Source organism: Zingiber officinale, chromosome 4B (genome assembly GCF_018446385.1).
Source record: "Zingiber officinale cultivar Zhangliang chromosome 4B, Zo_v1.1, whole genome shotgun sequence".
In the NCBI taxonomy this organism is placed as follows: domain Eukaryota; kingdom Viridiplantae; phylum Streptophyta; class Magnoliopsida; order Zingiberales; family Zingiberaceae; genus Zingiber; species Zingiber officinale.
The window spans coordinates 91002306-91072480 of record NC_055993.1 but is presented as its reverse complement, the minus strand read 5'-3'; the positions used below and the strand labels follow the sequence as shown (position 1 = coordinate 91072480).

Here is a 70175-nt window from a genome sequence, read left to right as displayed (position 1 = left end):
GGGCACTTCAACTCCTTCTAAGTCCCCGGGTCCGAAGGTGATTTCCGGTCCACTTGCCCGCTCCTGGCGGCAACCGACCGCGTGGATCTGGAGCTGCCGGACGCCCGCCTTTCTGGTTCGGTTGGAGTCTCCTCCGGTCAGCCCACCAGCAATAACGTTGATCTCGCCTCGGGAAGTGTTGCTCCTATTTTCCTCTTCCCGAGCGGACGGCCGGGACCGCTCTCTGGATGCTCGGCGATTCTCCTGTCTTGGAGATCGGTGCCGATCGGGCGTCTGCTGATGTCGCCTCTCGGTGTGAATCCGGTCGGCTTCATGGGTCCTTTGTCTTCGGTCGACGGAAGGAGACCGTCGTTCAGCCTTCCTGGGCACGGGATTAGCCACGAAGGGAAGACTTCGACAATCCCTCGTGTTGTGCGTATCCGTCTGGTGGAAGGAGCAGAACATAGGGGTCCATTTCTTCTTTGGCTTGATCCGAGCGGCAGCTACTTCTTGAACTTGGGTCCTCACACGACGGGAGCGGATTGCTTCGGCCCTTGGTCCTCTAGGCGGCTGATGAGCGGCCTGCTGTCTCCGTTCGGCCTGAATAGGCGTCCTCTCGGTTGGAGTTTCCTTTTTCCGGGCGGCTTGCGCTTCTTCTACGTTGATGTATTCATTGGCTCGGTGTAGCATGTGATCATAATCTCGGGGCGGCTTTCGGATGAGCGACCGGAAGAAGTCCCCATCCACTAGGCCTTGTGTGAAGGCATTCATCATGGTCTCTGATGTGGCCGTTGGAATATCCATTGCCACCTTGTTGAACCGCTGGATGTAAGTTCGAAGTGATTCTCTCGGCTCCTGCTTGATGGCGAACAAGCTGACACTTGTCTTCTGATAACGCCTACTGCCGGCGAAGTGGTGGAGGAAGGCCGTTCGGAAGTCTTTGAAACTTGTGATGGATCCGTCCGGCAGCCTCCGAAACCACCGTTGAGCCGATCCCAAGAGAGTGGTAAGGAAGACTCGGCACTTTACTCCATCTGTGTATTGATGGAGTGTAGCCGTGTTATCAAACTTACCTAGATGATCATCCGGGTCTGTTGTTCCATTATACTCGCCGATCGTCGGAGGCACGTAGTGCTTGGGCAAAGGGTCTCGTAGAATAGCCTCCGAGAATTGGCGATTGATCCGCTCGGGGGATGCATCCGCTCGGGGGCTTTTCCCCTTTCTGTCATCTCGCCTAGGCATCTCGTCTGAAGAAGATCCCCTATCTCTTCGAGCTGGTACGACTTCAGGGGTGCAAAACAAGGCTCGATGGAATGCGACGACGGTGGCTGGAGGTGCTTCCGCTCGGCCACCTGACGCAGATGTTGCTTGTTGCTCAGGCCGCTCGGCTGCTGCTTTCTATTTTTGCTCCACAAGTTTGGCGGCCCTCATCTCGACCAGAGCGTCGAGTTCTTCTGTTGAAAGCGCCACCGTGTGTTGTCGTCCAGCCTCGTCCATCGTTCTTGTTCGGATGCAGGTGCGTTCCCACAGACGGCGCCAATTTGATCCTGTCCGAATCAGGAGTCAACAGACACTGGGCACGTGGCGCTCCCTGCTGGATCCTCGAGTGCTCCGACGAACCTACAGCAAAACCGAGCCGGGAGGGGTGTCCTGGCGACGGCCCTCCGACGCTCAAGTCAGACGAGGAATAACAAAAAGGTGGCCTCCGGATGAAGACTTGCGTACCTCTGGTGAAGAAATGGAGACCTTATATAGACCTCTCGAAGGAGCCTGGGCACGCCAATCAAAGCAATCACCTGCTTTCGACCATGCCCATGTATGAGTCTGTCAGAAGGACCATGTCCATGTATGGGTCTGTCAGAAAGACGTCAATAAGACCATACCGCCACTATATCAACCTCTCCATGATGTGACGGCGAGATCCTCCATCGTACACTCTTATGTACAGCGTAATCATCAGACATGCCCTTGCTGACACCCCATATCCCGAGCCGAACGAATAGGCCGCTCGGCTAACCTTCATATCCTCGCCCTTATCCTGGCCGAACGGGCCACCCGCTCGGACCTTCGGTCCCAGCCGGGCAGACGCCCCGATCGGCCATTCGGTTCTCCTGCCTTGGCGTCGGAAACCCCAGCCCATGACTGGGTTATCTTTGGTTCCGCTCGGACCTACTCAGCTGCTTGGCGCGGCCATTAACCGCTTAGTCAGCCCTCCATCTGTCCTCAAGCTGAGACCCTTCAGGAAGTGGATCCCCCATTCTTACCGCCGGATCACTTAATTAAATGAGTTGTCAGTAACTCACTTAATTAGTGGACATTCGATATCTTAAACACAGGGAGACTAACACGCTCATAATAAGAATGAGCCCAAAAATGTAATTTGGGATTGGTGCGGTAGTTCAATGATAGTTCTCTAGTGGAATGTGTAGGATCGAAAAGAATTTAGATATCTCCACAATGACATGATATTGTCCACTTTGGGCCTAAGCCCTCATGGTTTTGCTCTTGGGCTCTCCCAAAAGGCCTCATGCCAATGGAGATATCTTTCTCTTATAAACTCATGATCTTTTCCATGTGTTTTCAATATGGGACTATGTTTGCAACCTTGCAACCCCAACAATCCCCCCTCAAACAAAGGACCATGGGCTTCCCACGTCCGATCCTCGACCCACCAGGTCTTCCTGCCCCTCGGTCTACTCGACCTACTAGGACTTCCTGCCCCTCGGTCTACCCGACCTACTAGGACTTCCTGCCCCTCGGTCTACCCGACCTACTAGGACTTCCTTGCCTAGCCGCAACTAGGACTTCCTGCCCCTCGGTCCACCCGACCTACTAGGACTTCCTGCCTGGTGTCTGGTCCTCTTGATCCAAACATAGGAGCCCCCACTTTCTTTGTTCGAGGTTAATATTGTACTCACATGGTTCAATCAGACCATAGCTCTTGTGCACAGTCGGCGGTTAAACCTTCTGGCAGTCCGGGCTCTGATACCAATTGTAGGATCGAAAAGAATTTAGATATCTCCACAATTACATGATATTGTCCACTTTGGGCCTAAGCCCTCATGGTTTTGCTCTTGGGCTCTACCCAAAAGGCCTCATGCCAATGGAGATATCTTTCTCTTATAAACTCATGATCTTTTCCATGTGTTTTCAATATGGGACTATGTTTGCAACCTTGCAACCCCAACAGAATGAATTATCATTGATAATATTAAGTTGTGTGTTCGGGGCGAACACGGGATGCTTAATTTTATCAGGAGACCAAAATCAATTCCTCCTCTCGGTCCCTATCGTAGCCTCTTATTTGTAGAGTTCTATACCCACCTATACCCACCTTCTATTCCCACCCAATAGGGGCCGGCCAAGCTAGCTTGGGAACAATTGGGTGGCCGGCCCTAGCTTGAACCCAAGCTAGTGGGGGCCGGCCAAATTAAATTAAAAGGAATTTTAATTTTAATTTTTATTATGTGGAAGAAATAATTTATTAAAGAGAATTTAAATTAAAATATCTCTTATAAAAGATCTACAAAGATTAAAGAAAGAGATTAGATCTCTTTCCTTATTTGTAGATTGGTGAGATATTTTATTTTCTCTTTAAAATTATTCACATGTTAATAAAATTAAAATTATAGAAATTTCCTTTTATTAACCATGAAGAGATTTTAAAGAGAAATTTTATTTTTTAAAATTTCCGGAAACAAATTAGGAAGTTTTAATTTGTTGATTGAAACTCTCCTAATTTGCTCTCTTGATGTGGCCAGCTATTAGAGATTAATTGGGGAAATATTATTTTATTTTTCTCAATTAAATCATGTCAAGGGAATTAAGGAAATTTTATTGTAATTAAATTTCCTAATTTGCCTAGGCCAAGGAATATAAAAGAAGGGGTGAGGGTGCCTTCAGAAGACACAACCTCTATTGTTTTCTCTCCCTCTTTTGTTCCTTGGTGTGGCTGGCCATCTTCTCTTTCTCTTCCTCTTGTGGTGGCCGAATCTCCTTCTTCCATTGGAGCTCTTGTGATGGCCGGATACTACTCGGAGAAGAAGAAGAAGGAGAGAAAGCTAGCATCTCTTGGAGCTTGGTTAGTATTTTGGTTTTTCTCCTTGGTGAATTTTTCCTTTGTGGCCGAACCTTGCTTGGAGGAGAAGAAGGTGGTTGGTGGTTTCTCATCTCGGTAGATCGTTGCCCACACAACGTCCGAGGTTAGAAGAGGAATACGGTAGAAGATCAAGAGGTTTTTCTACAAGGTATAACTAGTAGTTTTTCTTTCCGCATCATGCTAGTTATTTATGGAAATAATACCAAATACAAGAGGCTTACGTTCTAGAATTTCGAATATGTTTTTTCGATGTTGTGTTCTTTTGTTTTTTCTTTTCCTTGTGATTTGATTGTTCTCTTTGGTTAACCTAAAGTTATTTTAGGAAATTAAATATTAGCTTTCTATAAAAGGTTTTGTCTAGTCGGTGGTGGTTGCTCCCATATCCAAGAAGGTCATGTGCCTCGCCACGTTAGTACTGGGAACCAATTATGGAAATTAATATTTAATGGAATTAATAACTTAAGGAGACTTGGGTCGAACGTGTTAAGTTCCGCAGGAGATCCAAGTCAAAACCTAAAAGAACAAATAGATTAAGTTTTGGATCAAACGTGTTAAGTTCCGCAGGCGATCCAAAATTTAATTTAAAAGAACACATGGTAGCTAGGAAAAGGTTCAGACCTTTGTACAAAATTTTTGTACAGTGGAACCTATAGGTTTTCCGAGTAGCAACCAACAGTTGTTGCTCAACTACAGAGACAAGTAGCAGAGCAGCAACAAGTGATCGTCAACCTGATGGTGAATCGGCAATCAGTCCCTCCCACTCCTCCAACTATCAATGTGGAGACTCCAGTGGTGATTGAGGTTCCACCAGCCGCCCTGGAAGTTGCCACAGCACCTAGAAGACAAGAAGCATACCTGATATAGTGGCTGAAGCTGAAGCTGAAGCCAGAGAGTTTCTCAGGCACGACTGAGCCCTGGGATGCTCAGGCTTGGTTCAAGACACTGGAGAGCACCATGGAGCTTCTTGACTGGACAGAAGTCGAGAAGGTTAAGTGTGCCTCTTTCTGCCTATCTGGAGATGCTCGTATGTGGTGGGAGAGAGTTAAAACCAAGAGAGCAGTCAATTAGATGAGTTGGGCTGACTTTGAGGCAAAGTTTTATGAAGAATTCTTCCGCCAGCGGATCACCAATAAGTATTATAAGGAGTTTATAGAATTCAGACAAGGTGACCTGTCAGTGGAAGAAGCAGTAAAGAGATTCAATAGGCTAGCTCGTCTCTGCCCAGAGCTAGTAAGCACGGAGAAGGAACGAGTCAGACTGATGCTCAGGATGCTGAGGCCAGTGATAGCACTTAATGTGAGTAGTGGAACTCACCAGTCCTAGACTGGCGAAGAGCTGGTTAGCAGAGCATTAGTCACGGAGCACTATCTGGACAGCATCAAGGCACAACGAGCACAACACAAGTCAGTCAAGATCGAAGACAAGACAGCAGGGAGTCAAAAACCTCAGGCAAATAAGCAGCACTGGAAGGGCAAAAATAACAAGAGAAAGCAGTGGAACTCAGGAGGTAACCAGAAAGGAGGACCAGCAAACAAGCAGACCAAGTTCCCTCCCTGTCCTAAATGTGGGAGAACACACTCAGGAGCCTGTCTTTTGGGTAAGACGGTGTTGGTTAGTCCTAGGAAAACGTACCGGTTCCACTGTACAGGCTAAGTGCCAAAGACTCTCGCACCGTTCAGGCGAATTATAAGTGAGCATGCTCACTCTCCTCTAGACTCTTGAGTCGTTCAGCTAAGTTATAAACAAGCAGAGCCCTCACAACTAAGTGTCAAATAGCTAAGCTCTCACACCTCCTGACTCTGTAAAGCCCTCTCGTGCCTAAGTGTCCCGGACTCTCGCACCGTTTAGGTGAGTTATTAGTGAGCAAAGCCTTCATCACAACTAAGTGTCAAAGAGCTAAGCTCTCACACCTCCAGACTCTGTAAAGTCCTCTCGTGCCTAAGTGTCCCGGACTCTCGCACCGTTTAGGCGAGTTATTAGTGAGCAAAGCCTTCATGCTTAAGTGTCAAAGATTCTCGCGTCATTTGGCCAAATTATAAGTAAGTTGAGCTCTCACACTCCCAGGTTCTTATGTCGTTTGGCCAAGTTTTGAGCAGACTTTGCTCTCATGCTCCATATTGCTCGAGTAGAACGAAAGAGCTACGTCTCAAATACTAAAAGAAAGCTTTAAATTAGCACGTTTACATATCAAAAACTCTATAAAATAGAATGAGAGTGCATTGAACTAAACTTAGTCAAGTTTTACAAGAAGTACTTAACGGGTATAAGGAGTTATTACAAAATTAATAGGAAAGCTATGCTATATCATTAACTACATCATCTGGGAGTGAATTCATGATTTTCTACCTTTTGATGAACTTGTCCGAGACCTCTGTTGAAAGATAACCACCCTCCTTTAGCTACTGAAGGGTCCCATCAATACCGTAGTCGAACAGGCAAAAGGTTCAGTCGGTAAGTATATGGTTAAAAGCCTTCGAGCAAAGGTACTCGACTCTAAAAGCCTCTAGTCGATCAGGCTCATCTTCTTGGAACTTGATGAGTTGGGCCTTGGAGTTGGGCCTTGGATGCCTCCAACTCGGCCTTCAGTGCTTGCAGCTCAACATCTTTTTCAACGATTGTTCATTGGTGTTACTCAATCTAGAGCTCACTAGCCATTTGTTCAGTCATTCGGCTAACTTGCTCTGTAGCCAGAGTTGCCTCCGCTTCCTCAAGTTTTTTGTCTATAAGTTGGGCCTCTTTATTTTTAATGTATAGGTCTTCAATGGTCCGGAGCTTCCTAGCATTAGTAGAGTTAATCTTCGACTCAAAATTATAATCATGTTTGGTTAGCCAGTCGAGCTGAAGGGTCTAGTCATGATTCTTATTTTTATCCACTATAAGCACCCGCTCGAACCCTAAGAACTGTTCAGAAGTTGTATCCAAGTCTTTCTTCAGCTAGGCCACTTCACTGATTAGTGGATCAATTAAGGCCTACGAGACGCTTGTCTCCCCGATTGGGATCTGTAGCTGTTTATTTTCATGTTCGAGGAAAGCGAGTCTTTGGCACTTGGCCAAGCTTTCCACCCAGAATTGTCAGAAAAAAAAGTCAGTTATGGTCGATCGAAAAAATGAATAAGAAAACTCCAGATAAGATCACCCCAATTGATTTTTGGTTGAAGCTGTCAGCAAGCTCACCGGGTAGAATTGTGGCCACCCTGGCCCTAGCATCCACCCAAGTTTGGGCTAAGGGACCTTGTATCTTGATCTGGCATTCTGGGAAGCACAACTTGGCATCATCAGATTAGCACCAGTCATCAGTTGTTGCCAGACGCTCGAATCGGAGGGCTCTGAAATCACCTTTCCCTTGGACTTAGAGAGAGGGGTGGAATAGATGGCAGATGTAGGGGCCACCAGGTTAGCCGGTGGGGGCATCATGTAAGAGATTGGTTGAGCTATGATTGTCTCGACCAGCATCTTGGAGAGAGAAGGAGTACAATAGGATGATGTAGGAGTTGGTAGACCGACCATCCTCTTAGGGACGAAAGATGAAGAACTCTCACCCCACTTGGACGGGGACCAAGGAGCTGACGCGACCGCAGAAGTCTGTGGAATAGAGGCCTCCGATCAGGAGGACGCCTTCAACTAGAGTCTTTTTCGGTGTTGGCGCTTGATCAGCGGTTCGCCAGAAGTGGTCAACTCTAACAGAACGGCTATAGACGCCATAGAAGGGCGCTCGGGCAACAACTCACAGTGTTAACTATAGCATCACTGGCTACCACCCGGCTTGCTCCCGCTTCATTGGTCAGTTCTTCAAATTGCTCGACCGGCAATATACCATGTCTTTCTAGCTCAGCCACCCCCTTAGCATTGATTTCTACCTTGATTAACTTGCCCTTGCCCCTGAGCAATGACTTGAACATGACTTGGGTTATAAAAAAAAGGAAAAGAAATCAGTTAGATTTAAAAATGACAGAAGGAAAAATGACTTACCAAAGGAGCTGGGCAGCCGAGCTCGAATCAGACCCAGCCTAAATATATACAGAATGTCCTCCACCAGTAACTTGTGTATATGGTATTTCTGACCAGCCAGATGCACGACTACTTGAAGGTATGTCAGATCCCATCGGTATTTTCTCAGTGTGGGGGATTTCATCAACTCCATTTGCCAGTTGATCGGGAAAGAGGGTCGGTCGGGAAGTCAGACATAGAAATAGTGATCCTTCCAACCCTTATTAGAAGTGGTCATCTTTCAAAATAGACATCGCCCACTCGAGTTTTAAAGAGAAAGGTGTCCGACTCGAATAATTTTGAGTAATAAAAATAGTAGAAAATGTGGGGTAAAAGAAGAATTCTGTAAACACGGAACTATTAGTACTCCAAGGTAGTTTTGATATAATCAACCAAGTCAGGTTAGGTCCTGTTGGTATTTAACCCCTATGTCAAAGTGTACAGGAACTTAGGAGCACAGGAAGTCGAGCGAAAGACACAGCTAGCGAGAAGCACAGCACGGGAGAGAGTCGACAAGTTTGGTGCGTCCGAGGTACGAGGTGCCACGGAAGAGTACGCGGGCGGACGAGAAGGAGACGCCCGGCGTTTCTGAGGGATGAGAAGCCGTAGCAGAAGACTGCTAGAAGGCCAGAAGTTGGGTTCGGGTGAGCCCTATTCCGGATGACCAAGATCACCCAAGCGAGCGGAGCCTGAGCGAAAGACTCGGACCAATGTGAGCGGAATGGTCTGGGGTGCCCCCACCAAGTCTGGGGCGCCTAGACCTATCTAGGGTGCCCGAACTTTGTCCAAGCGCCTGAACTCCGGGCTCCCGGAACCCTTTCGGGCGTCTGGACTGGAAAAATTAGCCAAATGTAACGTGGCGCGTTGCATCGCATTGAGATGGGATAAAATTTTATCCCCCTAGAGGTGCCCAGAACCCTTCCAGGCGCCCTGACCAGGGCTATAAATATATTTCTGGTCCCAGAAGGCTAGAACAACACTTGTGATTGATTCTTATTCAGTTCTATTTTGTAATCTAGTGTTTTAATTGATGTAGAGAGGTTTCTCCACCTGAAGGAGAGTTTAGTGAGCATTCAACTTCCTTGAATTAACAACCTCCCTGGCTGTAACCAAGTAAATCGTTTGTGCCTCTTCCTTTCTTTATTTAAGTCCCTTATTTCTTTTATGCAAGTGTTGATTATTATTAAGCTTTAAAGTTTAAGTAAGGTTCATTTTTCTGTGCAGGGTCATTCACCCCCTCTAGCTGGCCGCCAAGGGCCAACAAGTAGTACAGAGCGAGGTCGCATCAGGAGGACTAACCGTCGAATGAAACACACGAGATGGACGGACTGAGTATCAACCGACCGAAGTTTGAGGGGGAATTTACGAGATGGAAGAAAAATATGGAGGTATTTTTCAAAACAAATTTTGAATTATTAATAATTATGAAGTATGATTTTGTAGCCCCGAAAGATAAAGAAGAATATCAGTGGACGAAGAAGGAGCAAGCCGACTTCGTGGCAAACAGCAAAGCAGAGTTCATCTGCTTAGTGTTTTACCATTTCAAGAAGTCAACCGTATCAGAGCCTATGAGTCATCCAAGGAGCTCTGGGAGAAATTCTTGGAACTACACGAAGGGACCTCGGAGGCAAAACTAGCAAGACGGAATTTGCTCCAGAACCATATTAACGGCCTCCGGTTAGAAGAAGGTGAAACTGTCACACACCTCCACTCAAGAATCAAGGAGCTCATCACCAGACTCATGAATCTTGGAGAAAATGTAACCAACCAAGATTCGCTAAGGTACGCACTTAACGCATTTCCTAGGACTCCGGAATGGTCGACCTTAGTAGATGCGTATTTCATCTCTAAAGATTTAGAGGTAAGCACTTTAGAAGAACTTTTTTCAACTTTTAAAATTCATGAGTCAAAATGTGCAGGTCTAAGGAAGGAATCAAGGCAAAACATTGCCTTAAAAGCTAAAATGAATGAACCAGATTCCGAGACATCACTTGACGATGATGAAATAACGTTAATGGTAAGGAGATTTAAAAAATTATTTAAATCCAATAAATTTAATCAAGTGTAGGGTAAGAGAAGAAAAAGAAAGGTAAAATACTACCATTGCAATGAAGAAGAGTACGTAAAAGACAACTGCCCAAAACTAAAAAACAAGGACAAGAATAAGAAGTTAGCCCAAACAAAGCATAATCTAAAGGCGACGTGGGATGAAACGTCATCCGAGTCAAAGATCGAAGCCCTCGCCGGATTTGCGTTAGTGGCAAGTCACCAAGAAGATGAAGATGAAGCAAACTTGTCTGAAATGAGCATCGATGAAGGGAGAGCACATCGGAAGAAAGCAGCACTTTAGGGGGAGCTTCAGATTGCGAGATCAACAAGGTAAGTTAGGTACGATATTTTCCTCCTGACAAGTCATTTCAATTTATAAAGCACTTATCAAAAAATTACTGTAAATTAAAAAAATAAAGAGTTAAAATCAACTTTAACTATATTTTGTCAATTAGAAGATCTCGACAAGATTAAAACTAAAAATTAAAAATTGAGAATGCAAATTTAAAGGATCAAATAGAAAACTAAAAAATTCTACATGTTTAAATTTGTCTGCTTCAACTTTTAGGAACTATAAAGGATTAAATTAGCAATTTAGATATTACAAAGGAAAAATTAGAAAATTATCTAGAAAATATATTCCTCGGAAATTTTTATTAACCCAATAGAAAGGAACCTCTATTGGGTTCTAAAATCATATTTGGATTGGTTTTGTTTAGACTTAGGACTTTCAGAAAAAAAGTTAAATATTTAATTTCTTTAAAAGACTTTGTCAAGAAAGTGGTTGTTGTTCCAATAACTAAGAAGATATAGTACCTCGCCACAGCTGTGAAGCACTTAACTAATACTTTAAATTATTTTTCAAAATTTATGTTAGAAAAATTCTGATAGTTAAAATTTATTTAATAAAAATCATATTTGTTAGAGTTATTTTAGCAAATTTATTTTTCTGTGAAATTTTATCTAAACAATTTTTTTTTGAAATTTATTCTGTTAGAAATTTTTTTTATGAATTAGTTATCAAAGTGCAATTTTTTTAAAAAAAAATTACTTCAACTTTTTGTGAAAATATTTTTTTGCTGTTCAACCTTTGTTAAATTTATCAACAATTAAAGGAGTTGTTTCAATTTTTGTTTATAAAACCAGAGTTTTTGAAGTTTAACTTTTCATATTTTTTGTTTCCCCTTAGAGTTTAAATTTGGATTTTTCAAAGTATCCTATTTAATGTGATCAAAGCGGGAGAAGTGAAGATTAAGTCTAGGGGGAGGGTAATTTAATTTTTTTTAATTATTGAGTTGCAAATGGTAATTTAATTTTGAGTTGCAAATGGTATTTTTTTTTAAATTATTAAGTTACAAATTTATTACCTTATTATTATTTCTTTATATCTATTTACCTTAACTTAAGTTGGGTTGTTCACATCAAAAAGGGGGAGATTGTTAGAACTCCAAAGTAGTTTTGATATGATCAACCAAGTCAGGTTAAGTCATGTTGATATTTATCTCATGTGTCTAAGTGTACAGAAACTTAGGAGTATAAGAAGTCGAGCGAAAGACGCAACTAGCGATCAAGATGGCACGAGAGAGAGCCGACGAGCTCGGTGCGTTCGAGGTACGAGGTGCTGCGGAAGAGTATGTGGGCAAACGAGAAGGAGGCGTGTAACGTTTCCGAGGGATGAGAAACCGGAGCGGAAGACTGCTCGAAGGCCGGAAGTTAGGTCGAGTGAGCCCTATTCCGGATGGCCGAGATCACCTAAGCGAACGGAGCCGGAGTGGAAGACTCAGACCAATGAGAGCGGAAGCGGAGCAGAAGATCGGGATGGAAAATCAACAAAAAGTTGATTTTTGGGTCCGGGGTGCCTCGACCAAGTCCGGGGACGCCCCGACCTGTCCGCGGTGCCCAGACTTGGTCCAAGAGCCCAGACTCCGGGAGCCCAGAACCCTTCCGGGCGCCCGGACTGGAAAAATTAGCCAACCACGACGTGGTACGTTGCGTTGTGATGGGGATAAAGTTTATCTCCCTAGAGGCGCCTGGAACCCTTCCAAGGGCCCGACCAGGGCTATATTTTATAGCCCTAGTCCCAGAAGGCTAAAACAACACTTGTGATTGATTTCTATTCAGTTTTGTTCTGTAATCTAGTGCTTTAATTGCTATAAAGGGGTTTCTCTGACTGAAGGAGAGTTTAGTGAACGTTCAACTTCCTTGGATTAACAACCTCCCTGGTTGTAACCAAGTAAATCGTTTGCGTCTCTTCCTTTCTTTATTTAAGTCTCTTATTTCTTTTATACGAGTGTTGATTGTTATTAAGTTGTAAAGTTCGAGGAAGGTTCATTTTTTTGTGCAGAGTCATTCACCCCCTCTAGCCGGTCGTCAAGGGTCCAATAAGAACAGTATTACAACCCCACACAGTAACCTAAAGGAATTAGGTACTAACTGTGATAATGGGATGTGAAAATACCTACACACTTTTTAAAAAATGATGAATAGGAGATCGCAGACTAACATATAATTGATTTTTGAAGAAAGGAAGGAAGCTGTCCGGAGGTGTGTGGGGACGATCATAGGTAGAAGGGATGGTGATTTTGTGATCATCGAGAATGTGATAGGTCATTTTCATCTGGTCTACCTTATCGTCGTTAAAGTCTGACTTGGTGGAAGTATACCACAACCCTTGGACAACCAGGGGTGGAAAAAGAGAGTGTGCCATGGAAAGAGAATAAAAATAAGAGATAGAATGAAGAAAGGCAAAAGTGATTATTAGAGAAAGATCATCGTGAGGAGCAGAGAGCAAGAAGTAACGAAGATGAAAATGAAAACGAAAACAAAAATAAAAACGAAGGTTGCGATAAGATGAAGGAAGAATTAAGGGTTTAAAAACCCTGTTGACGATTTCCCCGAACTGTCAGATCAAGGGCTTGGGAAAACAAGGCTTAATCTTGGCCGTTGAATTCAAAAATATAGCAGTCACATTAGATCCCAACAGTCGCTTGCCACGTTACACATGTGACGACAAAAAGATTGCAACACGTGGTATTCAACTACAGGTGGCATTAATGAGGAATGAAAGTGTATGATTAAAAGGCGTGGTCGGGGTGCTTTATATTAATGACAGAAGATTTGAGGGATTTCTAAGAAATTATGGTGACATCAGCAACAATTAAAAGACACTGAGATGAGTGGTAGCTCGGGAAGTAATTCAGAGAAAGGCTAATAAGGCTAAGAAACGGCTAAGTATTGTCCACATTGGGTTCGAGCGTATCAGGTTTGAGCGACAACAAGTTTGAGCGACATCAATATTGGAATCTCTTGATCGGGGTGAGATCAACTTCCTAAAGTGCCGTAAGAGCGGCGATTACGATAGTTGAGCGACGGCTCTAAACCCTAGAACTCCCGATCGGGAAGAAAAGTCGCAAAAAGATACTAATTATTCAGTCAATCGGACTTACAGCCTCCTTCGACTAGACTTGAGGGGAGTGTTTGTGATACAGTGATGAAGAGGAGCCCCACCAAAGATGGGTTAAAGCAGGGAAGAGCAGTTGATGTAGAGACTAAAGTCAAAATAGTCAAAGGTCCCGGACAACATATCAGACGAAGTTAGCTGAACAGGCCTTCAAATCAAGTGAAGTTGGTTGAACAAACCTTCAGATTAGGCAAAGTTGGCTGAACGAGCCTCTAATATTGGTCGGACGTGACTGTCTGAATGGTCCTCCCCTGAAAACTTGCAACTAGGGTTAAGAGACAGGCAGTAATTCTCCCGGCTCACTGTCCTTGCTGATCGGACAACATGTTCAGTTGGACAAAAGGTAGTCTTCCGACAATAAGAAAGTTGAGTGAAGGAAAAGCCGATAACTTTGTTAAGTACAACTGAGCTAGGACATCCCTTCCGAGCGACTTCCAGTCGACCTACAGTGGGGCACATCTACATATCTCATCGTACTCTTTTGGAAGTTTGTGTCACCGACAATAGAGCATGTCCAACATACAAATCGTACTTTAGAAGTCTCTACCCTGTCACATAAAAAATTTGCATACCCGTTTAAGAAAAAGTGTCAAGGACACTTTTTGACTTATTTTTTCCTAAGATGCTTTGGAAAATGTGCACGCGCTTTGGGACACATGCATAGATGCTACAATGACACTGTATAAGGGGGTCTCCATCTACAGGTAGAGGTATGCGTTACTTTCTTATCTACACGCTCTTAGCCACTATTGATTTCTACTATTCTTCTCCACTAAGCCAAGGATTGCCCTAAGCATCAGAGGGCCAATACCAGGAACCCCTTTCTGACTCGGCACTAACACTTCCGATTTTACAAAACAATAAGGTGTCTTCTTCTAGTTAACACTAAAGTCGCATCCCCAGCCTGCCATATTCTCATTTTTCAGACAGGATCAACACCCTTAATCTTCAATCACGCTTGTGTCAATAAATCCTACAGCAATATAGATAGAAATTATTAAAGATCTGTCGTGGTGCATATAATTTGTTTTAGTGGTGTAATCAAGCACCATTGTTGGGAATTCAATTCTTGTAATGTTTTTTTTTCCAAATAACAATCCAATTAATGTTCACCGGCGGCAAAATTTAATGAAAAAGGAAAGCTGCAAAAGGCAATTTGATCGACTGATTTCTATGTTCTTTCTCTATCTGTCTTAATAATCGATCGATCAGTTCGTTGCGTCGAGAGAAGGTTACACTCGGTGGTGATCGTTCATGGTGGAAGAAGTACGTACTATTAGTTAAGTTGAAGTACAGTTGCTAGAGTCCCTAACCGTGAGCTTGCTGCTCTTCTCCGACGACCCTCTGCCCCCGCCGCCGGAGTGCCGTAGTCCGAGCGTGAGCGACACATCTCCGCAGCCGCCGCCGCCGCCGCCTCCTGACTTCTCTTCGCCGGCTATTTCTGAAGAGGAAGGTCGAAGGTAGCCGCCGTGATGATCATGACGCCAAGACGTCCCTGCGGAGGCGCCGTCGCCGCTCCCGAGTGGCGGCGAGTGCGTTCGTTGGTCTTTCCCATCCATGCCGTCCTCCGGCAACGGCAGCTCCTCCTCCTCCTCCTCCTCTGCATTGGATTCTTGGAGGTACATCTCCTCCACCATCGGTTTCCACAGTCTCACCCTTGCGTTGATAAACCAATTGGCCACCTACGTTAATCGATAATTAATCTCCCATTAACCTACTAAACTCAATAATTAAGATTACTGAAGAACAGTTAGAGATCAAACCTGGTTCCTGGACAAACCTGTCTGCCTCGCCAGCAACTGCTTATCCGCATCACTCGGATACCTAAGAAACAACACAACGAAACACCAGTGGAAAATTGACATCAAAATCCTATCAATTCTACATATGAATTCAATTCATTCACCAAGAGTAATAGGGAAGTTCCTTTTCGAGCTTTTCTGATGCAAGGACGAGTGAGCACATGGACAACGAGATCTAAAAGCATGATAAAAGTAAACTCGGTTCATAGGTCACAGGGTCTGCATGCTCTGTTCGTCTCTCTTTCTCTCTCTCCCTCATTTACGGTTACGTATATTAAATGAACGAAGGGCGATCCAATGCTAACTGGAATAATATTGTAATAAATGCTCGCTGTCAGATCTTTCATGTACAGTGGAACCCTAATCAGTATGTTGCAGAAATCTCAGTTAGCACAGAATACAAGAAGTAACAGCCTTCTTATAATGAGATTGCAGTAGACATAGAAAAGAAGGCGTACGGGTGGAGGAAGTGCTCGAAGAGCCAGCCGCGGAGGATGCTGACGGAGCGCTCCGGGAGGCCGCGCTGCGGCCGCCATGATTCCGGCTCCGTCACGGCCAGCTGGTTGAAGGAGCGATGCTGCCGGAGTTTATGGTCGAGCAGGCGGAGCCGCGGAGTTGATCCCTTGGTGATGGTGCCGGCGCTCCCGGCGGCGGCGCCGGCGCCATCCTTGTCCCCGAGGGCGTCGGACGTCTGCTTCAGCTGCGCTGCGATCGCGTCCTTGAGGCACCGGAAGTGCCGCGACATGGCCCTCTGCGCCAGCGCCGTGTACGGCTTCGCCGCTCCGAACCCCATCACCGAGTCGAACGAGTTCACCACCAGCTGCATCTGATCGCAGTAGCGGCCGTATCTCCTGTCCACCTGCGATCACAATCAATCAATCAATCGCCATGAATGAGTCGCAGTAGTTTCTTACAGTAATCAATACCCCTCTTCTAACTATATATATATATATATTATCGATCATGCTTTTGTTGCCAGAATCATGATGTAATTAATCGAGGAGAGAAAGAAAGACAAATGTTATACACATCAGCATGCATGCATTTCTTCTTCCTCTGTGGGTTTCTATCTCTGTGGAAGCAAAGAAACCAGTATTACTAAGATAATTAGGAAGCATATCCCCTTCCATTGAACAAAAACGGTCATTGTTTCACGAAACAGAGAAAAGGTTCATGTCAGCATGGTTTTATATATTATTGAAAATACCCTTAATGGAAATCAAACCCACCTAATTGTGATTTGTGAATAGAAATATGTAAAGTACAGCCACCACTATCAAGAAATCTTATTAAAAATGACACGAGAATCATCTCGGCCACTTTCTATATGCTGGCGGCCGGGCCTCCGCCGGCCGATTGAATGAAATTCTATATGCTATGAATTATAAATTAATTATCGCAATTTGAGATGATTAATAATAAATTATACGTGCCTCGTCGAGCATGGAGATGAGCTTGGTCTTCTTCCTCTGGTGCTCAAATCTTTCGGCGCTAGACAAAGCAGAAAGGTCGTGCTTCGATGAGGATGCGGCCGGAGTTGAGGCGCTGCTGCGGCCGCGCTTTGTGAGTGTATTTCCCTTGAATTGTCCGTTACACATGCTGCAGAATTCCTCCAGTAGCTCTTGCGCCGCCTTGGAGTAATTGGAGCTTCTCAGCAACACGTTGACGACGCCGGCACCGCAGCCTCCAAAGGCAGCGGCGTGCAACTGTTGGTCTTGCAGCTGGGGTTGATTGTTATTGAAATATATGGCCCCTTGTCTCATCCGGAGTTCGTCGGCGGCCTTGGCCATCTCCAGGTGTTGCAGAGAGGAGGAGAGAGAGAGCGAGAGTCCTTGGCCGAAGGGAGACGACTCAGTGAAGGGCTGATGATGAAAGTCGGTGACGTGTGGTGGCGAAGATGGGGATCCGATTTGTTGCGGTGGCGGTTGCATCGCCGGCGGGTTCATGAGGAAGAGCTGCATCGCGGCGGCCGCGGAGTTGTCTGCGGTCAAACCGGCATGTACTGAATTATGCTGATGCTGGTCGTGAGGATGTCGGTTCGCGCCGTACCAGTCGGCAGCGCCGCCGCCCGCGGCCACAGATCTCGAAGGGATAATATGACCGTAGCCCCCCGCTGGAATAATCGGGTGTTCCATCTGCGCTGCCAACCCCAGCGGCGGTTGAAAATTGAATATGTCGGACAGTATGTGGCCCGCGGCGGCAGCGGCTCCGACGGAAGCGGACTCGTAGATTCCAGTCTCGTCTTCCATGGGGACCAAGTGTCCTCCTGCGCCGCCATCGAAGCCCTGCTGCTGCTGCTGCACCCGGAGCTTGTCCTGCCTGCTTTGCTGCTCTAGGTGGTCCCGGTTGCCGCTGCCCAACCCGTCGGCGAAGCCTAAGAAGCCTCGGTGGAAGCCCTGGCTGGACATGTGCGACGCCGGCGATGTAGGCGGATGTCCGAGCGGATCCTTGATCGAGCTCCTGATCAGCTGCGTGGCTACTCCCATATTTCTGCTCCCTCCTTCATCACCATCATCGACCGCGAGCAAGCTAACTTTTATGATCTGCAAACACCACATCAAAACCAAAGCATATCTCGATCAGACCAAGAAATAAAATTCCATCAGCGAACAAATCCACAAATCAATTAGAATTCAAGAAGCAAAGAACAAAGCTTCCTCAATTATATAATTCCTCAATTAAGAAAAGAGTGTAACTCGGAAGACGATAAGGTGCTTACTGTCGTCGAGTTCTATTTCCGGATATAGATGAAAGCAGTGGAGAGAGATTTTGGTGGATTAATTTGGATGTTGAGCACATCGATCGATTGTTGTCTCGTGGATCTTCACGATCAGCATCAGCAGCTAGCCATGGCCTCCATCTCTGTCTGCCCTGTCGCCTTTCTTCATTCTTGGGCTGCAATCCCCTTCCGAGAGGGGAGATCAGCGAGCGAGAAGTAATATAAAATTAAAAGAAAAAAAAATAAAGAGAGGAGAAATTATTAAAAGAAGAAGGGGCGATAGAAGAAGACAGAAAAACAGACAGGGCGCAGCTATTCCTCTTCCTCTCTCTGTTCTCACAGCTTTCTCTTTAGCATTAAACACTTTGCAGTTCAGACTAAAAACTTAGGTCAACTTGACTACGAGTCCACTCTGTGTAAAAATTTGCAGGCCTAATATTTCTTCTTCTTTTTTTCCTCCAGATAAATTTAAAAATCCTCTTGTTTTGTTTTTTCTTTTTCTGGTTGACTTGTCGTTTCGCCATAGTAAACGGACGAAGCCACCAACGGCGACGGTCTGAAGGGTCATTATCGTCATTGTTTCGGTGGGCCCCAGTTTTATTAAAGTATAAGATACGGGTTGGGTTGTGATGAGGAGGCAGAAACCAACACCGTTGATTAAGGGCCTGTTGATTGAGAAGAGCCTTGGCCCTTGGATCGAATCGCGAGCGCTTTTCAGCGTGACGTCAGATGAACCTCAGCATGGTATTAGGCCTCCATGCTATTGGGCCTCCGATGGGTCTCCATTTGAGCCTACTGTGGGACCCTCGCGCTCAACCTTTCGCAGAGCCTCATGAATAGGACGTGACGTTTTGTGAATTTTGGCACAGATGTTTAATTTTTTTATAAAAAAAATCTAGCAATTTATTTCACTAATCATTGGTAGAAAAAGGCCTGGCTGGTATTTATTGAATGGGACATTTCCACTGAAGCAGATTTATTTTATTAATATAATTATTATATTATTATTTTGTTGTTGAAATTTGCAAGGAATTAGCAGATGCTGCTAAAACATCCACGTCGGAAAGGTAGCCAGAGAATACTGTTTTTTTTTAAAAAAAAATTACTTGTTTAATTTGCATGAGTTGAGAAGCAAAGCAATTGGAATATTCACGTCTTTTTATGCCTTTATTCTCCTTTGAAGTAATTCTCGTGTACTTCTGTGCCTTTAAGTGTTGCCTAAGTCCTAACGTCGTCCTTATTCACTGCCCTACTTCCCTGCTCCAGGACATCTCTAATACAAAGTTTTTGAGAAATGTGAAATAAAAAAGTGCTCCAATTATGTTTTAAATTTAAGAATTGTAATGAAAGAGAACTCAAACTATTTTAAGATTTAACTATAACTATATAATAGCTACTTGGTATATTTTACAACTATACAGTAGCTCAATTTTTTTATCTAAAAAATTTATCTTAAATTTTAAATAGAATAATTAAAAAAAAGTTATATTAACTGCCATATTCATTCCTTAAATTTTATATTTATAGATAATATTTTTCTAAATTTAAAAAATGATATAGTAAAAAGTGGATATTTAATTTTAATAAAATAATTTTTTATCTTAAATTATGTATTTTAGATAGATAAATTGATGTGAATATTCTTAGTCATTTGTACAATTGTTTTAAAATAATTTTAATAAAATTTAAATAATTTAATAAGTTAATGAAAAGTAGGTTGATATAAGTATTTTATATATTTTAATTTTGATTAAAATAAAATATTTTTTTTTACATTGTTGCTATAATAATGTTGAAAATAAAAGTATTTTTAAAAAGTGAGACATCCCTTTTCACTTTTTTTTAATAAAAAAAACAAAAGAGTGTTCATATCTAACAATTTGATAAATGTGGGTCCTGTATATTTTTAGCTTTTATTGAAAGAAATTACAAATTATAGATCCACCGCCGACAACCCCGGCCTCCCGAGCACGTGCCTTCGGTGTCCCACTCCGCCGGTGTCGCAGCTGTCCTGCTCCGGCGCCATTAGGACAACCCGCACGCGGGTCCGCCGCCGCTTGTCGTCTTCCCCCCGTTCCGTCCCCTCTTTTCTCTGGTCCTCTGCTGGAACTCCAATCCACAAACTCTCCGGCGATGGAACAGGAGAAGGGAGGGAAGCACGAAGCCAGCTGCCACGAACAGCGCATGCACTCTGTCGCAGTCACGTAGCTTTCTGCTCCCTGTACCGTTTTTGTTTATTTCGTCTTCTTCTTAACGACGAGCTCGTCGTCGGAAGAAATTCTATGGACCCGATCGGTGCTCAGGCGAGGACGACAGCGACAGCCGCTGTCTAGACTCTCTCTGACGGCAAATTATCAACGGCTCCGGCGGGCCAGCGGCCAATCTAGTGGCCGTAAAGGATCAGATCAGCTCGCCGCAGAGCATCTTGCAGGAATCGTGGTTGCATTGGATGCGGTTTGTTCGAGGAAAGCGACCATCTGCTGCTTGAATTATTAGGGAGGCAAAGGCAAAGCCTTTTGCAGCTTTGAAGATTTGTTCTTCAGCTATTTTCTCTTTGATTGACGAGTTCAATAGGCGTTGTTGATAGATATGGGACAAAGGTCTGCTCCTATTTTTGTCACGAGGGCACCTGTACAGCAGCGGCAGCAGCAGAGCCAGAGGCAGGGAAAATTAAATAATACGAACCACAGATCAAGATTAATTTCCATGTTGGAAACAGTCAGGTAGAGAGAAAAATATATTTGGTAAAAATCAAAAACCGTCCTAAATTAAAAGAAATAACATATGGACATTTCTTTTTCTAAAAAAATTAAATCAGCTCTCTCATAATTTTTTCCAAAAAATATTATTGGATTTAATGTTGTTGTAAAAGTTATTTGGTAATTGCTATAATATATTTTAAATGAATTTAAGATTTACGGTTTACACCGCGTAGGAACTACTGAGTTACTGTAATAACATATAGATGTGTTTTGGTTTTAAGGTTGTAGCAACTACATAATATTAACGGTAAATTATAGAAAAATCTTCAATCACAACTTTAACTTTATCTGTACATGTCCAAAAACTTTATTTCCGCTCCTTGTAAAGTTTTATTTGCTTCAACTCCTTCATACAAACATCGTTACCTAATTGCCCCTCAAAATTTTTAGTTACAAAAAGTCCCAAAATGGGTATAATTCCTCTTAAATTCAATACTTTAAGTATATTTTCTATGAAAATTGTCCGTCATATTTTTTAGGTACAAAAAGTCCAAAAATAGGTATAATTCTTGTTAAATTTAGCAATTTAAACTAGAATCAAGTATATTTTCTATCAAAGTGAACACGACTTTTTAATTTTTTCTCAGATTTTTTTAGGTACAAAAAGTCCAAAAATGAGTATAATTCCTCTTAAATTCAGTACTTCAAAATAGAATCAAGTATATTTTATATCAAAATTATCTCTGTACAAAAAGTTTAAAAATGAATATAATTCTTGTTAAATTTAACACTTTAAAGTAGAATCGAGTATATTTTTTATCAACTTGAGCATGACTTTTTTCCTACTTAATATAATTTCTCCTAAATTTAGCACCGTTTAAAGAAAATCTAGTATATTTTTCATCCATTTGAGCACCATTTAAATAAAATCTAGTATATTTTCTATTCAATTGAGGTGGAAAAATAGTGAAAATATACTAAATTCTAGTTTAATTTATTGAATTTAAGAGAAATTATGCTCTTTTTAAAACTTTTTATATCTAAAAATATCAGGGGTAATTAGGTAAATTAGAGTCCATTATGTTTGACTTGAGAATGGAAATAAAGATTTTTATTAATGATTACTACATGTAAAGTTTTATTTATGATTAGGGACTATATGCAAATTTTTCCTAATATTAATAGTTTCTACAATTTTTTACGATGATTTTGTTAAAGTTTAAATAATTTTGATTAAATTGAGTAATATCATTTTAATAATTCTAAACTCATACTAAATATAGTATGACAGTTATCAAGTAGCTCCAGTACCAAATCATTAGGTATTTTTGAAATAAAATCATGTAAGAGGTTAGAGGTGACCATTTAATTTATTTTAGAAAAAGGATCGTCCTTGGATGATTTGTAAAAATTGAAAAGCCCTTTTGCACTATATGTCTATATATAAGGTTTACGCTTGTCTCTTTATAAATATGATCGATCATTTTTAAGAAGAAACTTTTGCACACGTTGGATTCATATTGTATTATAACGTGTTTAAGGAATGAATATTTCGTAGTTTATTCTTGTAATTTCTAATCCTCTCAGGGCCCGAGTCAAACAGAGTTAAGTTTGTGTATTGTTTATCCAACTAAATTAAACCAAGCTTCAATCAATTCATTGAAATAATTATTAAATTTAGCTTGATTTCTTTTTAACAATTTAGTTTAATTTATTTATATATTATTAAATTTTTAACTCAAACATTGTTTAAAATTTTTATATTTTAAAATTTATTTAGTTTGTCAATTTATCTATTAATTATAAATTTTATTTATGAATATTATTCATAATTATTAATAATAAATTTATTTATTTAATTTGATTCAGTTCTTCTCCAATGAGTACCAACTTGTCTACTGACATTTGATTTATTTAGATTCTTAAATCCTCGGCTCTACGATTGGGTTCTTCTTATTGATTTAACTGATGATTAATAGAAAATTTCTATAGAATTAAATTATGCATCTTTAAAATTAGTCAGTATAAATAAAACACCTCGTACCAACTAAATTTTATTTTAGATTTTTCTTAACACTCCGATTGGACTCGCCGAGTAAATCAAATTTCAAAGGCTCTTAAATTGGGAAGGCATGTTAAAGGCTGCTCTCCATTTGATCTGGTTTGTAAGCCCATGTAAGTCCAACGGCGGGCCCGACGAGCGTCGACCGAACCTGATCCGGAGCAAACTAATTCAAACGCTTTCCCACGCACAGCGGCCATTCGAATGCCCCTTTCAGCTTTCCATCAGAATCTGGATCTCTCTCGAGTCTTGCCCAGCCCATGGAGAAGATCTCCGTCGCCGTCCGCTTCCGTCCCCCCGCAGCCGTCGATCCGTCCCCAGATCGGATTTGGAAGGTCGACGATAATCGCATCTCCCTTCACCGTCCCCTTGGAACCCCGATCTCCGGCGTCAACTTTGCTTTCGGTGAATCTATGTCGGCGCCTCGACAGTGTCTCCTGATCTTTGTTTGTGCTTATTATTGTTTTAATTTTTATCAGACTATGTCTTCGATCCGAGCTATAGCAACGCCATGGTTTACGATCTCCTCATCAAATCCATCATCCAAGCCGCCATCGATGGTTTCAACGGTGAGTTCAGTTGTCGCCTTTCTGCCATCAGTACTGGGGGGATTCATGGATTTAGCTCCTTCTAGGTACTGCTTTCGCTTATGGGCAGACGAGCAGCGGGAAAACATTCACCATGAATGGTTCGGAAGAGGATCCTGGAATCATCCCTCTCGGCGTCAAGGATGTATTCCGTAGAATCGAAATGGTGTGTGATACCACTTGCTTCCTAGCTAGGTGTAGTTTCTTCTTTTGGAGGGGAAAAAAAATCAAAAACTGTTTTTTTTTGGCTGGGTAAACAGACTACGGATCGCGAGTTCTTGATTAGGGTCTCGTATATGGAGATTTACAATGAAGAGATCAATGATCTATTGTCTTTTGGGAACCAGAAACTCCCTGTTCATGAGAGCTTGGAGGTAAGAGTTACTGCATAAGATATATTCAGGAGATAAATGGTTATTTATTTGCAAAAATCTTTTGCATTCTGGATTCAGCGAGGGATCTATGTGGCGGGTTTACGAGAGGAGATTGTGAACTGTTCTGAACAAGTGATCGAACTACTCAAACTCGGAGAAGGTTTAGAAAATGAGTTGTGTCCAAACTAAATCATTAATTTGTGGTTTTGTGGGTGAATATCATATTTTGGTTGCAGCAAATAGACATTTCGGCGAAACTAACATGAACGCTCGGAGCAGCAGATCACATACTATATTTAGGATGGTATGGAACCTAAGTTTGTTCTTTCATCATGTTTATTTTTTTTTTCTGGTTATTGCTATGTTCCATTTCCATAACATTCAAAATGAACTCCTCTTAGGTTATTGAAAGCAGTGCGAGAGATTCCATGAAATCTGGAGATGTATCGAATGCAGATGCTATTCGTGTATCTGTTCTGGTGTGTTTCTTCTTTTATTTCAGATCCAAAATCATGCAATCATCTCAAAAGCAAACCTTATGCTTTGTTTTACTTTTAACAGAATTTAGTAGATTTAGCTGGTTCAGAGAGGGTTGCTAAAACAGGCGCAGGAGGAGCTAGACTTAGGGAGGGGAAACACATTAATAAGAGCTTAATGATTCTGGGAAATGTGATCAACAAACTCAGCGAGAGTGGAAAACAGAGGTACTCTAACTTCTAACTAGTTGATTGTTTCCCTATTTCATTATAATGGTGCAAACTGGAGTGTGAATTTTGACTTATCTTTGATTTGTTACTATGCTACATCTTATGCATGACTCTATACTCATAAAATAAAAAGATATTATGTATCATTACAAAATTTATCTAGCAATATAGATAAATCTCTATATAGCAAACTCCATTTTAATGAATGAGGGGTTTCAAACCCACTGCCAATGAGCTTTAAGGACTTAATCGATTTGGTATTCCCTATATCTTAAAGAATAAGCATCGCTAAGCAACATAGATTAATGTCTCATTCTTTTGTTGAAAAGTTCTAGTTTCATTATTTACATTTAGTAACTCATCATAACTCTAAAGTTTATGCAAGTCACTTTACTTACAAAAATAAATTACAGTGAATACAATTAATGAAATATAAAAATGCTACTTCAAGAGTCCAAGCTGTTGGTGATAACTATTTAATTGTATAGGGGGCACATTCCGTATCGTGATAGTAAACTCACCCGCATTCTTCAACCGGCACTTGGTGGTAACTCAAAAACTTCTATAATTTGTACAGTTGCACCAGAAGAGGTAGTTCCTAATATAACTTTTCTGAAATTCTTAATTTTCATCCATATTGTGGGCTGATTATTGATAAATTGTAGGTTCATGTAGAAGAAAGTAGAGGGACCCTTCAATTTGCAAGCAGAGCCAAACGAATCACAAATTGTGCCCAAGTGAATGAGGTTGGTTTCTCAATTTTGGTTGGACAATAAATTCTTGAAAACTAGATGCTACTAACATTTCCTATGTGATATCTATTCAGAAAATATGTTTGAATGGGCTAATTCTATGGAAAAGTTTGTAGGATGACTAAGAAAGTTTATGTTTCTTTATCTTTTACCTTATTGTTAGCTACATGTTTGTGGAATCAAGTTAAACCTGTAGGCCAATCAGAATATGAAGTATATTAGAGGCATTTTGTTGTATCTGTTTGTAGCCCTTATTAGATGTTAAGCCCTTCTTATTGGTCTTATAGATTCTAACAGATGCTGCTCTACTGAAACGACAAAAACAAGAGATCGAAGAATTACGTGAAAAGCTACAGGTTGTACTTCATTTATATTAATTATCACTAAAATTACTTCAAACATATAGTTCGTACATTCTATATTCAGGGTTCTCATTCAGAAGTATTGGAACAAGTCATCTTGAAGCAACGGAATGATATGCACAAGGTATGAATGTTTTGTTTAGCCACAAGATGAGTTGAAAAAGTTTGAGTTTATACACGAAGTTTGAGATCCATCGTTTTAGCTAAATCCATCGTATTTCTTTATTGACTTCTAACCAGTCTGAATTAGAACGTGAAAGACTTGCAATGGAACTTGAGAAAGAAAGAACAAAACGTGCAGCATTAGAACTTTGCATAAAGGATCAGCAAAAGAAGTTAGAAGATCTTGGCAGTCTCTCTACTTCAGACTACGCTTCAGTTTCGACTCAGGTAATTTGATTAGCCTACTAAACATTGCTGACAACCTACTGAAGTCACGAGTTGTTGGGCTGATACTGATCAACTTCACATTTGAATTTTTTAGCAGAAAAAAGGCTTTGCAACCATGTTTGATGATACGAGTGTATCAAAGGGTGAGGTACTCAGAACTCCCAATTTTAAACCAGTAGGAGATGATTTTGTCGCGAAACGATCAAGTAGCTTCATGGAACTTGATTCAAGCCCTAGCCTTGAAGCTTTCGGTAACACAGACGATGAGGATCTCTGGATGCAGTTAAACAAAGGTTGCATCACTGATCTTGATATGCTTCAAGTGACACCAGATATGAAATGCCGACCATTGCCATCATTTCGTATGCCTCATGTAAGTAAACGTTTCTCCTTTTTTACCCTTACACATGTAGCCCTTGCTGGTTTACATGAACTATTCATCATTTTCACCTGTATATTTGTGTCGAAAGTGAACTATTGTGATGGTATTTATTTTTTCCAAATTATTGATATAGACAATTATTGCATTGTTAAAAAAGTAGCAATTGTCGATATATTTTTAAATATAGAGGAGGATATAGTAAGAGACAGAGTCCAGTAGTTTAGGAGGATCCTTATAAATTGATCCCACTTATTATCATAAATGCTTGGTTATTATTGTCATAATTATGGTTATGTTCATGATATAATAGTACAGTTCTTAAAATATTTGTTTTTCACTGCACATGATAGGAATTCCAATTCTTGTTGTGGATATACATTTGAAAATATTGAATTTTCTTGAAGGAACCGGCATTGGATGAAGATGCAACAACTAAAATATGTCATGCCTTGGCAACTGAATGTGACTTCAATAAACAACAACTAGAAGCACTAAGGGAAAAGTGTACCATCATGGAAAGTGAATGCACCCTATTAAAAGACAAAAAATCTTCTCTATTAGAAGCTCTCTCCTTGTCCAAGCAAGAGAACAAGCTGATCAAAGCTGAAAACGAAGAATTAGTAAGCAAATTGAATGAAGAAAAGCAGAAGTTCAAGGAACTTAAAGAGGATATTCAGCGGTTTGGCATGACATTTGTGGAGAAGACAGAGTTACAAGTAGCCCTTCTCACCAAATTAAAGGCCATGTCGGAGAAAATTAAAACTCTTAAAGTTCCATGTGATGTTTAAAGTTTGTGGCTTGCGGACGAAGTGTTCCCCTGTTCTTGTTAAGTGTTCTTCATGCATTCCCCACGTTAATATTGGTGCACGTCCTCCTTGTTTGGGACCATCATATTGGATTTCATCTATTCTAAATTGATGTGTATTTTTTTTAGCTTCACTATTTATGAGTATTTTGTTTACTATTTTTTTTTTGTTTTTTTTTCTTCCAACTTGTTTCTTTATCCTTGCACTCATTCAGGTTCAGCTCATCACTTCATTTTTAGTTGATCGCCTTTTTAAATAATCAGCTCCTCATTCTGTTGGTGTTTCAACGGTCATCTCACTTCATTCCAATGCTCTCCTCAACAGACAGCACGAAACTTCTCCACGCACAAGCATTCAGGTAATTCTTAATTTTCACCCTATGCTTTCTAGTTAGAAAATTACCCGAATATCCACCTCTCGTGTTAAATACCATGTATTGTTTCAACCTCTTTCTCCTACAGGGAATACAATTCCTGCATCACATGTCTTGGGTCCATTTTTTTCTAAATTCTTGCTCAAAGAAACAGACAATTATTTCTCTGGATATCGAGCCACTTGGTCCTTGTTTTAGCTACTCGGCTACTCGGTGGTCTCTCACTTAATTTGAAGCGTAGTATGAGGAGCTACACTTATTGTGACCCCCACTGTTTAATTGTACAGTTGGGCAATAAATTGCCGCCAGATTTGGCTCCCTGTCCTCCACTGCTCCAACACGAATTTGAGCCAGAGACTGCCACTTTACAGCAACGTATCACGAACGACAGCTGAGGTTAATTTTGAAGTTTGAACAGCAGAGACATCTATTTGTAGTCACTAAATGCATACAGCTCTTGTAGTGCTCCACTGAAAATGAATACTATCTTTTGAAGCAATCCTCTCCATGTGCATGAACCTTTCGGTATTGTGCAGGCCAACAACTATGGCACAGGTAGTAATTTCTGTGTTCAACCATCACTCGGGTTCTATAGAATTCAATTTTGCATGACCAAGTGTTCCTAGTGCAGGTATGGATTCTATCAACTCTTGATTCAAGATGCATTCCCTGGTTTTGTTTCAGGAGTAGGAATTCCCTTGAAGCAAAGAATCCATGTTTTCAGATTCAACACCTTTTGATTTTTCATGGCCAACTAACCATATCATCATCAACTATTCGCCACTTCCTGAACCTACTTCAAGTTCTTGCAAATGAAAGGTATCCACATTGCTTTGCATAAACTACAAATATGTGCAAGCCCTTGAATAAAGGTTTAGGTTTCACATGGAAGTACTCGTCAAGTCATGCAACCACACAATGTTACAAGTTAGGATTAAAATAGAAAAACTAGGGAAGGAAAAGGAAACAAATTGTACCACACACCCCAATCAAGGTTTTCAAATCTCATTGTCTTCAGTGATGCATATAAGTGAACATTACATATATTTTTCCAGTTGCAGCTTCAGAAAAGATCATACAGTTAGGTGATGATCGGAAGGACCTACAAGGGCTTGGCCATGAATTCATCACACAAACTCCCACCAGAGTTTTCATTAGTTTTTTTGTTATCTGCCCTTGGGCTACTCCCTGTGCTGCTGGTAAGAGAACCAAATGAGGTTTTTTGCAGAACATCCGATGGAGATGAATGCATCTGGGGGCTCGAATCCCAGCCATCAGGCATGAGGTTTAGTGATGATGATGAGCAGTTCTTGTTTTGATCCTTGGGTGTGCTGGTGGCGTTTGTGAGGACCTCTCCCAGAGGTCCGCCCATTGAGACCTCCCAGTGGTTTGGTATCCAATTTGCTCTTCTTTGGTTCACTTCATTCAGTATGCACTGTGAGTCCTCACTTGCAAGTTCATATTCCCATGACAGCTTAAGGGGTGAGACTGTCACATTTTGATTGTTTGGAGAAGTGGAGGATGAGAATTTTGAGGAAGCCATGGGTATTGACATGGAGAGTTGAGTTCTTTCAGATTGCATGTCTTCAATCTCAGGCCACGTAACAGTTGAATGATCAGATTGGCTTTGGGGCCAAGCATCAATGAAGTGATGAAGCGAATAGGGTTGGGGTTGTAGGGATTCAATCTTCAGAGTGGGGAAATGATTGCTGTTATCAGAGAAAGAAGTAGATGAATTGAAACGAGGACATGCAGAAACAAGTTGAAAATCTCCTGTGTGTTGTTCTGTGATAGCCATTGACGTCACCGACTTTGGTTTAGTAGAGGATAGCATGGATAGACTTGCAGGATCTTGTCCTTCGTCATTTGAGTTTTCTTTTCTGAGCATCATCCTGCAGACAATTGATTAGCAATTAAGTAAACGGCAAGAGACAGCTGTTGATAAACTAAATAATCAGCCTATGAAATCGACTGGTAAGCAGAGTAAATAATAGCTAGTAGTTTTCCACACATGTTGAATGGGGCAGGGCATGAATCACCAACGGTGGACTTGGTGAGTTCACTCTGTGGTGGCGCATCCCTGGACGTTCCACCGCCAGTGACTGCTATAGCTGATTGTGAAGGTGTAACAGAAGGCTTCACTTCCGCGGCATGGCCAGATTGGTCTTCCACATGCTTTCTTGAACGGTGGCGGCCCCGCTCCATATGACGCTCACAGTACTTCTGGTCGACAACTGCATCCCTCGAGCACCGCCATTTTTTCCCATCAGTTCGTCGACATCTACCAGGCTCTGGATCAGTATTTCCAGCATAGCCCAGGTACACTGATCCCCATCCCACTATAAAAGCTCAAGAACAAAAATATTTGACATGATGATTAAAAAGTTCACGAGGTAATAATCTGCTAAGGCAGAACAAATAGTGAGGGAAAAAAATGATGACGAAATATTTACATGCACTTGAACCAAAATATCCAGCTGAGAAGGGAGGGAACACAGAAGAGCTGAGGCTTCTCCTGATGGGGGCGAGTAGACTTGAAGGTATTGGTACTCTTGCATCAATGTATTTGTAGATCAAGGCCTGGTGTTCTAGTTCCAGCCACTGAGATGGCGTGAAGGGGTATCTTGCTCTTGTCAAAGCTCCATTCATATTCACGTCATGGCTTTCTGAATACAAACCTGTAACAGGAAAAAGAAAAGGAATACGATTTACGGTTAAAGCAAGCCAGAACCTTCATTAGGATTTAACAGGAAAACAGGCAAGGCATAGAGGCATGGAAGATGAGCATGAAAAAAAATGCCATGATGAAGAACGTCGAGCAAGCTGCAAGAACACCAAATCAAACATGTATATTCTTCTCTATCCCATCCCCTTTCGTCGAGCAGCCACCTTTTTCTCTCACTCTGCTTACATTCCCTATTTCCCGTTCATTCACGAGAATAGCGGCAAGGTTTCAAAAGGAAGGAGGGAAAAAAATCACAACAAAGACACTTTTTTCACTAAATAAGCCAGAAGAATAGCAACTCTGGAATCAAACAGGCACCAGCTCAGAGATCTGAGAGATGGTCTAAGTTACCTGCGCTCCAAAGACAAGGTTTTGGAGTAGATGATGCCGGAGGAGGAGAGTAGTATGAAGGCAGTGATCCATCACACTTGAGCACAAAGCTATCTTGCTTGGAAGTTGATGAGAAGCTGAGCATTTGCCCCCCATCGGGGAGAAGAAAATGGGCGTCTGCCACCATTGCCTCATTTCTGGCCATCTTGGAGGCTCTCCAATCACAATGCTCATGGGGAGACTCAGCAACCCTCCCCAGCTTCTGAAAGCCTTCACACCCAAGGAGCCCTTTCGGCTTGCAGGTTTTCTTACTGGAGTTGGTCAGGGAACAAGACAGAAGGCTGCCAGCCTCAGAGGAAGCACCTACTCCTCCTACTAATCCATCCATGCTCACCACACCGCCGAGGTCCATGTCCAATGCATGACCAAAGTAGCAATGACTGCAGAAAAAGGGGTGGTGGTCATCGGATGGAAGGTTGAGGAAGGTGGAGCGAGGGAGTGGGGCCGGCAAGTGCAGCATTCATTCTCATGGTAAGAAGGGGACAGAGGAGCAGTGGTCTGTTTGGGAGGAGATGAAGGAAGGGTAAGTAATGGAAAGATAACTTTTATCTTGTTTGGGAAGAAGGTGAGGGGAGGGAAGGGGAATTTTTACCCTCTCCTACCCTTCAATGGATTATTTCCTCACATTCCAAATTAACTCCCTTCTCCTATCCTCCCTTCCGACCCTTCAATGGCTTATTTTTTTACACTCCAAATTAAAGTGTAAGAAAATTAGCCTCCCTTTTCTTTTCTTCCCTTTTCATTAATGAAGCTCCTCTCGTCTCATCCAAACAGATTCCTGTAACACTGAATTATTACATTTGGGCATGCTAGTAAAAAATGATTTTGTGTCTTCTGCCAGCAATTTTTGAACAAATTGGATGCATGCACCACATCAGCCACAATGTTCCTATGGAATAATGGATGCTTGGTGCCAAGAACACTCGGCATTAAAATGGGATTGCCACTATTTGAGGGTGGCAAGAGGGAGCTGCCTGCCACTTTGATCTTTGGCTACTAGCAAAATCCCGCTCGCATCACTGAAGACTTGGGTCTCAGCACGTGAGCCCACGGGCCAACTCATAGAACAGCCAAAACATTGCTCTCATTGTCGTAGGCCACATTGGATTTAATCTGAAGTAGACAATAAAGAACAGGCGTGGAATGTGCTTGAAGAAATCACACTCAAAGCTAAAGCAAGATGAGTGAACTTCTGTGCATATTTATCAAATTACAGGATTACAGGCGACAAGTTTGGTAAGTAATGATGATTTACATACATTAGTTAGGTTATTAACAGTTGATTTTTCTAACAGAAAAGACTCAGAATCTGGTGGTGGTGGTGGTGGTGGACCTGGTGGAGGCGTTGCTGCTTTTCTTTCACTGCTCCTCGGTCAATTTTATCGATGGTAATTAGTCAGGTAATTCGCACTTTATCTTCAAAAAAATAAAAAAAGTCTGAAACATATGTCAATTTTTGCATCCAATCCTTGTACGTGAAAGCTACAGTACATCTTTACCTTTTTGTCGTCTTCTTCTTCTATTCCAGTGCTATTAGAAGAACAAATACATAGATCGAGCTTATGAAGAATTACAGCCTGTTTACCGGGACAGGACAAAAAGAAGACAGATTCTTCAGAAAGGTATGATTTAGGATATTTCCACTATTTTTTTCTGATCTAAAGGGCTAAAAAATATGAAAGAATTTTTCACCATTTTCATAAAAACAAAAATGCTGTGTTTTGCTTGTCATTTTCATTCATCATACAATAAAATGACAACAAAACCTTCTCATTTTTTAACACCATTTTCAGAGCTATGGTAAGAGTATGATCTTAATGCATTTTAAAATTCAAGATAAAAAAAAATCAATTAATCTAAACTGTCAAATTTAAACAGATTAAAAACTTGAATCCATACACTGCTAGTTAGCGGATGGAAATGAGTGCTAATTGTTATATATAAGTGTGAATGGAGAAAATGTGAAAGAAAAGAAGTTTTATTGTGAATGAGAGTTTAGTCCTATATTGAGAGTTTTAAGGTACTTTTGTTAGTTTATATTGATTCACATATATTGAGGATGTAAACAAATGCATATGGAGAGACTCTTTTTTATGCAGGGGGTGTAAATCCAGGGTCTGGATTGCATTGAACTAAGTTGACTCGTGTGTGAGCACGACCTGTGCACACGAATGCCGGACTGGTCGGGGCCAAGTGAAACAACCAACATTTTACCACGTTGATCTTTTTGATGCTGTGAAACATATGCATTAAATTCGAGATTAATGCAGAGTAAAACCGACCGAGTAATAATGAATGAAACGGTGGTCGTTTCACGCTCGGCTAATAATGATCATTAAGGTCATTAACTCTGGCCACTGATCCGAGCTCCTATATAAGGAGGCTCCGATCATAGGAAGAGGATACAGAAGCAGCGAAGAAAGCAGCTCTCTACCTCATTCCCCTCCTTTGTCGTGTAACTCCTGTTCGGCAAAGTTCCCATGATAACATCGGGTGTCTCTTAGTTTGCCGTGACCACTAGTGCTTAGTGGAGTTCACGGTCAGACCGTTGTATCCTGGGAAACAGACGACCCGAGTAAGCCTCGAAGCACAGCCGGAGGTGGGGGCGAATCTGTTTCAAGGAAACTGCGACTCGCAGGTCTCGGTCAATCTGCTCCGCTCGATCGAACCGACCTCCACTCGACTGACCCGACCTCCGCTCGACCGACCCAACCTCCGCTCGACCGACCCGACCTTCTCTCCGCCCACTTGACTTCTTGGTCGATCCGCTTTTTCGCCCGACCGACTCTTCTTTGCTCGGCCTGTCATCCCGACCGGCCAGTTTGCTCGTCCGACCGGCCTTCTGCTCGACCTGTCTCACTGTTCGCCCGACCGGCCTTTTGCTCGGCATGTCTCATTGCTCGTCCGATCGACCCCCAGCTCGGCTCGGTCGACCTTCAGTCCGCTCGGGCTCTACTGTTCGGACGCGCTGCTCACTCAGCCACTCCGAGGTCAGAAACCAACCCCTGCTGGCAGCATGAGATTATCTGCTCAGGTCTTTTCAACAGATAACTGAATTTAAATTCGATATATTTAAATTTAGCTAATACTCCGTAAAATCTTCGGCAAAAGATTATTTGTGTCCAACACTAATTAATCAACTAATCGTGTAATTATAATTGTAACTTTATTTATTCTTTTCTTATCACATAATATTTTATTGATTAGAATATCTATTATTTGAAAATCTAACTTTGTTTAAAATAAAAAATGGAGGTTGATTCGGTTTGAAAGTGGGAGAGATGGTGCGCTGGGCAGGTGACTCAGTGGTTGCGAGGTTGACATAACGAAGACTTTAAATTAGAGCAGGGGTTGTGCATGGGGGTGAAAATCTCTCCTTTACACACTCGAGAGAACAAACAAATATGAGCGTCAAAAATCAGGGAAGGGGTCCTTGGCAAAGGTATTTCGACGCTCAAGTTAGTGTGATACCTGAGTATAAAATTGAATAATAGCAATGTAGCATAGCATGTCCAGGCGTATTAAGGCGTAAGTGTCTCAAAAGCGTATTTTACTATCGGAGAGGACCCTTTTTATATATCATCTCTCATAACCTCCGAAATCATGAGATGGTAGAGAATGTCAGTTCTCAGAAGTTGTCGAGTAAGGGAATATGTATTCTGAGAGGCATATAGTTATCGTTCAAGAAATCTTCCGTTACTTGTGTGCATATTTTTTTTTTTAACTGACGTCATTAATGATGTAGTTAAAGGAATATGTTGTCATAAAGTATCGACTAATGGAAAATGTAGAGTCATCTTCGAGGAATGTTCTATTGAATGTCCATATAATAATAAAAGAAATATTCTCTGACAATCGGTTGTTATTTTCTGACAAATTATCATAAAGTGCCGACTAATGGAAAATGTAGAGTCACTTTCGAGGAAGGTTTTATTGAATACTTATGTAATAATAGAAGAATATTCTCTAACAAACGGTTGTTATTTTTTTAACAATTTATTACGATTCTTTGGCAATGTGGTCCTCGAAGATATCTCGACCGGATATTTAGTCAACTGGGTATGTATATAAGAGCAGAGTACTGAGTATGGTAAAACGTTCGACTCTTATGACTGCTTGGATATATATTATGTAATGCTGAAGATTTGATTATGAAGTAATGGAAAATCAAGTTCCCTACATTTGGACGGTTCTTAAGACCGACTGACCATATGAAGAATGGAGAACCGAGCCCCCGAGAGGCTCTACTAGTATTTTTAGTTGATCGTCATTGTATTGGGAGGCTTGTACCTGAAGTGATATTTGAGCTATGGAAATCCAATCAGGTTTTCTGAGATTTGCCTTGTATGTTTACTTGGTGAAGATAAGTTAGTTGTTTATCCGACCGCTCATACATAGGAGGACAGGAGAATGAACAGTGAAGGCCCCTAAGTTTGACCGGTTGCCAGATTAGCCTATTACATACTAGGCACTCAGAGAGAGATGCTAGGCCCTTGGGGCTTGCTCGAATATTACACCCGGCTAGCCTTGTAGTCAGCTAAGACTCTCTTGAACCCAGACGGATGATGGCTGGTCGAGTATATACTAGGTGTCTTACTACATGCAGCGAGCGCTAGACCCCTTTGGTCTGACCGGCTTATTGGCCGGGCGTCCTTGTATTGAGGGCCTTAGTGTTGGGCAAGGAACCAAGTCTTGTTGTGAGTGACCCCCTGATTACCACCTTCTCTTGACTTTGACTATCACACTCCCTTGACTTTAACTACTATGTCATACTTGGGTCCGTTCGTAATGGCCCATATCAAAGGTGTTCTCTAGTCTCCCTTCTAAGGGTGTTAATTCAAGTCAGATTGGAAAAAAAATTATAAAATATTACAATCCGAATCTGACCCGAATCCGATCAACTCGAATCATACCCAAATAACTTAAATAATCTGATTAAATTTTTTTTTTGACTATTTTTTTATAATTTCTTATTTTTATCTTAATACTCCATCATTATCCTACTAACATTGATATATATAAAAACATCTTAATTTTAAAATAAAATTTAATTTAACCTTAAAAAATTTACTAAAATCTAAATTTGGATCAACCTAGGTCAACGTGAATCTGATCCAAAAATCTCTAATTTGAAAATTTCTAACTGGAGCTTATTTTTTTCGAATCGATTCGGATCGGATCATTGGATTAGATTTATTTTTGACACCTTTACTACCTTCAACCTAACCCAAGGCCACCCACCATGTGGTGATCCCCAGTGGTGTAGCTAGGATCTTCACTCAAGAGGGGCAAAGCGACGAAGTCAGCGAACGATGACGGTGATGTTGGCAGCAAACAACGGTGTCGACTAAGCGAAAGACATCAATTAAGTAAATTTCACCTCAATTAAAAGATGCTTTTTTATGGAGCATCGGTGAAGCAACGACGTTAGCCAAGTGAAGATAACAACCATGCAACAAATGACAGTGACGATGGTAGTAATTGATGTTCGGTGATAGTGACTTGGGTTATAACGGCAGTGACATGTCGCGAAAGATTTTGTGGGCAAAATTAGAGTTAAAAAAAGGAATATGAAAAAAATTATAGGAAGAAAAAAATGAAAAGAGGAAAATAAAAGTTCGGGATTAGAGGGGGAAGAAGAAAAATGGATAAAGGAAAAAATTGACTTGGGAAAAAGGGAAAATGGATTAGGTTGAAAGGGTTTTAATTAGATTTTTTTTGCAAAAAAGATGAGAAAGTTTCAAAATTTATGATTATATATTTTTTTCTCATCGTATTAATATTTTCCTTGAATTCTAAGAGGTGCGATCGTATCTCCTGAGCCTTATATAGCTACGCCCTTGATGATCCCCCACAGAAATGAAGAGATGACAAATTTATAAAGTGGAGACATAAGACTGAATTGGATCAGATTTGTTAGATGAGTGGATAGAAAATATGAAGTCTTCCCTCCAACATCTCTCAAGAACAAAATAATAATAATAAATATTTTAAAATAAAAAATTGATTGATGATATTAAATATGACTCTTATAATTGAAAAAACCTTTTTAAAGCAAGTTCCTTGTATTTTGAAAATGGACGAAATTTAATTTCAACTTAAAAAATTTTAAAAATAAAGGAAATTGCAAGACTTGATTAACAAATCAAATAATTGAATGGTAAGATTCTATGATTAGATGGGTGATGTGATGGTTGGTGGAAGTGTTGGGACTTTGATTCCTAGTTAGAGGGGATGAATAATCGATCATCCACTTTAGTCGTTTTTCTATACTTGTTTGCACAGTAAAAATATAAACAACAAGTATATACGAAAACTAACCTATAAATATGAAAGGCAATAAAAAAACAAGGAAACCCTAACATGTATATTTAATGTGGTTCGGAAATTAGAGCTCCTATTCCATGGTTGTTCGTAAGGTAGACGATCCTAATACATCGGTGGATGATTCTCTGACAAACTTCAGTTATCTCAATCCTCTTTGTCATGGAAAAACTTCACCACAACTCGATCAAGATCTCTTGGATTATCTCTGAGCTTGGGAGACTCTATGGGGTTAATCATCTCTAATTTCGTTACCCAAACCAACCGTCCCAAGCTCCATTATATAGAGCTTGGGAAAAATAGTCAAGTTGTTTCTACCATTACTAGTCGGCTGGTCACACTACTGGTTGACTGGTCTTCTGTGAAATTCGATCGTTACATCCCCAACGACTCGATACCAGTGGACTGATGTTAGGACCAGTCGTCCACTTCGGTTGAGAGAATAGAAATATTCTGTTCTCTTCCTAGTCGATTGATAAATCCTAAACCTAGCATTTACCCTGAATACATTCTCTCAGCACTTGTCCTCATCCGAATAATCTTGACCTTACCTTGTAGCCTCCTCCATCAACCTTATGTCTGTCAAATGCTTTCCCATCCTTCACGCTTTACCTTCAAGAGCTTTCTTTGGCTTTGTCTTTGTTGTCAGGTCTTCCATTGCTAAGAGCTCCTCGCTTCGGGACTTCAATTTTGTCAAGTCACACTTGGACTTATGTTGTCAAGACTATATACTTGCACTTACACTGTCAAGACTCCACTTGGACTTTTACCATTGTCAAGATCACACTTGGACTTTTTCTTTTGCCAAGATCATACTTGGATTTTGCTTTATTGAACTTATATTTTGCATACTTACAAGAGCATATAAAATACAACAAATAATGTAACTTAAACCTTTGTTTAAATATCAAAATCTAAAATCATGTCAATTGCTCTAATAGGAAAGAGGGCTCGTTTCCTAATGACCGACATAATTAAGGTCTATATTTATTAAAATTAAAATGATGTTTTTATTTATAGGCGAATTACCCTAAAATTCCCATGTAAATTTTTGTCAGTTCCTATATCAGAGAATATTTATTTCAACTTCCTAATTCTCTCCAATTCATCTAATTCACTACTTGTGCATAAATTTCGAGAGACTATTACAAAATATAAGTACAAATATTCTAAAAGGAGGTATCAATCATCCAAAATGAGGTAAAATTCCTCTTAAATTTAGTACTATTTAAAGTCAAACTAGTCCACTACCTATATCATGGTAAAATATAGGTATAAGAAATCTATGATGAGATATAATTCCTTCTAAATTTAGCATAATTTTTCTGTACATATTTTTTAGGTACATGGCAAAATATAGGTTAAAAGAGTCCATAATGAGATATAATTTTTTTAAAATTTAGCATCATTTAAACTAAAATTTAGTAAATTTTCTATCCAATTGAGTACTACCTATAATAAATCAATCAACATCATTTATATATATGTTGCCACATATTCAATATGTTGTATATATATAGGTATATAATTCACTTTATTAGTATAAAAAATTTAGCATTATTTAAACTAAAATATAGTAAATTTTCTATCCAATTGAGTGCTATCTATAATAAATCGATCAACATCATTTATATATATGTCGCCACATATTCAATATGTTGTATATATATAGGTATATAATTCACTTTATTAATATAAAATATTTGAAATCAAATATATATATATATAGTTTAATTGGATATGATTATATAAGATTGTACACATGTAGTGAATTAAGTATGTTAGTATGGATTAAGAAGTTGAAATAAATATTCTTTGACATAAAGACGGATGATAAACTTAAAATTTTATATAGAAATTTTAGGATAATTTATTGTTTATTTATCAATCCATCCATCACTTTTGAAATAATAAAAAACCAAAAAAAACACTTTGGGGGTTTTGAAATGATTAAAAAAACTCAAAATAAGTATAGTTAAATTATTGTACGATTATTTTAAATAAATAATTATTGTGATTTAAAAATAAGCATACAAACAATTTAGATTAACAAGGCCTTTTGTTTTAAATAGATAAATACAGCTTTAAAAGGTCATTATAATCTAATTCTATTTTTGAAATGTTCAAATAATTATTGGCATTTTTATAAATTAAATGTATAAATGAAAATAAAAAAGGTCATTAAAATTCACAAAATGCCATAGAAATCTAATTTTTAAATACATTCAACTTGCCTCGTGATTTTGGCTCTTCAATATAAGAAATTAATAATTAAATTTACACTGCACTCGGTAGACTTAACAAATATTGATATATAATATACGATTAATTAACAGATTCATTCTGATAAATAAATATTAATTTTTTAACTAGCACTAATTATATAGTTCTTTCTATTGATTAATTATATAGTTCTTTCTATTGATTAATTTTTGGATGATTGATTTAGTCCATTGAAAATTTTCATTATAAGACTCAACAGTTAGGGTTGTAGGTGAGTTAAGTTGAGCTGAGTCTTAGAGTGTTTAAATTTATTTAATAAGGTAATTGAACCAAACTGAGTCAAGCTTAAAATGAGTCGAGCTTAAAATGAGCCGAGCTTAAAATGAACCAAGCTTTTAAAATGATTATTCAAGCTTCACTTCGTTTATTTTTTATAAGCTTGAGCTTATTTGAAAGTTGACTTGAACTTGGTTCGAGCTTGGTTCGTTTAGATATTATTAAGCTCTCAATTCAAGTTTGACTTGAACTTATTTAATTATTTGAAACTTTTAATTGTTTGATTGGTTATTGAGTTTGATAATTCAAATTTATTTATTTATTTTATTTTATTATTTATTTAGCATAATGATAAGAGTCTTATTAATGAATATGGTTCGTAAACATTGTTTAAGAATGTTGTTCATAAATATTGTTTACGAACATTGTTCATGAATGTTAACGAACTGAACACATATATGTTCAAACTTATTTATTTAGTTTAACGAGCTGTTCAAGCTTGTTTATTTAATTAATCTTGTGTATATTAAACGAATGTAAACAAACTTTTATCAAACTAAACATCAAACTTATTCACAAACATTTGATTCATTTATATTCTTATCAACAGTCCAACATTTTATGTTTATCATCTCACTGAAGTAAAATACTATGTAATACGTCACAATTGAAAATCAAATGAATTGCATCAACGTTCTATTGTTGGATCATACTACAAGAACCTCTCAGTTCTCTCAGGACGGTCTAGTAGCTAGCACATGAGCTGTTGCCACCATGAGGTCTGAGGTTCGAATCTTAGTAAAATCGCGGTAAATGTCTCCTGATACGGTGCATATTTCGTGTGGGGTCGATAGGATGATAGGGCTTGAAGTCAAGCCAACGTGGCTGGTCAATAATCCGGCTGACAAAGAAGTCAAAAAGGTCAGAAGTCAAGACAGCGTGGCCGGTCAACAGTCCAGCTGACGTGGATGTCCAGGGTAGGTCAGGAAGCAGACCCAGCGTGCAGGTCAGGACATTCATGCCTTGGATAAAGAGCCAATAGATGCGGGTCGGGAAGCAGACTACCCCATATCCAGCACATGTTGGGTCCAGCACATCTTGTACTGTTGGTACTGAAGTAGACATGTCCTCTCTAAGTTCTTCTAAAACAACTTTACTACTGGGCTTGTGATCCATTATATAGTCTTCTTCTAAAAACTGGGCATTGGTGCTAACAATGACCTTCTGGTCTTTAGGACTATAAAATAAACCACCTTTCGTTCCTTTGGGATATCCTACAAACACGCGAACTTCTGTACGAGATTCTAACTTATCAGCATCTGGTTTCAGCACATGTGCTGGACTACCCCATATCCGAATATGTCTTAGACTGGGTTTTCGCCCATTCCACAATTCTATGGGAGTAGAAGAAACTGATTTAGAAGGTACTAAGTTCAGAACATATACTGCTGTTTCCAGAGCATATCCCCAAAACGAATTTGGTAATTCTGAATAACTCATCATTGATCTAACCATCTCCATAAGAGTCATATTCCTTCGCTCTACCACACCATTCCGTTGGGGTGTTCCAGGTGCGAACAATTGGGATTGAATCCCGGTCTCTGATAAATAATTCCTAAACTCTCCTAAGAGGTATTCGCCACCACGATCTGACCGTAGTGTCTTGATACTTTTACCTAGTCGTTTCTCCACATCAGCCTTGTATTCTTTGAACTTATCAAAGCACTCGGACTTGCGGCGCATTAGGTAAATGTATCCATATCTTGAATAATCGTCTATGAAAGAGACAAAATATTCAAAACCTCCTCTTGCCTGGACAGACATAGGACCACACAAATCAGAGTGAACCAACTCTAACACTTCTTTGGCTCTATACCCCTTGGCCTTGAACGGCCTCTTGGTCATTTTACCTTCTAAGCAAGATTCACAAGTTGGAAAATTTTCCAACTCTAATGAACTCAAAAGTCCATCGGCTATAAGCCTCTGAATCCTACTTAAGTTAATATGACCAAGCCTTAGATGCCAAAGATATGCTTGGTTCATTTCTGAAGGTTCTTTTCTCTTATTAGAATTAGAAGATGAATTATAAATTTCCATGTTTTGCTTTGTGGAAGAATTTGGATTTAAAATATACAAATTGCCAACTAATGCACCAGAACAGATAATCACTTTATTTCTTTTAATAACTACATCGTTACTGAAAGAAACTGAATATCCATCTAAAACCAGTTTAGAAACTGAAATTAAATTCTTTCTAAAACTGGGTACATAAAGACAATTTCTTAAAACCAAATTTCTATTTCTACTAAAAGATAAGTAGACGTCTCCCACTGCAACAGCTGCCACCTTAGTAGCATTGCCCATGTATGAGATAATCTCCCTTCAGATAGTCGGGTTTCAGGAACCCTGCGAGGTGCAGACATGATCGATGGCTCCGTATCTACACACCAGTGTTGGTAGATAACACCGCTAAACATGTTTCAACAACTAGAGTATGAGATATACCTTTGTTTTGGTTCTTACGAGACAGTCCGCCTTCCAATGTCCTGCCTTTGGCTTCTTCATTCCAGCTTTAAATCTCGTACTCTGAGATTTATTCACTTTCTTTGCTGAACCGGTTTGTTTCTTCTTCTTCTTACCTTTCGGTTTAGAAGTAGAACCATTTTCAAGATAGTGAATTTGAGCATTGTGACGAAATAACCCTTCTGCTGCTTGAAGTTCTGTCACAATGAATAAATCCTTTTATTCATATTATAGTTCAAACGGGCTGCTCAAAACTTCTAGGTAGGGTTTGGAGGATCATATCGATCTGGGTTTCCCATCAATTTCTCCTCCAAGGACTTGATTTCGTTCGGATAAGCCATCATGTTTAGGATATGATCCTTACAGGAGTACCCTCTTGCATGGTGGTTGTCATTATCTTTCTCATAGCTTCTTGTCTAGAAGCCCTATCCCGATGACCAAAGAGTTCTTTGAGATTGTTCATTATATCATAAGTCGTTGGTAAATCTTTATGTCGATGTTGCAATACATTTGACATTGAAGCCAAAATGTAACACCGCGCCATCTCATCCGCTTTTACCCATTTCCTATGATATTCAATCTCCTCTTGGGTAGATTCACCATAGGTGCATCAGGGCAATGCTCAACAATACAAATTTATAGCTTTCAGCAGTAAGAACAATATCCGGGTTTCTTTTCCAATCTATGTAATTTGGTCCAGTAAGTCTATTTTGTTGAAGTATGATGGACATGGGGTGGAAAGTCATCCTAAGAATCACAAGTAACTTTTGGTCAGAAATCTCAGTTTAGAATAATATTGATTCCTCCAACAATACTATTTTAAATTAACCAACACCTTAAACCACCGTGAATTTTGTATGCCACATTAGTGTGGACGTATACAAATTCAACATTTGTAAAAGGAGGGTTTTAACCCATTAATTTTATTATCTTGTCAACCTAACTTTTGACAAATAAAATTAATAGTTGGTATTATTTGGTCACACAAATAATTGCAGTGACTCCGATGGGGAGGATACTATTAGATGTGTCTAAGTGTATACCATTACTTGACACTAAGTCCATTAATAAGATTATGCCCCTTCCGTTGGGGAAGATCACACGCTCTTAATTAACTTCCTATAGTCATCCATAAATGGAAGTCTGTTCTAGTGGTCCGCAAACAAGCTCATCCGTTATGGAGGAAGGCACTCAGAGCCAACGCGCAAGCTTGTTTGCATCACTTACAAACCAGTAATGGAGACCATGGGATTTACTTAAAAATCCCTCTCCCACTTAGTTATTTATAAATGAGGAATTTTAACTATGCTAGCCTACTAAACTTGTAAACTAACATGCACACACAGCACAATATAAAAGCAATAAATAGAAAATCTAATTTTCAACTATTATGGCTTTTATTTTTAATTGTCCTCCGTGTGTTGTCATCCGAAGCTGCTGCCATATTTGGCCACCGCCACCGGGTCTAACTGTCGCATCCATCTTGCTCCGAGTTCCGCTGCGCCTCTGGTCCTTAGAAGGTTCCACGCTTTGCAAGATTCGATCCGTGACATAAATAGAATTTTACATTTTGATCCTATATTCCATAAAAGGAATGTACATGTATCTAGATCAAAAATAAAATCCTAATAAAACTAAATACAGCTCCTGCTGTATTTTAATACAATCATGCACACACATATAAATTGCCCTTGACATGTCCAAGGGTCCAATCACACACATAATTAAATAAAAGCCATAATAGTTGGATCCTGCATCCATAGAGTTAGCACATCCTACTATTAACCTGCCTAAATTATGTATGACATGTGCATAATTAAACTAAATACCAAATACACAGAGGCAAAACCCTAGCTCGATACCAATTGTTGGTTGCTACTCGGAAAGCCTATAGGTTCCACTGTACAAAAATTTTGTACAAAGGTCGAACCTTTTCCTAGCTACCATGTGTTCTTTTAAATTAAATTTTGGATCTCCTGCGGAACTTAACACGTTTGATCCAAAACTTAATCTATTTGTTCTTTTAGGTTTTGACTTGGATCTCTGCGGAACTTAACACGTTCGACCCAAGTCTCCTTAAGTTATTAATTCCATTAAATATCAATTTCCATAAAGGTTCCAGATTGACGTGGCGAGGCACATGGCCTTCTTGGATATGGGAGCAACCACCACCGACTAGACAAAACCTTTAATAGAAAGCTAATATTTAATTTCCTAAAATAACTTTAGGTTAACCAAAGAGAACAATCAAATCACAAGGAAAAGAAAGAAACAAAAGAACACAACTTGAAAACCATATTCGAAATACTAGAGCGTAAGCCTCTTGTATTTGGTATTATTTCCATAAATAACTAGCATGATGCGGAAATAGAAATTACTAGTTATACCTTGTAGAAAAACCTCTTGATCTTCTACCGTATTCCTCTTCTAACCTCGGACGTTGTGTGGGCAGCGATCTTCCAAGATGAGAAACCACCAACCACCTTCTTCTCCTCAAGCAAGGTTCGGCCACAAAGGAAACTTCACCAAGGAGGAAAAACAAAATACTAACCAAGCTCCAAGAGATGCTAGCTTTCTCCTTCTTCTTCTTCTTCTCCGAGTAGTATCCGCCACAACAAGAACTCCAAGGGAGAGGGAGGTTCGGCCACCACAAGAGGAAGAGAAGGAGATGATGGCCAGCCACAGGAGCAAAAGAGGAGAGGAATAATAGATGTTGTGTCTTGTGAAGGCACCCTCACCCTTCTTTTATATTCCTTGGCCTAGGTAAATTAGGAAATTTAATTACAACAAATTTTCCTTAATTTCCTTGACATGATTTAATTGAGAAAATAAAATAATATTTCCCCAATTAAACAATGATGGCCGGCCACATCAAGAGGAAACAAATTGCAAGTTTTAATCAACAATTAAAACTTTCCTTATTTGTTTCGAAATTTTAAAAATAAAATTTCTCTTTAAAATCTCTTCATGGTTAATAAAAGGAAATATCTATAATTTTAATTTTATTAACATGTGAATAATTTTAAAGAGAAAATAAAAACTCTCCAATCTACAAATAAGGAAAGAGATCTAATCTCTTTCTTTAATCTTTTGTAAAACTTTTACAAGAGAGATATTTTAATTTTAATTCTCTTTAAAATATATCTTCCACATAATAATAAAATCTAAAATTAAATTTCTTTTTATTTAATTATGGTCGGCCCTACTAGCTTGGGTTCATGCTAGGGCCGGCCACCTTAACTTAGGCCGGCCCTAGCTTGGTTCCCAAGCTAGCTTGGCCGGCCCCCTATTGGTGGGTATAGAAGGTGGGTATAGGTGGGTATAGTACTCTATAAATAAGAGGCTACGATAGGGACCGAGAGGAGGAATTGGTTTTGGTCTCCCGATAAAATTAAGCATCCCGTGTTCGCCCCGAACACACAACTTAATTTTATCAATGATAATTCATTCCACTAGAGAACTATCATTGAACTACCGCACCAATCCCAAATTACATTTTTGGGCTCCTTCTTATTATGAGTGTGTTAGTCTCCCTGTGTTTAAGATATCGAATGTCCACTAATTAAGTGAGTTACTGACAACTCATTTAATTAATATCTAAGTCCAAGAGTAGTACCACTCAACCTTATTATCATGTCGGACTAAGTCCACCTGCAGGGTTTAACATGACAATCTTTATGAGCTCCTCTTGAGGACATTATCAACCTAGCATAACTAGGACACAGTTTCCTTCTATAATCAACAACACACACTATGAGTGATACCATTTCCCAACTTATCGGGTTTATTGATTCATCGAACTAAATCTCACCCATTGATAAATTAAAGAAATAAATATCAAACATATGTGCTTATTATTATATTAGGATTAAGAGCACACACTTCCATAATAACTGAGGTCTTTGTTCCTTTACAAAGTCAGTATAAAAGAAACGACCTCAAATGATCCTACTCAATACACTCTGAGTGTACTAGTGTAATTATATAGTCAAGATAAACTAATACCTAATTACACTACGACCTTCTAATGGTTTGTTCCTTTCCATTCTGGTCGTGAGCTACTGTTTATAATTTATAAAGTACTGACAACATCATCTTCTGTATGTGACACCACATACTATGTTATCTACAATATAAATTAAATGAACAACTACAAACAAATGTAGATAATTAGACCAAATGTGATTCTTTATTCATAATGAATGTTTACAAATCTTAGGCTCTCAGTATACACTCCAACAAGGGGAACTTACATCCTTTCGCTTGTGGTTTTTCTTAAGGAGAAAAATATCCTAGGAGCCAAGGAAGGAGATAGCTTCTTCTTCTTGTACCTCTTCTTGTTTTTCTTGCTTGAAAAGGATAGGTCTTGTAGGTGTCCTCTCTAGATTTACTTTTCTTAAAGAGGAACTGAGCTTAGTGTTCGGATCAAGGAGATGGGGGAGTCCTTGGTCTCGGTGGAGAAAGGAAAAGGAGGAAGGAGGAGGAAGAAGGAGAAAATGAGAGATTTCCTTTTTCATTTTCCATTTATTCACCATGAGGGGAATTTATGCCTTCATTAATTTCCTCTCTTAACTCTCCCATGTCTCTTCTCTTGATTCTCACGAAAATGAGAAGAGGGAAAGGTGAGGAAGGCAACTTGTCGTCTTCTTGTTCCTTCTCTTAACCAAGAGGAAGAAGAGGTAGGAAATTTGGTTTTCTCTTGCTCTTTGCTTTATTTTTTCTTCTCTCCTTTAACTACCATTTTTTTTCCTTCTTATCCATATGTTACTCATTATCCTAGTGGTGATTATATCATTAGTCTTCCTCCATTATTTGTGGGAGGTTCAAGGTTCAATCCTTGGCCTCCACCTCTTACCATTTATTTTTATTTTGTTTCTTAGTCCTCTTTTTCTCTTATTCTTTCTATTTATTTCCATGCTCTAATGAAAATAATACTCATGTACTTATAAAAATTCATGGGTGTTACACATACTCTTCTTGATTCCTCCGCTCGCCTATAAGGGAAAGACACGTATTAATCGCTGCCATACAAAGCCCGCCATCTGACATTTCCTGACATTTACCAGGTTCCAGAGGCCTCAACTACAGTATAAAAAGGGAAGCTTTGTCCCTTACGGAGGTACGCTCACTCGTCATTTCTGACTAGTCTCTTACTTTTCTTTCCGTCCTTTCTATGTGTTTTCTGGGAAAAAAATACCTGACTTGAGCGTCAGAGGGCCTGACCCAGGGACTTTTTCCCTAGTTTTTGGGTCTCTAACGACCGGTGGACTTGTCTGAGTGTGCGCAGAGCAATAGTGTCGTCATCCTGATCACTTCTCTTCGTAGACTTGCCCGCACGAATCTTTTCAGGGGGATACCTCGCTGACTCAACCTCTCAACGACTCTCCGGCAACTTCTAGCACAACAAGGCCCGCCTTCATCCGACTCAGCTTTCGGACGGGATCAAATTTGGCGCCGTCTGTGGGAAACACAACACCCTGATCCGGAACGTGACGATGGAGGAGTCTGGTCGAATTCACGTCACCATGACCGCTGGGGAGTATGAGCTCTTCAAGGAGGCCAAAAGATTGGCGGCCTCTGAGAGACAAGTGACTGTCTCACGACCCAAACAAATTCCGGCTGAGGTTTCCAAGGAGCCCCTACCTGTTTCAGATCGGGGTTCCAAAAGAAAACAACCTGAAGTATTTCCTCAACACCCTTATCGTGAGCCTGGTATAGGATATTACCAGCCGGAGCCCCAAGCACATAGTCTCAAGAAGGAGCAGCCTCAAGCATCTGTAGCTGAGAGCTCACAGCCGCGGGATTCAAAAAAGGGAAAAGCCCTTGTCTTACCTGAGGTGTTCCCTGAAGATCCAGACGAGAAAGTGCCCTTCTCAGCTAGGATTCTAAATGAAAGGCTACCTAAGGGTTATAGAGCTCCCTCGATTGGAGAATATGATGGGAGCAAGGATCCGGAGGATCATCTGCGAAAATTCAAAAACGCAGCCCTACTGCACCAATATAGCGATGCTATTAAATGCAGAGCTTTCCTAAATACTTTATCTGGTTCAGCCCTAAAATGGTTTGATGGGTTGCCTCAAGGGTCCCTCACATGTTTCTTGGATTTCAAAGCGGCTTTTCTGCGCCGATTTGCCAGCAGTAAGAAGTATCAAAAGACAGATCATTACCTTTTCGCTCTAAAGCAGGGGCCGACTGAGCCCCTAAGAAAATATATCAACCGCTTCAATCAAGTGGCTCAAGATGTTCCCACTACCACTTCAGAGATTCTGATGAGCGCCTTTTCCCATGGATTGGGGGAAGGTGAGTTCTTCAGAGATCTCATCAAGAATCCCGCTCGGAATTTTGATGAGATGGTGGAAAAAGCTGCTTCTTACATCAAGGTAGAAGAAGCACAAGCCGCTCGCAGGACGACCGAAAAACCACTTCCTCCCACCAACAGGCAGGAAAGAAGAGCGCCTAAACCACCCCCTCAACCTCTACCGCGAGCCCGGGAAGTCCGGCCTGCCTTTCATTCCGGGCCCGAAATTCGACCTGCTCCTCGAGTAGCTGCTGTGCATATTCCCCGACCTGGGCCAAGGAGTACTCGGTATTGCACCTATCACAGATCCCGTACACATGATACTAACCATTGTTTTCAGTTTGCTCGAGACTCCAAGCGAGCTGCTGAGATGGGTTTGCCCCCACCGGAGCTAGCTCCTCAGTTGATCAAAATGATGGAAGAACAAAGGGCGGCGGGACCAGCAGGACCATCTCGCTCTGATCTCGCAGGACCTAGCAATCATCAACCTAGCCGGGGAAAAGAGCCAGAAGGATCACGAGAAGATGAGAACAGAGGCAATGCGGCCGTCAGAGAGATCGGCATGATCTCTGGGGGGGCCGACCGACGGGGACTCAGGGAGAGCGCGCAAGTCTCATGTGCGGCGATTGGAGGTTCATGCTGTCGAATGTAGTCAAGAGCAGGCTGCTGGCCCTGTCATTAGCTTTGGACCAGCAGACTTGGAGGGTTTGGAATTGCCTCATGACGATGCGCTCATCATCAAGGCTATCATTGCTAACAGCCGAGTAGCTAGAGTTTTTGTTGACACCGGGAGTTTGGTCAACATTCTATTCAGGACCGCATTTGAAGAAATGCAAATTGACGCCGCTGAGCTTCAACCAGTAGCTATCTCTTTATATGGATTCACGGGCAATGAAGTGAAGCCCATGGGTCAGATTAAGCTTGTCATATCTCTAGGCACTGAGCCACTGGTGCGCACAAGGAGGAGCACATTTATAGTGGTGGACTCCCCTTCTTCCTATAATGTCATCCTAGGGAGGCCCGCCCTGCATGAATTTAAAGTCGCTGTTTCCACCTTTCACCAAAAAATCAAGTTTCCAGTGGGCGAGCAGGTCGGGGAAGTTAGGGGAGAGCAAAAGGTCTCTCGGCGATGTTATATCGATATGGTTCAAGTTGAGGCTCGGAAACATCAAAGGACGCAGGACGGAGGTGTTCATGTCGTTCAAGAGGAGCTTCTTCCCATCTCTGAGGAGCCCATCCCCTGGGAAGAAGTGCAGTTGCATGCTGGGCGACCTGAGAGTCTGACCAGGGTTGCAAGCGATTTACCTTCTTCCCTCAAAGAAGAATTGATTCAGTGCTTAATCTGCAATAGGGATGTCTTTGCCTGGTCTACGGAGGAACTGCCTGGGGTTAAGCCAGAGGTAGCTGAGCACAAGTTGCATTTGCTACCTGAGTCCCGGCCTGTGAAGCAGAAGAAAAGGAATTTTTCAGCTGACCAAAATAAAATAATAAGAGCTGAGGTGGACCAGCTCAAGAAGGCAGGACATGTTCGAGAAGTGCAATTTCCTTTATGGCTTTCCAACGTGGTCTTGGTAAAACAGCCTAACAACAAGTGGAGAGTATGTATAAATTTTCGAAACCTCAACCGGACCAGCCCTAAAGATTGCTACCCTTTGCCCCGGATTGATCAAATGGTGGACTCCACAGCCGGATGCGAGAGAATTTGTATGCTGGACGCTTATCAGGGATATCATCAGATACCTCTAGTCCAGGAAGATCAAGAGAAGGTTAGTTTTATTACGGCTGATGGTACTTTCTATTATACTGTTATGCCCTTTGGCCTCAAGAACGCTGGAGCCACATACCAACGAATGATGGATAAAATCTTCCGGGAGCAGATCGGGCGAAATGTGGAAGTCTATGTTGACGACATACTTATCAAGTCCCCACTGGCCGAAAACTTGGTCAAAGATGTGGAGGAAACGTGTAGAACTCTCCGACAGTATGGGTTGAAACTCAATCCTTTGAAATGTCTATTCGGGGCTAAAGGGGGAAAATTCTTGGGTTACTTAGTGACCGAGCGAGGAATAGAGGCCAATCCTGAAAAAGTGCAGGTGCTCAAAGATATGCAACCGCCTCAAAATTTGAAGGAGACCCAGAAGCTGGTCGGAAGAATAACAGCCCTGTCTAGATTCATTTCCAGATCTGCAGATCGAGCTGCTCCTTTCTTCAAAGTGCTAAGAAAAGCGTCCAAGTTCCAGTGGGACGAAGAATGCACTAAAGCTTTTGAGGAATTAAAGAAATATCTGGAGACTCTGCCTTCTCTTTTTAAGCCAATTGTAGGGGAATCCTTATGGGTTTATTTGTCAGCCACCCCTGAGGCTGTAGGGGCAGTGCTAGTCAAAGAACATGATCATGTACAACCACCCGTGTATTTCTTCAACCATTTATTGAAGGAAGCCGAGGCTAGATACACGACACTCGAGAAGTTGGTTTATGGATTGGTTCTTATGGTTCGGCGGCTACGACCTTACTTTTTATCGCATCCAACCACAGTATTGACCAATAGCACCATGGGAAGAACATTGACCAATGTTGAAGTTGCGGGCCGGCTTATTAAATGGGCCACTGAGTTGGGAGAATATGATATACAATATCAGCCCCGCACCGCTATTAAAGCACAAGCCCTGGCAGATTTCTTAACAGAGGTACATCAAACCAGCTCTGAAGAAACATGGAAGATCTATGTAGATGGGTCTGTTAATCATCAAGGAAGCGGAGTCGGGGTCCTAGTAATATCTCCGCAAGGAGATATACTCTAGGTGGCAGTACGGCTGAATTTTCAGGCCACTAATAATGAAGCAGAGTACGAGGCTTTGTTGGCTGGGTTGCAAGCAGCCCGGCATGTCGGGGCAGCCCGGGTAATCATCTATTCAGATTCTCAGTTAGTGACTCAACAGATTACTGGCAACTTCGTTATAAATTGTGATAAATTACAAATATATCGAGAAGCTTACGAAAAGATGAAGGTAGAATTTGCAGAAGTCACTGTAACAAAGATACCCCGGTCGGAGAATGAGAGGGCGGATGAGCTAGCAAAGATGGCCAATTCCTTAACTACTTGGGTATTAGATCGATCAATAGCACAAACCTTCCTGATAGCCTAGATAGATTTGCAAAACAACGCGGGGGCGACTATTGACTGGTGGGCACCCGTGATAAGTTATCTCAGGCAAGGGGTCTTACCTACAGATCCAAAAGAGTCTCGATTAATAAGAAGGCAGGCTCATGCTTATGTCATGATTGGGGACCAGCTCTACAAAAGATCCTTCTCTCGACCTTTACTTAAATGCTTGGGCACGGAGGAAGCCGACCAAGCCTTGCGGGAAATACACTTGGGATGTTATGGAAACCATGTAGGAGGTCGGACGTTATCTCGCAAGGTGCTCTTGGCCGGATATATTTGGCCTACTTTACAAAGGGACGCTCAGAGGTTGGTGAACACCTGCTTGTCCTGCCAGAAACATCAGAACTTGACACATCAACCTACAGCTCTGTTGAGAACGTCCATCGTATCATGTCCTTTCGATTAGTGGGGTATGGATATCGTAAGACCATTTCCAATGGCACCAGGTCAAAGGCGTTTCTTATTGGTGGCCGTGGATTATTTTTCTAAGTGGGTAGAAGCAGAGGCCTTGGCCTGGATTACAGAGGGTGCGGTTATTCAATTCTTGTGGAAGAACATCCTCTGCCGATTTGGTATCCCTCATAAGCTGGTGTCTGACAATGAAAGGCAGTTTCAAGGGCAGAGAATACAGGCCTGGTGTAAGGGATTTGATATAACGCAAGTTTTCACTTCAGTAGCCTATCCTCAAAGCAATGGCCAGACTGAAGTAGTTAATAGAGAAATAGTCCGGGGTTTGAAGGTTAAGCTAGATCATGTAGGAGGCAATTGGGTGGAAGAGCTACCAGGCATTTTATGGGCTTATCGTACAACACATCGCGAAAGCACAGGTCTGACGCCATTTCACCTGGTTTATGGTAATGAGACAGTGGTACCCATAGAAATTGGTATACCATCAGTTAGAAGGATACTCTATGATGAAGGAAATACGGAGCGACGGCTAGCGGAGCTGGATCTTATTAGCGAAACTCGAGATCGAACGATGGCTCGGCTAGAAGTTTATCGGCAAAGAATGAGACAAAATTACAACCGAAGAGTAGTTCCCCGATTCTTTGGGGAGGGAGATCTGGTCTGGAAGCAAATCAAGCCAGTAGGGGATGTGACTAAGTTGGCACCACAATGGGATGGACCGTATAAGGTCATTAAGAAGTTGGTCTCTGGAGCTTATTATTTGCAAGATGAACGAGGCAAGAAGCTGGATCGGCCCTGGAGCGCTAATTACCTGTGACCTTATAGAGTCTGAAAAGACAGGCTGGAAAGCGCAGACCAAAGGATGAACCTAACAGAGATTCATCTCATAAGTCAGGTTAGTATACCTGAAAGGGCGGATCGGGAAAAGCGGGAAATGTAAAAACAAATTGTATGAAAAATTTTATCACAAAGTAAGCGAAGAAACAGTCAAGAAGTTTACAAGCCATTTTCAGGTCATTGTATATCAAAAGGATCGAATATATCGTCGGGTATCTCTTTAAGGATTCGGTCATGGTCCAGAAATTCGGGAGGAGGAAGGGATTTTAAATAATCTTGCTCGTGAAGTTGTCGCAAAGCTCCGCCCGCCCCATAAATAACAGACGTGGAAAAACGATGTCCCATTTGAGCGCAAAATTCTGGAGAGTGCAGATACGCAGCACGGCTCTGCAAATAGCGGTCGTTCTCTCCTTCTTTATAAATTGTCAGAGCTATTGACACGCCTTCTGCTGTGGCTCTAGCCTGAGCTAGTTCATTTCTAGCAGTGGCCAGATCTATCGCTTGGGAACTCAGACGGGCCTCCTGAGATTGTAAAAGGACCTCCTGCGATTTTAACCTTTGATCCTGATCCCGCACCAGAGTTTCAGTCGCACGTAGTTTTTGAGCCAACTGGTCCATAGTTCTTTGCTGCTCTAAAGCCTGCTGATCCATATTTTGTTGGTGTACAGTATCGGCATGGCTTAGCTTCTTTTGGAGATCTTTAAGTTCGTGGTTGGATAGAGCTAGGGACACCTCCAAACTATTTTTTCTCTTGGTTAACTCTTTTATCTCCGCGCGCAAAGCATAGCTGGCCTGAGCAGGATCGTTCAGCTGCGTTTCTAGTTCAGCAACACGATCTTGCAGCATCTTATTCTGATAATGAGTGGCGTGGAAAGAATGAGTCATGCTCAGTGATTCCGCGCAGGCCTGTGACACATAAGAAATATTAGATAAGAGCGAGAAAAGTAATAGTTGAGGAATCTTCAAGGGTTACCTTAATGTATAATTTCGCAAATTGATCCATCTGGGCCGGGGAAGGCAAGGAATCCATATGTCGCAGGCTTTCTTCCCATATAGTGGCCAGACAACCTTTCATTGTTAAAGAGCTGGTGGGAATATCTGTCTGGGTACATAAGTGGGCCTCAGAAGGAAGAGTAGTGCGATAATTTCGATAAATAAGAGGAGGGCCTGAGGGACCCGCAGTAAAATTTGGAGGAACTGAAGGCTCGGTGGTTGCATCAGAAGGAGTTAGGAAAGGTCCTTGAGGAGGTACTGTAGGTGGGATATGGAAGGGTCGCTCCGAAGGACCTATTTCATCGCTCCGAGCATGTTGCGAGGAGCCGACCTCATCGACCGAGGCATGTTGCGAGGGGGCGGAAGGAATAGAGGGGGGCTCGGGCCGATTAATAGAGGAAGTAGGAGGATCAGCCGCCTGGTTCGGGAAGGAAGGTGGAGGCACATAAGGGTGAGTAGGAGAAGCCGCTGCAGGCGGAGGAGGAGAAGGGACAGATGACGGGCCAAAGTCAGATGTCGAGCGAGGAGCTTGGTGCCGGCGTCTCTGAGATAGCGGCTGATCGTTAGAGCCAGAATCATCGGAGGATGGTCAAGTCCGGTGTTTAGAAGGAGAAGGAACATTATGACTCGTGCGTTCATTCGTGGCACGAGCCCGACGAGCCGCCCGCGAAGCTTCTCTGAAATCCGGATCAGCGAAGAAAATGTTGCCCGTTCTTCCGCCAAGGCCCATAAGCATTGCACTACGATCCTGACCAGGGGTGAAAGAGGGTCGGGGAAGATTCTCCAATGAGGATGTTGTAGCAGTAGGCTGAGTCGTATGTGGAGCTCGGGGGCGAGCGGGAGCCCGGGGGTGAGCACGGGCAGCCAATCGAGGCGCGCGAGTAGTCCGAGGGCGAGTAGGACGAGCCAAAAAAGCAGGTCGGACGATAGGGGGTCTTCGCCGAACAAGTCTGGGCGGCGGATTAGCCAAGGAAGCCCTACCGGTCAGGGATGAAGATGAAAAGGGGAGGGCCCTTCTTTCCAGGATAACTCGCCCTCGCCTCATTATCTCCATGTCGCTTAGAGGAAGGGGGTGAACTGCTGAGGCCTGGGTTAAGACTTCCGCTGCACCAGGCAAAGTGTGAAACAACTCGCCATCGAAGAAGAATAAAGTACCCAAGAAATTAGGACAGAACAAAAAGAAAGACACCCAATGAGCGAGGCGCCTCCTGGGTCAGATTGCTCAGGCGGAAGTAGGACAACATTTCCTCTGATAATAGGCGCATTAAGTTAATGCGCCAGCCTGCCAAACGAGATGAAGCTTCCAAATAGGAAGTGTCGAGGTGAAAGTCACCTAGTTCAGGAGAAGAGGGGAGTGATGGTTGCCATCGTAGAGGCCACTCTACATCGTGAGGAAAGGCGATAAAGAAAAATTGGTTCCTCCAGTTAGGGTCAGAAGGCGGTAAGGAGGAGAAAAGATTAGTGCGAAGATGAGGTTGAAAGTGAAATACGCCTTCTTGGTGCTTCAAGGTGAAGAAGCAATGAAATAAGTAGGCGGACCAGGATATTTCGCATACTTCACACAGAATCACAAAACCACAGAGGATCCTTATGGAGTTAAGAGTCAGTTGCCCCAGAGGAATGCGGAAATGGCGTTCGATATCAGTAAAGAAGGGATGAATGGGAAGACGGAAGCCAGCCACAAATTGTTCTCGGAAAAAGGTACTGGAGCTAATAAGGGGCTCAGAAAATTGATGTACTCCGGTCGGGATGATAACTTGCACGTCGTCCTCGACCCCATAAGTGTAGCGTAGATCATCTCGAGCACACTCATCAAAGGAGGAAGAGCCAGGGTAAAAAACCGATACCAAAGAAGAAAGAAAAGAAGGGGACGCCATGATCAAAGGAGAAAAAGGATAAAATAGAAAGGAACAGAAGCGAGAAGGACACGAGTACCAAATAGAAGCGAAAAGGGCCAAATGTTGTAAAGCGAGAGAAAGGAGTATATTTATAGGCGCCTGACAAAGGGGTATCTTCGGCAGATTATCATCTAGCGGCGTAAAATAATGGGCGGGAACAACGAGAGCGGTAGGATCAGCTTCGGGAATAACGTCTAGGGGCATGATGGGAATAGTGCTGGCACAAAGTACGAGTGCTGGCACAAAGTGCGAAGAGGCGGATATGGGAAAAGGACAACTGGATCTCAAAAAAGCAGTGACGCTTTCCCGAGCTGGCTTATCTCCTAAATAACAGTGGACGTGCAAGTAGACCTGAAGAATGAGTGGTTCAGATCATTGATTGTCTAATCATTCTCTTCAACACAGACCGGGATCTGAATGAATCCTGGCCTGTGTAGACGAATCCTGGCCTGGGTAGACTTTAGACTTTGACTGACCCGTAAAGGAGAACGAGGATCGAGAGGTAAGAATAAAGCAAGGTTAGTAGAAGGAAACAGGTCAGGAAATTAAAGCGATCCCTGATCAGGCGTAAGTAAGATCTAAAACAAAAGTCCGAAGCGGGAACAGAAGAAGGATTGATTGTTAACAACAGTTGATCAATACAATATCAGGCGAGTACGACGATAAGTGTCGACATCAAAGGTACACTACTATGGCATATCAAAAGAAGCGCAGGTATGTCAAAGAAAAAAAGTTGAAAATAAAGGTTGTTCAAGTACAGTTTCACATCAAGGCATATAAGGCACAATGCCAGTCTATAGAGGGTTATTTGCAGGAGTGGAGGTATCAGCAACGAGGTCTGCGAGGGGTTCGTGCAAGTCTAGAGCAAAGGCAGCCGGAGGTTCGGGTAGAGGAAAGGAGTCGTCGTCATCCTTGAAGGAGGGGAAGGACTCATCAGGAATCTTGTCCATGATGCGGTCTATGTCTACAAAATCCTCTGAAGGGACAGATAAAATCATATTCTGCTCCAGCATTTGACGAGCTCCTCCACCCACGCCGCAGCATACCATAAAATGCATCGCATCACCCATTTTCTTTATGAAGAAGGGGGAGGTGACATATGCTTGTCTGTAGGCCCTTAGCCGACCCACCTCGCCTGCTTGATACTCGGCCAATTGTGTCTGGGCTCTCTCCGTGGCCGCACGCGCTTGCGTTAGGGCCCCTTGACTTTGGGAAGCCTCCTCTTGAGCTTGCAGAAGATTGACTTGCTCAGACTTGAGAGTTGCTTGGCTGGCCTCCCATTGGGTTTGGAGAGTCTTCTCTCAGTCGGCGCTAGAAGCAAGCTGACTTTGGACTTCCGCCAAGGTCTTTTGAAGACTCTCTCGGGTTCCTTGTAAGCTGACCAGCTGAGCATCTTTCTTTGCCAGCTCGGCCGCCAGCTCTTGGCGCTTTTCCACCTCGGAGGCCAAAGCCGACTTACCGGCCTGCACCTCTGTTTCCAGGGCTTTTATTTGGTCCAAAGCTGCATGGGAAATATTGCGAGCCGTGTCAGCAGATTCTCCAAGAAAGCGAAGATATTGCGCTAAGTCTCTAGGAGTGGAGTTAAGCGGGTCACGAGGAGTCAAGGGCAGCTCCACTTCCTCTAGCCGAGCTTTCAGCCTTTCATTCTCTCTGAGCAAGTCACAGGCGTACTTAACGACACTTAGATTGGTAGCGCAGGCCTGTGTTAGATAGCAGAAGAAAAGTCATAAAAAGTAACAGTCAAGGGACATAAAAATAATGAGACTTACGGCAGACATCAGACAAGCCGCTTGATCTAGCCCTTCCTGAGGAGCGTTTTTGCAAAACTTGCGACTGCCAGATCGCCAGGAGGCTGCTAGGTCTCCCTCCAATTCGATTGAAGCAGTAAGGGGAGGGGCCCCCTCAGTAATTTTGGCGGTTATTTCTGAGCCTGTGGAGGAAGGCACGCGCCAAAAATCAGTAAAAGAGTATCTTTTGCGAGTCTTTCGCTGGGATCTAGAAGAAGCGGGGACATCTAAGGGAAGGGGGGCAGGTGGAGTTGCGGAGCTCCCGGGCTGTTCCGCTGACAGTAAAGATGGCTGACCGGGAACGGAGGTGGACGCTTGAACAAAAGCTGGTTCGGGAATATCTGAACGAGGAACCGAAGCCGATATTTGAGGTGAAGCAACAGAAACTTCAAGCTCCACAGTGTTAGCACGGGCAGAAGGGGAGCTGAAACTTCCAAAGGGCGACGAACGGAGGAAGAACGACGGCTAGGCGGAATAGGAGGAGGTGACGATTGAATAGCTGGGGTCACTCTCTTCCTCTTGCGTTGAAGTTTTAGGCGCTCGGCCGGTTGGGGGAGTATTACAGGCCTGTCCTCAATCTGCTCTACAGTGGCTTCATCGACCTGATCTATAATAGCTTCCCCAGCCTGCTCTACAGTAACCTCTCCGGGCTGCTCTATAGAAGCCTCTTCAACCTGCTGTGTTAGGGGGGGGGGACCAGTGTGTTCTACCGTGACCTGGCCTTCAGTCGGCGCCGTTTCCACAGGGGAAACGGAGGAAGTTCCTTCCCGGGCCACCGTAGGCGGGATCGTGGAAGAAGCCGAATGTGGTAATTGTGAAGCAGAGGGACCAGACCGGGAAGAAGCTGTTATTCCCCTCTTAAGTTCTTCGCCTAGATTTTTCAAATAAGCGGCAGATCGACGTTTAGCATCAGAGCTGTGAGCTCGGTACATGGCGGCCTCTGCAATAAGGAAGAAAGATACCTCAGTTAGCGAATAGTAGAAGAAAGGAAAATGGGGTCTTACCAAACGGAGCCCCGAGGTCCCCCTGAACAGGGCTAAGTCCAAATAAGTACAGAAAACCTTCCAGTAACAACACAGAGAGGTTAACAAGTACTCCTTGAAGTGCTTCGGAAGCAGGGACACAAGATGGCTGATGATGATGTACGGGGAGGTTAGTTGGAAGGTCAGATCGCCATTGTGTGGGCCCGACCAGTGGCTTAGGAAGTCTGACAAAGAAAAAGCGGGATTTCCACCCCTTGTTGGAAGAAGGTAGATCGGAGAAAAACTTGTAGCCAGGCCTAGCCTATACCATAAACACTCCTGACTCTGACCGTTTGAAGGAATAAAAGTGGTGAAAAAGATGAGCAGTCAAGGGAAGCTCATACATACGACAGAGAATAAGGGTGCCACAGATTACTCGAAAGAAGTTAGGAGCAAACTGAGAGATACAAACGCCAAAATATTCGCTCAAAGAGGAGATAAATGGATGGATGGGAAAACGAAGACCTCCTAAAATTTGGTCTTTAAAAATGGTCACAAAGTCTTCCGGAGGATTAGCGGGGTGCTCTTGCGGTGTGGGAACTCGGAGTTCATAGGCATCACTTAGGTTCAGGGCCGAGCAAATCATGGAAAGGTCATGGTCGTCTATATCCGAAATGAAGCAGAAATACCAAAGAGTGGTCTTATCATCAGCCATTATCAGGATCCAAGGGGGTTGAGGATGAGATTAGTCAGAGAAGAGAAGAACGCTAAATGGAGGAGCTTAAAAGAGGAAGAGGGAAGACACCTGAGAAGTCGAAGCAGCAAGAAGCAAGCGGGCAATGTGTGCAAGGCAATGGCTGCGGACGACCTTTAGGGTTTATAAAGGGAGTTTCCCTAGGAAATATCAAATGAGTATCTTTTTGGGGAAAGAGCTTATGGTCGTCTGATCGTCAAAGAACATACCCGCATCTGGAAGTGTGTACAAAAGGGAGTGGCGTGTGCGGCGTCATTCTGCATAGGCAATAAAGGCAGAAGACAGGTGTCAACCTCCTAGGAGCCGCATTAATGATGGATGTGATATGGAAATCATGAGATGCAGCAAGCGTAAGGAAGCGCTAACCCCGCGTTGTTTGGGAAACCGAGGAAGAAAATTAGCGGGAAATAAGTTCAAATTTAGCGAGGCCAAGGCTTAGTGTTGTATTACTATGGCTATCTTCATGGTACCAGTAACATTACTTTTTGATGACAGACGAAGGCAAAGCCCTGTAAATGATTTGGGATCGAGAGTTCGACCCTCGATCGACAGCCTATGTACGGATCGGAAGCCGAGCTGCTCGGTCGGCTATTCCAGACTCTTGCCTCAGTGCAAGTTATAAGTGAGCTCTGCTCTCACGCCCAACGACCGAGCTGCTCGGTCGGCTATTCCAGACTCTTGCCTCAGTGCAAGTTATAAGTGAGCTCTGCTCTCACGCCCAACGACCGAGCTGCTCGGTCGGCTATTCCAGACTCTTGCCTCAAGCAAGTTATAAGTGAGCTCGCTCTCACGCCCAACGACCGAGCTGCTCGGTCGGCTGCCTCTTGTCTCAGTGCAAGTTATAAGTGAGCTTTGCTCGCCCAACGACCGAGCCGCTTTGGCCGGCTATTCCGCACTCTTGCCTCGGTAAGTTATAAGTGAGCTCGCTCACGCCCAACGATCGAGCCGTCGCCTATTCCGCATTTTGTCTCAAGGTAAGTTATAAGTGAGCTCGCTTTCACGACCAAGTCCTAGCTCTTGGCTATTCTCACTCTGCCTCGGCTAAGTTATAAGTGAGCTCGCTCACGCCCAACCGACCGAGCCGCTTGGCCGGCTATTCCGCACTCTTGCCTCAGCAGTTATAAGTGAGCTCGCCTCATGCCCAACGACCGAGCCGCTTGGTCGATTTCCATCCTGTCTCGGTCAAGTTATAAGTGAGCTCGCCTCACGCCCAACGACCGAGCTTCTTGGTCGGCTATTCCGCACTCTTGCCTCAGCAGTTATAAGTGAGCTCGCTCACGCCCAACGACCGAGCCGCTCGGTCGGCTATTCCGCACTCTTGCCTCGGTGCAAGTGAGCTGCTCTCACGCCCAACGACCGAGCCGCTCGGTCGGCTATTCCAGACTCTTGCCTCAGTGCGAGTTATATCTGCTCTCACGCCCAACGACCGAGCCGCTCGGTCGGCTATTTCAGCACTCTTGCGATAAGTTATAAGTGAGCTCGCTCACGCCCAATGACCGAGCCGCTTCACTATTCCACTCTTGCCTCAAGTTATAAGTGAGCTCGCTCACGCCCAACGACCGAGCTTCTTGGTCGGCTATTCCAGACTCTTGCTTCAGTTAAGTGAGCTGCTCTCATGCCCAACGACCGAGCCGCTTCGGCTATTCCAAACTCTTGCCTCAGTGCAAGTGAGCTCTCACGCCCAATGACCGAGCCGCTTGGTCGGTTATTCTAGACTCTTGCCTCAAGGTGTTATAAGTGAGCTCGCTGCCCAACGACCGAGCCGCCGGGCTATTCCGCACTCTTGCCTCGCAAGTTATAAGTGAGCTCGCCTCACGCCCAACGATCGAGCCGCCTTGGCCGCTCATTCCGCACTCTTGCCTCGCAAGTTATAAGTGAGCTCGCTCACGCCCAACGACCGAGCCGCTCGGTCGGCTATTCCGCACTCTTGCGGTCAAGTTATAAGTGAGCTCGCTCTCACGACCGAGCTGCTCGGTCGGCTATTCCAGACTCTTGCCTCAGTGCAAGTTATAAGTGAGCTCTGCTCTCACGCCCAACGACCGAGCTGCTCGGTCGGCTATTCCAGACTCTTGCCTCAGCGCAAGTTACAAGTGAGCTCTGCTCTCACGCCCAACAACCATCCCAGCTAGTACAAGTGCATTTTCGATCAACATTCTTGGTTCAAAGTGCAACACGGTTTACCTATATAGCTGCTCATTACTATAGTGTCAAGAGGTAGGAAAAGAGCAAGGTACGCAAAGTGTTTTCGTTATATTTTTTAGAAGCGTTAAAAGAAATGCAGGTGTTCCCCAGCAATATAGACATAGACACTAGAACGATGAGAAAGAGGGATACAGATATAGTGCAGAAAACAAGCTTTATTTTATTAAGAGTGATTCATAAAAAGGAACATTCAATCGGGTTCTTAATTGCTGTTAGATTAAGACCCTTCAGGTCTTTCCTCTAAGTGAGCCCGTGCCTGAGCCAACTCCCTCTGGACATGAGCGAGGGTGTCTCGCAGTTGGTCAATAGTGGCATTTTGTAATTGATTTTCCTCTTTCAAAGAGGTCACCTCGTCCTCATGCTTCAGCTTCAGATAGAGAATATGATAGAGTTAAGCGGGAAAGTCTGCTTGCGCTTTCATCTTCAAAGCTGTTTCGGCCCTGGTCTTGCATTTGGCAGCTCGCCATAGTTCTTCTAACTCCCTACAAAGAGAGGTATGTAGATCCCGGCTTAAGGTCATATCATGTAAAGCTTTCTCAGTACAAGATAGTCGGCGACGCAAAGCAAATGGCTCAGGGGATTCCATGAGCCAGATTGAAAGGCAAATATGGAGGGAAAAGGCGGATAAGGAAGGTGAGATGCTTCCAATCTTTTATATCAAAGAAGAAGATGAAAAGACTCTCTCGAAACTGGAAAAGATGTTTGGGAACCAGCGTGGCCAGAGTAGCAGTAAAGGCAGGTTAGGCTCAGAAGTCAAAAAGTTGGGTTGCCGCATAAGGCTGGTGGGCCCCAAACGGAGGTTATGGGAAATGGGCAGCCCAGGGGGATAAGTCTCTCTCTCTAACCAGTGCTTAAGGACCCTGGGCAAGTATAATAGCATAGCTCAGGGAGCGCGTCAAACATTCGTGGCAAAGTCATTGCCTATTATACGAGCTCAGTAACTGAATCACTGTTTATAATATGGGTTTATAGATTACATAAGGCAAGTAAAGGATATAGGTGCTGCCATAAGAAGGAACTACAAGACAAGAGCCACTGAGACAACCAAAGCTCGGACAAGAGCCACTGAGACAACTAAAGCCAGGGCAGGAGTCACTGAGACAATCAAAGCCCATACAGGGGCCACAAGTGTTAGTTAAGGTCTGTGGACACTGCCCTGGGAAGGAACATCCTGAGGGTCAAGAGCCGCTGGGATGTTATAAGCTCGGGCTAACTCTGCTTTAAGGGATCCAATGACGGTTTGCTGTCTAGCGATAATATCTTGCTTATCATTGAGGCATGCACGTAGGAGGGATAGCTCAGCCTCATGCTCTCGCTGCAGACGCTCCTGGAGGCTAAGCTGACGTTGTAGTTCAGATTGGTATTTGTCTTTCATCGCCTTTTCAGCTTGAACCCGCGATTTAGCCAGGCGATACAAGGCGCCTGTGTCATGCAAGGCAGCAAGCTGACGGTCTCGCTCCGCGGTCATGTTTTTCAACTCGCATTCCTTCTCGGCCAGCTATTGGATAAGCTGATGTATCCGCATTTGAGGGGTGGGTTGATTGACTTCCTCGGAAGAGGGCGAATGCATGGTGCTTAGGGGAAGCCGGGAGAAGGTAGAATAACAAAAAGCAAGGGAAAAAGAGGGATAAGTAGTGCAAAAGCAAGATGTGAGAAACGATCATATGGGGGGCCTTTTTAAAGAGGAGATAGAGTATTCTAGACAAAATAATTACTCAGGCACGGTACTCCAAGCAACCATTAAAGTAATTGCATAGATGTCGTACCACAGGCGACCACTGGAGCAATTACTCAGGCACGATACTCCACGCAACCACTAAAGTAAATTGCACAGACGCCGTACCACAGGCGATCACTGGAGCAAGTACTCAAGCACAGTACTTAAAGCAACCACTGACGCAGTTACGGCAGCGCCGTACCGCTAGTAAAGCGAGAGGTGGAGAGCACTGAGATGTGTATGGGTCTAGTCAGTCAGACTTGGGTCTTCCTTCGACTAGACTTAAGGGGGAGGCTTGTGATACGGTGTATATTTCGTGTGGGGTCGATAGGATGATAGGGCTTGAAGTCAAGTCAACGTGGCTGGTCAATAATCCGACTGACAAAGAAGTCAAAAAGGTCAGAAGTCAAGACAGCGTGGCCGGTCAACGGTCCAGCTGACGTGGATGTCCAGGGTAGGTCGGGAAGCAGACCCAGCGTGCAGGTCAGGACATTCATGCCTTGGATAAAGAGCCAATAGATGCGGGTCGGGAAGCAGACCCAGCGTGCGGGTCAGGACATTCATGCCTTGGATAAAGAGCCAACAGATGCGGGTCGGGAAGCAGACCCAGCATGCGGGTCGGGAAGCAGACCCAGCGTGCAGGTCAGGACATTCATGCCTTGGAGAGCCAACAGATGCGGGTCGGGAAGCAGACCCAACGTGCAGGTCAGAACATTCATGCCTTGAATAAAGAGCCAACAGATGCGGGTCGGGAAGCAGACCCAGCGTGCAGGTCGGAAAGCAGACCAGTGTGCAGGCCTCGAGTAATACAGACAAAGGGGGGTCAGAGGGCCGGACACTACATGACAAATGGGCCTGCAAGGAATCTTAACCGCTTGTCAAAGAAGAATCATCGCATGTCAGGGAATATTCCAACAGGGGGAAAGCTCATACTCTTCTTGATTCCTCCGCCCGCCTATAAGGGAAAGACACGTATTAATCGCTGCCATACAAAGCCCGCCATCTGACATTTCCTGACATTTACCAGGTTCCAGAGGCCTCAACTACAGTATAAAAAGGGAAGCTTTGTCTCTTACGGAGGTACGCTCACTCGTCATTTCTGACTAGTCTCTTACTTTTCTTTCCGTCCTTTCTCTGTGTTTTCTGGGGAAAAAGTACCTGACTTGAGCGTCGAAGGGCCTGACCCATGGACTTTTCCCCTGGTTTTTGGGTCTCTAACGACCGGTGGACTTGTCTGAGTGTGCACAGAGCAATAGTGTCGTCATCCTGATCACTTCTCTTCGTAGACTCGCCCGCATGAATCTTTTCAGGGGGATACCTCGCTGACTCAGCCTCTCAACGACTCTCCGGTAACTTCTAGCACAACAAGACCCGCCTTCATCCGACTCAGCTTCCGGACGGGATCATCTCCCTTATGTGTTAATATTATTTCAAAGGCTAGTAGCCGTCCATGATTTACCTTTTCCGTATTGGTCTTAGAACATATTGATAGGAGCGCTAGGATGAACATATTCATTTTTTACCATCATATTTTAGGAACCTCTCAGAATTAATCGATTGAGTTAATTAAATAAAAAATTATAAAAAACGACAATGGAGATCCATCTGCTTTCGTCGTTTCCAGTGGACTCATTGGCCTTTTGCTTTAATCCATTAAATAGCCTTTCTTATAATCTCCTGAAGTATCCGCTTTCACATAAAGCGGATCTCACTTATGATTACCAAATAGGGCTGAACAAATTTTCATTTAAATTTAAATAACCAATCGAGCTGATCTAATTAGAAATTTTAATTCGATTAATTTAAAATTTAATTTTTTAAAAAATCTTAATTATTTTAATTTATTCGATAAAATATGCCGTGAGCAATTGACTACTCATTTGATTTCCAATATCAGATTTATAAAGAAAAATCAATTAATTATAACCGTTTGAATTAATCTATTTTTTTATTTATTTGATTTGTTTGATTTTCATAATACAATTTTTAATAAATTACTCAACCCATTAACAAACAAACAGCTAGAAGTTGATTTTCATGGAATCTCAGCTAGTGGCGCATAGAGAGGAGAGGAGAGGAGAGGAGCGGAGAGTTTAAATGAACTGCTCCACGAGGCCACTTGCAGGCTTGGTAAATTTACACGGGAGAATGTCTCTCTGGCCAGGTTCTCTGTATGACCTTTTGATGTCATTTTGCCAATCAATTCCAAACTCGTCAAATCAAATGGCTCAATCATCTCTCTCTCTCCGTTCTTGCACAGTGATTGTGGACAAATCATGAACAGCAAAAAGAATTAAAGAAAAGAAAAATTACATGGAATGTTTGTGCTACAATTGTCCTTGGCAGGGAACAAGAACAAGATTCATGATGCGACGCGGGAAGGAAAAAGACATCAACTCGATGACAATTCTCCTGCTCCCTCATTTGTAGCAATCTCTAGGAAATGCGAGTTCAATTTTACGGTTCAGCAAAAATTCACTCAACATTCAGATGCTGAGGAGATCCGGCGGCGGCGGCAAGCTTCGTGCTTCTTCTGGCGCCGCTTGCTTCGCCTCCATGATCGCCGGAGCTGGCGGTGGTGGGGGTAGGTCCATAAGGATTTGAACCACGTCCCTCATCGTCGGCCGCTCCACGCTCTGCTCTTCCACGCAAAGCATGGCGACGTAGAACACGTGCATGATCTCGTGCAGAGGAACCGTGTGGAGCCGGGGGTCGATGACCTTTAGCGCTCCCCCCTTGTCGGAGCCCGTCATCTTCCGGACCCACTGCACGAGGTCGACGCCGTCGCCGAACTCCCCCACCGGCTTCCGGCCGGTCACCAGCTCCAGGAGCACCACTCCGAAGCTGTACACGTCGCTCTTCTCGTCCACCTTCAGCGTGTATGCGTACTCTGTCGAAGCGAGTTCGAAGCTTTTGAGCTCGATTCCGGCGGTCAGATGATGAATTAAAGGAGTAAAAAAGCATCGCGATTACCCGGAGCGATGTAGCCGTAGGAGCCGGCGATGACCGACATGCACTCCGAGGTGCCGGAGTCTTGCAAGAACTTGGCGAGGCCGAAATCAGCGACGTGGGCTTCGAAGTTGGAATCGAGGAGGATGTTGTTGGACTTGACGTCGCGGTGGAGGATGAGCGGCGAGCAGTCGTGGTGGAGATAGCAGAGCCCTTTGGCAGCATCGACGGCGATCTTGTAGCGCGTGTCCCAGAGGAGGTGGCCGCCCTTCGTCCCGTGGAGAACCTCGCCGAGGCTCCCGTTGGGCATGTACTCGTAGACCAGCAGATTGGTCTCGTGATTGGAGCAGAAGCCGAGGAGCTTCACGATATGCCGGTGCCGGATGCGGCCGAGCGTTTGAATCTCCGCCGAGAATCCGTGGTCGTGCGGCGACCCGCGGGTCATCGCCAGGAGCCGCTTCACCGCCACCTGCTCACCGTTGGGCATTACGCCCTTGAACACGATGCCGGCGCCGCCTTTGCCAATGATGTTATCCTCCTTGAGGCAGTCGAGGACGTCGTCGCAGGTGAAGTCGAGGCGCTGGAAAGCGGTGAGCCGCCACATCCTGGCTTGGCTCGCCTTCTTTAGCGACCAGGCCTTGATGATGGCGGCGATGGAGAAGAGGATGGAACAGACGAGGAGAGCGATAACCAGAAGCAGCTTGAAAGAGGCCGAGAGCGGCCCCCTCGGATGAGTGGAGTTCCCGTCGTTGATGGCGGAGCCACAGGAGCCGAGGTAAGGACCGCAGAGATCAGGATTGCCGACAAAGGAACTCGCATTGAAGTAACTGAACTGCCCGGCAGCAGGGATGAGTCCGGATAGGTCGTTGTAAGAGAAATCGACAGCCGTGAGGCTCTGCATGGTGCCGATCGATTCAGGAATACTCCCCTCGAGCTGGTTCCTAGATAGATTGAGATAGTTCAAGATCCGCATTCCGGCAATCTCTGGTGGGATCTTCCCGGAAAGCCTGTTGCGGCTGAGGTCTACGAAAGTCAACAGCTTGCAGTGGCTTATCTCCGGCGCCATTGGCCCGGAGAAGCGGTTCCCGCTGAAGTCCAACTTGGAGAGTTCCTGCAACCGCCCAATCTCCGGCGGAATGCGGCCAGAGAACTGGTTCTGGTTCAAAAGAAGCTTCTGGAGACCGGAGTAGTTGCCGATGGTCGGCGGAAGAGGCCCTGAGAGCCGATTATTGGAGAGGTTAATCTGACCAAGGCCCGGCGAGATGGTTACGGCGCCGGTATCAGGGAACCCGCCGGTGAGGATATTGTCCTGGAGCTCGATCTGTGAGAGCTTCGGCAAGCTGAAGAGAGCATCGGGGATCGATCCGTTGAGGTAGTTCTCCCCCATTCGGATCCTGGATAGTGACTTGCACGCGCCGAGAGTCGCCGGAATGGGGCCGAAGAGGAAGTTGCCGAGGGTGATTAGGGTATGCAGCCGGTTCTGGGAACAGAGGTCCGCCGGAAGCGTTCCGGTGAGCTTGTTCGATGAGATATCGAGTATCTCCAGACGCCCACTCTGGCCTAGTCGCTCGGGAATATTGCCGGTGAAGTTGTTATCCCATACTTGGAGCACCTCCAGAGCCGGCAGGTCACCGAGGAAGTCCGGGATCGACCCGTGGAGCTTGTTGCGGAACAGATTGAGCAGGGTCAGGTTGCGGAGCTCGGCGAAGGAAGACGGGATCTCGCCGGAGAGGGCGTTGTTGGAGAGATCCAGCGACTTGAGGCGGCTCAGGCGGCCAAGCTCCATGGGAAGATTGCCGGAGAGTCCGTTCACCTGGAGGAACAGCGTGTCGAGGTTCTGGAGTTTGTCGAGCTCTGGAGGGATCTCCCCTGTCAGGCCGCAGTTGGCCATGTCGAGACGGACGAGCGACGAAAGGCCGCCGATCTCCGGCGGGATGCCGCCCTCGAAGCTGTTGAAGTAACCAACATAGAGCTGCCGTAGACGGGTGAGATTACCGAGTTCGGGGGGCAGGGAGCCGACGAGTTCGTTGCCGGAGACAGCTAGGTACTCGAGAAACTCCCAACGACCAAACTCTGAGGGTATGATGCCGGTGAAGAAGTTTCCCCCAAGGTGGAGGTGGCGGAGGTTGGGGAGCTCGGAGAGCTCCGTCGGGAGGGGGCCGGTGAGGTTATTGTTGTAGAGGTCGAGTACGACGAGGTTCTTGAGGCGGGAAAGGGAGGAGGGGAAGGTGCCATTGAAGACGTTATTGGAGAGATTGAGGTGGCGGAGGTTCGCGAGGCGAGAGAGCTCGGAAGGGACGGGGCCGTAGAGTGAATTGGCGGCCGCGGAGAGATTGAGCAGGTGGCGGAGGCGTCCGACGGCCGGGGAGAGGACGCCGGAGAGATTGAGTCCGCCGAGGTCGAGTGATTCGACGAATCCCTGAAGAGTGTCGCAGGAAACGCCGGGCCAGGAGCAGTGGCCGTCGACGGAGGAGAAGTTCCAGGCGTCGAGCACGGAGGAGGGATCGAGCACGGCCGCCTTAATTTCGAGCAAGACGTCAGCCTCCATTTCCTCCTGCGCCGCCGCAGCCAGTAAAGCGGCGGCGAGGAGGAAGAAGAAGAGGCTTTGGCGGCGGCGAGGCGGCGGGGGCGCCATTGCTTTGGGTAGAGCGACGGGAAGTAGGACTGAGGAGCGTCGGGGCTGCCACGGCCTTGCTTTTATTATCGCCAAATTACTTAATTTCCTCCCTTTATATTTTTTGGGAAACGAAAATTTTATTCAATTTTTTTTTTTAATTTCAACTTTTATTTTGGGGTCATCCGATCGAGAAGGGACATTGTTTTCATCCCTATTTCAGTATTTTGTTTAGATGTATGGAATTTGCATAAACATTGAAAGGCAGAGTATTTTATTTTATTTTATTTTAAAAAAAAGACATAATAATGTAATATTTCACTAAATCTTAATTATACCCAAATAATAGACCAATTTATTTAAAAAATTTAATTTAAATTTAGAAATCAACTGAATTGATCGGTTAAATTGATTCGATTCCTACACGCTCAGTCACATTAATGTATACTGCTCAAAGTAAATTGTAATCTGTTTAAGCTTTCAGGGGACATTAGTTGATAGCTAGCAGCACTGCTCAAGTACCACATGAGCCAGGTCGCCATGAACTCGGACCACACTCCATTATTCGAAAGCTCATCACTGTTCGATCAACTTCACCGCAGAGCCACCGCGGTCCCGACTCTCACATGAGTAGTTGCATTCAAGCACAGCAGCTACTAGCAGCAACCATCATGGTCCAGCAGCAGTGAGTGCATTTACATCGAACCTTGTTGATCGATCTTTTTCCAATGGTAGCTTAATAATTAGAACTTCCCTTTGGCTAACCACTAAAAACAGTCAAAAGAGCAAGACATGAACCGTGTTTGCTGGGTTGACTGCCAATTATTTGTTGGATAATTTTGGATGTAAATTAAAGAGAATCAATAATTGAGTTGAATTGAATTGAATGATCTCACGGCATGTGGCTTTATAGACATGTATGTAAGATCCTAAATTCTTGCAATAAACAAGTTGATCTTGTCTGTAAACTGATCAGTTTAAATTATATCTCTGGACCACCGTCAACATAATGATCGAATCCAAGTTTGTAATTAATCTTGCTGTTCCTCACATTCATTACTAAACCAATGAATGAAGCCTTTCCTATGAATCCCATCTCTGGTAAAATGAGCCCATGCTGCAGAAACAGCAGGGAATTGTGCCTTCTACGTAGTCAAATCTTGCACACTTTCCATAGTCAATCAACAGGCGAGAAGATGATTGCTACAGTTGCGTAAGTCGGTCGGTAAACAAATTTTTAAAAAGGTTTGTAAAATAAAAAAAATTGGAGAATTTTTTTTAACCATTATAAATATATAAAGTTTAAGATTTATAGTTAAAAACGGTAGTTAAATATCAAAATTAATAATGTAGACGAGATTAATAATAAATGATGTAATTTTTTTTTAAAAAAATTGATAATGTAGGGTCTATAAACAAGTTATAAATAAATAAATAAATAAATATATATATATATATTATTTGGAGAGAGTGGTAGATTTTATATTTTTGTGGTATTGAGGTGATATATTGGAGATTTAAAACAAAGCTTATAAAG

The 70175-nt window shown here is 43.0% G+C and overlaps 4 protein-coding genes across 6 annotated transcripts; 1 reads left to right on the top strand and 3 right to left on the bottom strand.

Moving 5' to 3' along the window:
* Positions 1-14717: 14717 nt before the first annotated feature.
* LOC121975493 (BEL1-like homeodomain protein 2) lies at positions 14718-18499 on the bottom strand. 2 transcript variants are annotated; one of them, XM_042527180.1, is made up of 5 exons: positions 18096-18497; positions 16810-17919; positions 15835-16235; positions 15338-15398; positions 14718-15256 (listed from the first exon to the last, which is right to left on the bottom strand). In XM_042527180.1, the coding sequence occupies exons 2-5, from the start codon at positions 17860-17862 to the stop codon at positions 14855-14857; spliced, it is 1917 nt and encodes a 638-aa protein (XP_042383114.1). In that variant the 5' UTR covers positions 17863-17919; positions 18096-18497; the 3' UTR covers positions 14718-14854. The 2 variants fall into 2 exon arrangements, 1 of the variants encoding a protein (XP_042383114.1); XR_006110337.1 differs by having other exon boundaries at positions 15169-15256; positions 15338-15736; positions 18096-18499.
* A 4560-nt stretch (positions 18500-23059) lies between these two features.
* LOC121975491 (kinesin-like protein KIN-7L) lies at positions 23060-27352 on the top strand. Of its 2 annotated transcripts, none has more exons than XM_042527177.1 (15): positions 23060-23264; positions 23339-23428; positions 23494-23612; positions 23707-23820; positions 23899-23980; positions 24057-24124; positions 24222-24299; positions 24382-24524; positions 25016-25118; positions 25193-25273; positions 25567-25635; positions 25706-25765; positions 25882-26031; positions 26129-26404; positions 26818-27352. In XM_042527177.1, the coding sequence occupies exons 1-15, from the start codon at positions 23120-23122 to the stop codon at positions 27199-27201; spliced, it is 1962 nt and encodes a 653-aa protein (XP_042383111.1). In that variant the 5' UTR covers positions 23060-23119; the 3' UTR covers positions 27202-27352. The 2 variants fall into 2 exon arrangements, with proteins under 2 accessions (XP_042383111.1, XP_042383110.1); XM_042527176.1 differs by having other exon boundaries at positions 26126-26404.
* Positions 27353-28584: 1232 nt separating this feature from the next.
* Positions 28585-31331, bottom strand: LOC121975492 (growth-regulating factor 6-like). Its single transcript, XM_042527179.1, has 4 exons — positions 30669-31331; positions 30046-30270; positions 29604-29931; positions 28585-29484 (listed from the first exon to the last, which is right to left on the bottom strand). The coding sequence occupies exons 1-4, from the start codon at positions 31165-31167 to the stop codon at positions 28695-28697; spliced, it is 1842 nt and encodes a 613-aa protein (XP_042383113.1). The 5' UTR covers positions 31168-31331; the 3' UTR covers positions 28585-28694.
* Positions 31332-65297: 33966 nt separating this feature from the next.
* On the bottom strand, positions 65298-68726 carry LOC121975490 (leucine-rich repeat receptor-like serine/threonine-protein kinase BAM1). Its single transcript, XM_042527175.1, has 2 exons — positions 66049-68726; positions 65298-65965 (listed from the first exon to the last, which is right to left on the bottom strand). Exons 1-2 carry the CDS (start codon positions 68657-68659, stop codon positions 65562-65564), a joined length of 3015 nt encoding a protein of 1004 aa, XP_042383109.1. The 5' UTR covers positions 68660-68726; the 3' UTR covers positions 65298-65561.
* Positions 68727-70175: the final 1449 nt, after the last annotated feature.

What these genes read in the sequence shown, in the direction of transcription:
- LOC121975492 (XM_042527179.1), bottom strand. Translation starts at nt 31,167, where the DNA reads ATGCTGCACTTGCCGGCCCCACTCCCTCGCTCCACCTTCCTCAACCTT. An exon ending in ACCTTGTCTTTGGAGCGCAG is followed by an intron (nt 30,271 to 30,668) that starts GTAACTTAGACC and finishes TTCCTGTTACAG; the next exon opens with GTTTGTATTCAGAAAGCCAT. An exon ending in ATATTTTGGTTCAAGTGCAT is followed by an intron (nt 29,932 to 30,045) that starts GTAAATATTTCG and finishes GAGCTTTTATAG; the next exon opens with TGGGATGGGGATCAGTGTAC.
- LOC121975490 (XM_042527175.1), bottom strand. Translation starts at nt 68,659, where the DNA reads ATGGCGCCCCCGCCGCCTCGCCGCCGCCAAAGCCTCTTCTTCTTCCTC. An exon ending in CTACGGCTACATCGCTCCGG is followed by an intron (nt 65,966 to 66,048) that starts GTAATCGCGATG and finishes TCGCTTCGACAG; the next exon opens with AGTACGCATACACGCTGAAG.
- LOC121975493 (XM_042527180.1), bottom strand. Translation starts at nt 17,862, where the DNA reads ATGGGAGTAGCCACGCAGCTGATCAGGAGCTCGATCAAGGATCCGCTC. An exon ending in TCATCTCCATGCTCGACGAG is followed by an intron (nt 16,236 to 16,809) that starts GCACGTATAATT and finishes TTGTGATCGCAG; the next exon opens with GTGGACAGGAGATACGGCCG. An exon ending in TTCGAGCACTTCCTCCACCC is followed by an intron (nt 15,399 to 15,834) that starts GTACGCCTTCTT and finishes GTTGTTTCTTAG; the next exon opens with GTATCCGAGTGATGCGGATA.
- LOC121975491 (XM_042527176.1), top strand. Translation starts at nt 23,120, where the DNA reads ATGGAGAAGATCTCCGTCGCCGTCCGCTTCCGTCCCCCCGCAGCCGTC. An exon ending in CGGCGTCAACTTTGCTTTCG is followed by an intron (nt 23,265 to 23,338) that starts GTGAATCTATGT and finishes AATTTTTATCAG; the next exon opens with ACTATGTCTTCGATCCGAGC. An exon ending in CATCATTTCGTATGCCTCAT is followed by an intron (nt 26,405 to 26,817) that starts GTAAGTAAACGT and finishes ATTTTCTTGAAG; the next exon opens with GAACCGGCATTGGATGAAGA.